Here is a 72089-nt window from a genome sequence, read left to right as displayed (position 1 = left end):
TCATTGATTTGTTTCGGTTAGAGAACATGTGTTTCTGGTATCTGGCTGGAATCAGAAGTCAAAAGAATACGCTTTTGTTTCTGGATACAGGGATTTTCAGATTTGGACAAAAAGTAACATGTAACCTCATAACTATTCATAGCCAGAAATCATGTTTCTGGATCCAGATGCCACAGACCTACTTGTATTATTCCAGCAACCTTGGTTTGGGTACTCCTAAATTGTTGGCGACTATTTTCCATGGTGTTTATTATGTGATACTCTTCAAATTCTACAGTTATTGTTATAAATGGTATCATAGAATAACCCACTTGGGTTGGCCTGGTGGTATTGGCTTGGGACTTGGGAGTGTGCTCCTCCTCAAGGTCTCAGGTTCGAGTCTCCCCGGTGCCAATTTAGGTGGGCTAATTTAGCTTCTTAAAAAAAAAATGGTATCATAGAATTAAGGTGGCTGTTGATATCATTATTATTTGCTTTTTATCCTACTATGTTAACAGGAGATAGAGTCCTTCAGTAATTAGAAATAGAATCCTACTATAATGGTTGTCGACTAATCACTGTGTATATACCATTTAACTGGTTTCATGTTCTAGACCACCTTCGACAATGTTTAAAATTACGTCTGATCAACTCCAAAATCATCTTACTTGTCCCAATTATAGTCTGCCATCTATCTTTTTTCCTCATTCCTTAACCCTAAAATCTACAAATGTAACTGGTACTGCTCACCGAATATAAATGAGTCGTATCTTATCTAACAATAATAAATTTGTGCATACAACCCCATTAGTCAGGTGAGAATTGGTTGAGAGATGGACAATGCTGAATATAAATAACAAGGAGGTTTGAGAGGTGAGAGAACTAGTCATTTGAGAAAGATTTGGGTCTTTAGGCATATGGAGGTTGGTGACAGGACAAGGCTCAAGAACATTCTTTGATGCAAGAAAAGCTTGACTAAATGGATCTGTGGCACTGGGGAGGCCATGGACAGAAAAAGACAACAACTTAAGCGTCTGAATATCGAGTACCAAATAAAAGGGGAGAACGAATAGTAGGGTTAACACTTAACAACACATGCAAGCAAGAAACAAGAAATTCAAGACGATCCATATCATAGAAAAATTAAAATCTTTTATTACTTACTTTGATGCTAGGCCCAGATCATAATCACCAGATTGGAAAACACGCTTAAGTGAATCCTTGAACACTGGATGGCCAAAACTTTCAGTAAGTACAACAAGGCCCCCAGTCCTTTCAACAGCAGTTTTAAGCTCAGCAATGCCAACCTGAAAGATAAAGAGTAGACCAAAAAAATTATATTTTCAAATATAAGAACACTAGACAAAGCAAAAACAACCACCAGAATATGATTACAAACATTTGAAGCAATTAAACAATAACACATATTTCAATAGAAAGAAAATCAAGTAGGCCATTTAACAAAATGTTCAACATTTTTCTATTCTAATCTCCTTGAAATTAGCCAAGGATTTTAGACAACAGGAATTATAAAGTTGGATAATCAAGTTATTAATAGTAGGACTGTAGGAGGCATCATTTCAAAATTACCTCGACATATAAAACAACACTTAACTTTGTAAAAAAAAAAAATGAAACAATTTTTCCCATGAAACTACAATCTTAGTTGACAAGGTTACAAGCAAGGAACATCAAGAATGCCTTTAGAACAAAGAAAACAGGTGAAAAAAACAACTTGGTCAAATATAAAAATATTCATGGAAAAGAAATTGTAAACATTGTTTGGTAACTACTTCCGATTATAAAATGAGTGAACTGGTTTAAAGGATTTCTTTGCCAGCTTACAAACAAGCATAATGATGTACGCAAACCAGAAAAGATCAGTTGAAAAAAGAGAAAATTTTACCTGATCAAGAGCGCAAGCAAAGAGATCTAGAACATGACCCTGATGCACTAGCTGCTTTGAAAGCCCATCATAGAATTTCACACATTTATGGTAATGTGGCACAGAATCTTTATCCAGATCTTTGTGGGAGCGAATTGGTTCAGAAAGTTGTTTGGATACAATCTACAACAATATACAATAGTTCGTAAGGACGGAAACAGTCGAGTGTCAACCAATGAAATGAGATGGAAATCATTTCTATCCATAGCATCAGTAGAAGTAAATGAAATACCTAACAGTATGATCATAAACAGTCAAATACATTCCCTTGGTACAGGCACTCATAAAATAGAGGTCAATCATTATCATACACACTAATGTCAAAATGACAACAGAACAATTGCCTCCACGACATATATTTTTATTTAGATAAAAATGAATTTCTATAGACAGAGAAAAAGTACAAGAGAGGGCCCAAAAGCAACGACAAAAGGACAAAGCTGAGGAAGAAAAAAAAACCACAAAAGAAACCACAAAACTCTCCAGAATCATAAGACGAAATGTAAATGGAGATACAACAGCTGCTATCCACTGAAACTGGATAACTTTGTCAGAAAGAAACTTACAAATGATAAGGTAGATTCTATTATGTAAAAAAAGCCTAAGGGTATGTTTGGGAGATTGGAGGGGAGGGCTTTAGGGGGAGAGGATTAGAGGGAAAGAGAGAGAAATTTTTCATCTTTTTTAAGAGAGAGAGAGCTTGTAGAAAATGATAAAGGACTAACACCATAAATGATGCTGTCTAAATCTTTCACAATTAATTTGACTATATAGTATGTGTTTGGATTTCAATCCACACGTTTTCCAATGCATTTGAGAAAAAGCTACTATCTAGTCTCTACTTTGCTGGCTAGACACAAGTAAAGCTACTCTATACTTCCAACTATATTGTCTGTTTCAAAAAAAAAAAAAAAAAAAAAAACCAACTATATTGTCACTCTGTAAGTAAGAAGAGAAACGCTTACAGGAGCAGGTCCTTCTGTTGCTGGTCCACCAATAAACGCCATTATTCTTGCGGCAGAACCAGGAACACAAGCACCCAACAAACTAGCCGCAATGCTCAGCGCCGTGCTGGTGCACCTCGCCTCCCGTTGATCACCTGGCACCGGCCAGGGATCCCTCTGCAGCTCATCTAAAACCTGCAAAAACAATCCAAACCAAAAATCACACACAATTCAATTCATCAATACCAGTGTCGTCAAATTGCAGCTATAATATAACAAAATCTAAACAAATCACTATTGTTCCATGGGTGTAATGTTATCAATCACAGAAACTAGTAGATTGTTCAAATTCTGCTAGAGAACAATGTCATAGCGTCACTATAGCCGCTACTCCGCAACATTTTATACTAAATAATAAATAGGGTATCATGAAACAATTGCGATTTGTTCAAATTATAGCATGATACCACCGCTATAGTTGCTATTTAACAACACTACATGAGTGTTGTTAAATAGTGTATCATCGAACAATAGCAATTTGTTCAAATTCTACTACACTATAGCATGATACCACCACAACACCGCGAGAGTTGTTAAATAGCAGCTATAGCAGCGGAATTTGAACAAAACACACTGCTATTTTCCGCAATCTGCCACTATCAACCCTGATCAACACAAAACCAAACAATCCAACAGGCACATTACCGAATTAAGGGCGAATTCACATTCAGAAGCTGCAAGCAAAAACCTCGAAATACTCTCAGACGAAAGTCCATCCCTTGCACCGGCAACAACACCAACCGCCGGCTTCGGTTTCTTAGCGAAAAAACTCATCTGCTCCAACAACTGCTCCTTAGACAAATCCTTATTACCTCTAAACACATAAGTTTTGGGAACAATACCAAACCCTAACTCATGAACATGAACAAAACTCCCAAATGTAATTAATCCAACAAGCGAATTATCCGGCAAAAGCTCAACAGCTTGAGAAATCGCAGATCGAAGAAAACCAATTTCCTCTTCAATCACACACGTGTCAACAACAAACAAAAACACCGGCGGCACGTGAGGTCCAGAATCGTTAACGGAATCATATTCAACGGTAGTGTATTGAGGAAAAAGCTCAGCAGGCATATTATCTTCAGAGATTGAAGCGTAATGATTAGGAAAGTGATTGCGTTGGAAGCAAAACGGACAGATCCAGATCTTGGCGGCGAAATCGACGATGCAGAAAGGATTGAGAATTGAGCGACAAGTGCGGCATCGGAGAGGGGAGTATGGGAGGAGTGGCATGGTAGGGAAGTGTTTGATCGGAGTGTAGATGGCGGCGACGGGAACGACAACGTTTGTGGATTCTTGTTTTGTGCCGGGGATTACGTTCCATGGCATTCGAACGCCGTCTTGGGTTTCGAGATCGATGAATTCCGTCGTCATTTTGATGAAAGGAGGAGGAGGAGGATGGATGGGTGGTGTGATGTGGGGATGTTTTTTTTATGGTATGCGTAGTTAAATTAAGTTAGGCTAATCTTTAACACGCGCTCAAGCGCGTATTAGAATTTAAATAGAAATAATGGGTGTTAAAAGTTGTGCGTTTAGTCAATTTTTTAAAGTCAAAATTTTGATGTTTTACATGAAAAACTTAAAATTTTGGATTCCTTAACTTGACTCAATATTTAAGGACTAAGGTATGTTTGGCAATAATTCAGTTATAATTATAACTTATAGTTTATGCTTATAAGATCGTTTGATTTGCTAAATGTTACTATTAAGAAATGGAGTACTATTAAGAAATGGAATTTTTTTCTTGACCAACAAAAAAGTTATAAAACTTTCTAAATGAACATATTCCGTAGAGATAAGGGGTGGCAAAAATACTCATGTATACGGATATTCGTGGGTAAAATTCATCATGGATATGGGGCGGGTAGTTAAATGAGTATCCACGGGTATAATTTGACTACCCATTATTATATGGATACGGACACGTATTTGACCGTATTCATACTCACGGTACCCATACTTGATGATAAATTAAGTAAATTACTAAAATATTCTTATATATCTTATTACTTAAAGTTGTTACCTTCTTGAAGGAAATTTTACCGGCCACCTAAAATTCCTCATTAATAATAACCTATTTTTATTTTTATTTTTTTTAATTCATCTTATTAAGTTCACCGTTTCCACTTCATTCACATCATAAAACATATCTTGAATTATGTAAAAATCATGAATTTTCTATAGATTATGTATGATTTATGAAATTTGAAATGGATTAAGTATGGATGTTTAAAAGTTGAAGATTTTTGGTAATTAAAAAAAGTTATTATTTGTACAAAAAAATAAATTCAAAAATCCATGTGCACGCATGAATACCCATGGATACCTCAATACCCGCGGCTACCCGCATAATGGGTACCCAAGAGGTACGGGCGGGCATGGGTATCATATTTATCCAACGGGACGGTAACGAGTATCATATTATCCATACCCATGGGTACCCATTAACATTCATAGTAGACTACTACGACTACAAAATACTCCCTCGGGTCCTATTTATAAGAGAAATTTAGGTCAACAAAGTTAATGTATTTGGTCTAAATTCTTAACCAAATACATCATATTTTGTTGACCTAAAAGTTTCTTATAAATATGAGGGAGTAGTAAAGACTACTATCAACACTATTTGAGGGACGCTAACTAAACCATTCTACGCAATGAAGTCATCTTAATATACATGTGTCTTCAATCCTCATTGGTAAACTTCTCCAATGCATTAAGATAGATTACATCCGAAACACCTTACCATTCCGATTTAAATTTTGCTCTACACCCAACACTTTTCACTCGCGCCTGCAGCCATTCCGAAAATACCCCTGCGTGACTTAAGTCACGCAAAGCATGAGTTAACTCACGCATGTGTTACTACCCGCGTGAGTTAACTCACGCCAGTTTAAAACAATCAAGTTGGAATTGTTGTTGTCATCTTAGGCACATGTTTCTTGCATTCATGGCTTTGTAGTGGATAAACCATTTAATGAATATTAAATACCATGCCAGTGAATATTAAATGCATGAATCAAAAGAGCTGGCATGCAAATCTATAATTGAAAGCCACATGTATGGGAGAATCGATTTTCTTGCATAGAAAATGTGACAGCAAGACTTGTAAAAGTTGAAACTTAATCATAACATAGCACCACAACATTATAGTATGAAAGGGATAGCATATTATAATATAAAAGGCTAGTTTGTTCTTTTGTTTTATGCACCTATGATGACAACAACAATCCCAGCGTGATTGTTTAAAACTTGCGTGAGTTAACTCACGCCGCGTGACTTAACTCACGCAAGTGTTTTACACTTGCGCATCTTAAGTGACGCAACGTTAGTTAACTAACGCATAGTTTTACACTTGCGCTAGTTAACTTGCGCAAGGGTATTTTTGGCATGGCTGCAGGCGCGAGCGAAAAGTGCCGGGTGTAGAGCAAAATTCTTCCGATTTCGTCATTCTTCCCAAAAGTCCTCTGTTGATGAATCAAAGAAAGCAAAAATGGATTTATCAAAGTCTCAAATTCCATTTCATACATCCAATTTACTAGTTCTCAAATTCCATTTCATACATCCGATTTACTAGTTGTTATATTCGACCAAAGTTGTTGCATTATTCGACCAAAGTTTAGTAGTATTTGTTTTTCTTTTTATTAGTGATTATGTTGTCGCATTTAATTTCATGGATGAGAGAGTGATATTTGCTTGGAATAACAACTAAGTTTTATCGGTCGACTACATAAATCAAATGAAATCATAATGTTCTATCAAAAATCATGTTTTATCTAACTCGTTTATCTTTAAATTCTTCTAATAGTTTCTCTTAAGGTTTTTTATGTCTACCCCTCACTCTAGGGATCCGGCTCCCCTCTATCTCGCCCTACTATCTCTGCTACCAAATCTACATGTTTTATCTCAACATGCTCAAACTACGAGTCTATTTTCTCGCTATTTTTTCTACTATAGGTGTTACCCCAACTTTTTCTATAATAATGTTATCATTTCTAATTCTCACATTTAATCTTATCACACATCTCATATAAATACACTTACTTTAGGGTTAAATATATTTTTGGTCCCTATAAATATACCAACTTTTCATTTTAGTCGCTCTAAAATTTTCCTTCAACTTTTGGTCCTTTAAAAAATTTCCTTTTTTACTTTTGGTCCCTCTTTTAAAGTAAAATCATATGTAGAATTCATATTTTTAAATAAAAATTTGCATAAAAATTCATAATATTATAAGAATATCTCCCAAAAAAAATTAGAATTTTTTAACATAACATGAATTTAATATGAATTTTTACATTTTTTACGGTTAAAAATTCATATTTAATTCATGTTTTGTTAAAAAATTCTAATTTTTTATGGGAATTTTTTTTACAATATTCTACACATTTCTGCATAATTTCATTAAAAAATACAAAAATTAATTCAAAAATAGGGACCAAAAGTAGTGATTGAAAATTTTATAGGGACTAAAAGTTGAAGGAAAATTTTAGAGGGACCAAAACAAAAAGTTGGTATATTTATAGGGAACAAAAACATATTTAACCCCTTACTTTATATATGTGTTTGTTCTTTATCATACAACACTCTATTATGTACAACATCGTCTCACACGAGTGAGAGAACGTGAACGGAGAAATGCGTGAACACATGAAATGTGTAAAGCCAATTTTATTGACTTTTGTCCGGTGGGAGACCTTGATAGGTCTCCTACCGGTGAGAGACCTCCTTTTTTTTTTCTTGCAAAATATGAAAAAAAATGGAAAATTATATAATTTTTTGAAAAATGAAAAAAAATGGAATATATAATTTTGAAAATCATTAAAAAATCTGATTTTTTTTGAAAATATATTATTTCATTTTTTTTGAAAAATTTGGATATATTATTTCATTTTTTAACGAAAATTTCAATTTTAAAAAATGATTTCATTTTTTTTAGAAAAATCTGGATATATTATTTCATTTTTTTACAAAAATTTCAATTTTAAAAAATTATTTCATTTTTTTTTGAAAAATCTGGATATATTATTTCATTTTTTTACGAAAATTTCAATTTTAAAAAATTATTTCATTTTTTTCGAAAAATCTGGATATATTATTTCATTTTTTTACGAAAATTTCAATTTAAAAAAATTATTTCATTTTTTTCGAAAAATCTGGATATATTATTTCATTTTTTTACGAAAATTTCGGTAAATTATTTTAATATTTTAAATTTATTATCGCTTTTACCAAAATACCCCTAATTTAAGAATGAAATAACAAAAACATCATTTTTGTCCTTTTTTACTCAACCATTGGATTTAATCCAACGGCTCCATTCATTTTGCAAAAAAAAAAACAAAAAAAATGAGGTCTCTCACCGGTAGGAGACCTATCAAGGTCTCCCACCGTAGACGGCGCCCAACCGTGCAAGTAAAACATGTTTGGCTTGAAGTTCACTTATTCACTTTGAGGAATATACTACAACTTAACCAAATTCGGGTAGATTTTTATAACCTTTAACCTACGGAAATATTTGTCACCTCTTTTAATTTAATCGTTGTATTCTCAATATTCTCACTATAAACAACACAATTAGTTAAGATTTTTCACCTTTTGCAGAGCTTTGATCTTCTATATAGAATTCCATTATCTTGGCCTTCGCAAGTGAGTTGTATCTCTAATGGTCTCGGTACAAATCCGATACGAAATTTTGTATATAAAAAATATTTAATAAAAACATTACAATAATGTTGATAATTTTTAATTTTTAAATAAAGATAATTTCCATGTAATATCTTTAAATATTTCATAATACTCCCTCCGTCCCAAATTATAAACAAAAAAACTCATTTTCCTTGTCCCATATTATAAGCAAAAAAGTTTAACTTTTATCATATTTAATTATGTTTTTTCAAAAAGTAATCTTTTCCAAGGAGAAATTAAATGCAATTTTCATTCATTATGCTATCTCTTTCATTTTCTCTATAATTAATAACCAATACAAATTGTTTTTACATCTTTCTATGAAACTTATTCCAAGATAATACAAAAACTATACTACAAACTACAATATTTTAGTTTTCCTAATAAATGTGATTTTTTTTTTTGCTTATAATTTGGGACGGAGGGAGTATTACAAATCCGATTTTTTTTTATATATAATTAATGCAATGTTATGCAAATATCCAATTAAGGAGAAAACAATAACTTCCTTCTTCAGTGCCAAAAAAACTTCCTCACAGCCTGATTTACGTGATCAATTGTTGTGAGAAATGATATTTTCTTCATTTTCTTGTCATTTTGATTGTAAGAAATAAAATCTGATGAAAACAATATTAGAGAGAAGACGATCAAAAGGGTTAGTAATTTTTCTGAGCATATTATTATGTTTTCATAATTCATATACTATCCATATACTCTAACTATGTTAATGTATGTCCTTAGTGAAACATGATGCATGAAAGGGACTAATTTGCTTTGCTTTAATCATAATTTGTACTTAATATCACTTTGTTTGAGCGTTAATTGTTTTTGTTTTAGGTTTGATAAAGCCAAATATTTTTGATACCTTGTTTACGGTGAACACATTTTTTGTTTGAGTAGTTTTTTGTGTGTAAACATTTTACAGTAAAGATGTTAGCAAGTTGTGTGTGTTCCTTGATTATAGGGAAGTGACAATGTTTTGTGCTCTTGATTTTTGGATCTGAAGTAATCAATTGATTTTAGAGGGTGAATTAAGCATCCTCAATTGATTAACAAATCAAATAAAGATATTACATCGTTAATTTAAGTTTTGTGCTCTTGATTTTTGGCTGATATTTTTTATTTAAAAATAAGTCAAAGTTACATATAAGTGCTCAATGTGTGAATTAGTCAAATTATTTTTTTGTTTTGTTTTGAAGAAGCTGAATTAGTCAAATTATTAATTTTGGTTACACATCAGAGAAGAATTGAAAAGTTAACATATGAAAACGTCATAACTGTTTTATGGTACGGTGACTGACCCACTTGTAAGTTGTACATGTTTGCCTTAAAATAAATAGAATACTTTTCATGACATTAAGCTCTAGCTTTTCAAAGTGACAATAATTAATGGAGGTTTATCGCAGGTTACGTATAATGGCTTGAATGTTGCTCTTGGATTACTGCAACTACCAAATTTGGTGAATTGACTTTTGCTAAGGTTGATCCAATACGTTGTCGCATTTTTCACAACATGCAATACTCCATTATGGTTATAACTCTATTGACATCTTGTTTATGTTCTTCGTTTTGTAGATAAAACAATTCTCTAATTTGTTCGATTCACGGCACCACAGTCCGGACGAACACGTGGTACACCTAGATACCGTCCTCGACTACCACCAGGCGCGAGGTGCGGTGGTTCAGTTTTCCTCAAAGAAGATTCTATATTTGCTAAGGTAAGATTGTACTATCATGCAAGACTGATTAATGTTATTTACTATATCATCAATTTTATTCAACCGTGAAACCCTTAACTCCTCAGGCCACCATCTTTCTATTTTGTTCATTAATTTTATAAGTATATATGCAAACTATGTGAAACTATGATTATGTCAAATAAATTATATTAATGGTATTCTCTTATATATGTCACAGAGTGTTTGCTATACTACTTTGTCACCCTTGATATTGAGAAGTGAGATATGGAAAAAATGACTACAGAAGAGGAAAAACACATTGAAGAGATACGAAGGGAAAAGTTCTCTATTGGTGAGAAACGAGCAAATCCTTTGACTGAGGATCTTCATCAAGCTGTCAAGAATCTCTCAGCTGAACTTTATACTTCAGATGTTCATTTTCTTATGGAACTCATTCAGGTACCTTATATTAGCTAGTCATGTTTTTGTCTTTGTTATATTTTTGAAATGTAGCTCAAAAACCATTTGCTCTAACTTCATTCACTCATCTCCCTCAGCACTCCACTTCAAAAACTTGTACAACATTCAAAGTACAAACCATTTCATTTTGATCCATGGATTTCAACGTTCAAATAAATCCTTTTTCCATTTCTCTGACTAACTATAATAATGAAATCATAGTGTCAAATCATAGAACTAGTGATTGATATTCATCACCATAAATTTTTCTTAACTTCTGCAGAATGCCGAAGATAACCACTATAATGAAGAAGTGAGTCCAACATTGGAGTTCTTCATAACTTCAAAGGACATAACAGCTACTGGTGCTCCAGCTACGTTACTTATTTTCAACAATGAAAAGGGTTTCTCTCGCGAAAACATTGAGTCTCTCTGCAGTGTTGGACGGTCAACAAAGAAAAGCAATAAGAGTAGCGGTTACATAGGAGAAAAAGGTATATTATCACATTTAAATGTCTGTTAGTAAATTCTGTACCTTTGCCTTGAGAAAAACCTGTCTTAATGTGGTTACTTTCATAGAATGATAGTTAAATGCTATTCAATGATATTTTAGTACCTAGATAGCTTGTAAGTATAAGCATGTAACTTTCTTGATTTAATTCTATGATAATGTCAATTAATTTGTTTGCATAACAAGGGTGATTTCAGCAATTATACAAAAGGAAAATTGAACATTGACTACTTTAACCGTGCTTCATCAATTAATTTGTCATATACAGTTTTGTATATTTTGAAAAGCCTTATTATTCAAGTATAATGATTAGTATCATTCAAAAAAATTCTGAATCAAGGGCTATAAGATTAATCTTGACTATGAATATCTATTAGAATGGCCAAATTGAAGAAAATAATGCTGATGTTTGACAGAATCTCTTATATGGTTGAATTTCAGGAATTGGTTTCAAGAGTGTGTTTCTGGTTACTGCTCAGCCTTATATTTTTAGCAATGGATATCAGATCAGGTTCAACGAGAGGCCTTGTCCACATTGCAGTCTTGGGTATATAGTTCCTGAATGGGTTGACGAGAAGCCAACCCTTCTTGACATAAAGCAGATATACGGGGCTGGTAAAGATTCCCTTCCAACTACAACAATTGTGTTGCCTCTGAAGCCGGACAAGGAAAATTCTGTGAAACAGCAGCTCTCAGGCATTCACCCAGAAGTTTTATTGTTCCTTTCGAAAATCAGACATCTTTCTGTCAGAGAAGATAATGAGAACCCCAAAATGAATTCTTTAACTACTGTGTCTATTTCAAGCGAGATTAACTTTGTGACGGTGAAACACGTGAACGCTGAGTCTTACACAATCCATCTATCTGCGGGGGAAAATAGTTATGACGAAAAGGTATGCAGCTACTACATGTGGAAGCAAAAGTTTCCTATAAAGTTGGAAAATGTGGTGGAAAGGAGAATGGGCGTGGAAGAGTTTGTTGTGACATTGGCCTTCCCACAACAGGAGAGGCTACACAAGGATAAGAGCTTACCAGGGGTTTATGCATTTCTTCCTACAGAGATGGTCACCAATTTTCCCTTCATAATTCAAGCAGATTTTGTCCTTGCCTCGTCAAGGGAGACAATTCTCTTGGATGATAAGTGGAATAAAGGGATACTTGAATATGTTCCATCTGCTTTTATGGATGCATTCAAAACACTTGTCACAGGATCATATGAAGCTCCAGTATGTAGCTTGCCATATTTGTTCAAGTTCATTCCAATCAATAGTTCTCCTGTTGAGACCTTCAATCAAGTGAGGGAGAAAATCAAAGCAAAACTAGCTGAAGAAAAAATTGTTCCTATTGAGACATTTTCGAACCAGAAGCACTTCTATAAGCCTCGTGAAGTTGGCAGGATACTACCTAAATTTCGGAATATTTTGACAAAGGCTCAGCAGGATGGAGTGTACTTGCTTGACCTATCTTCTCATGATGGGATGAAAATCTTGAGTTCTTCATTTGATAAAAGTGAGTATGATCCAGTACTCAAATATTTAGGGGTGATACAGGTGAACTTTGATTGGTATGCAAAGTGCATCCAGAGTTCTAATCTTGTGGATAGAGTATCAGAAGATATCTATCTTGAGCTTTTACTGTTTGTTGTTCAAAACTGGTCAAGGTTTGATGGCTCCAACATCATTAACATTCCGTTGATTAAATGTGTGGTTTCTGATGGGATTCCGTCTTTTTTCACTCTTCATGAATGCGGACATAAACGAGTTGTACTAGCACACTCAAGTCAGACATGTTCTTGGATGATAAATTGGAACAATGTATTTGCAACAAATCAGTGTTTCATGCCTGAAAGCACACAACGAGCTATTCCACAATTTCCCTATAAAAGTTTGTTGGGTTGGTTAGCAAAAGCTGTTAAAGTTCGTACTCTGAATATGTACGATTTTGCATTGGATGCGTGCAAATCTATTAGTGATGACTGCAAACTTGCCATTGCATTTGCTCATTTCTTATACCACTCTTTGTCAAAGGGTTATTTGTCACATCGCGAGGTTGATATTCTGTGTTGTTCTATGCCACTTGTGGACAACTATGGACGGACAATTAAAAGTAGAAATGGGGTTCTCCTGCCTGCAAGTGTGAGCAAATGGGCAAACTTAATGGTTTCTAATCCATGGAGAAATGAAAATTATGTTGAGCTAGGAAAGGTGTACCTAAATGCATCTTCTTATGCAGGACAATCTACAGATTCCGGGAAGCTTATTGAATTCCTCAAAACTCACGGTGAAGCTTCTGACATACCTTATCTATCACCTCCAAATGCTGGGTTTTCAGCTGCAGATACACCACTTAAGAAAGAAAATGCCTTTTTACTTTTGGAGTGGATTCGAAATCTGAAGAAAAGTGGGGTTGACCTACCAAAGAAGTTCTTGGAATGCATAAAAGAAGGCAGTTGGCTTAAAGTTACAGGTAAGGGGTACATGTCTCCTTCAAAGTCATTCTTGAATGGCTCATTGGGAAATATTTTGCAAAGTGGTTCAGTTCTTGTTGACATTCCTCTGATTGATGAGAGCTTCTATGGGGAGAAAATAAATGACTACAAGGAGGAGTTGAAAACAATTGGAGTGATGTTCAATTGTGAGGAAGCATGTGAATTCATTGGAAGAGAACTAATGTCTCGTGCTGCTTCTTTCTCTTTAAGCAGGAGTGATGTTCTTTTGATGCTTAACTTCATACAATATCTCAGGAAAAGTCATCTTCCTTTCGACAAATATGTTGATAGCATCAGAAAGGGAAGCTGGCTAAAGACATCTCGTGGTCTCAGGTCTCCTGTGGGATCTGTATTAAGTGATTCTGGATGGCAAGTTGCATCACAAATTAGTGATATACCATTTATTAATCATGCTTATTTTGGTGAGGAAATATATAACTACAAAGAGGAGCTCAAGTTGCTTGGAGTTATAGTTGATATAAGTATAAATCACCAAGTTGTCACACAACATTTAAAATCACCCTCATATTTGGCCTGTTTGACATCTGATGCTGTTTTTTTGATAATGGAATGCATCAAATACTCAAATGTTCATACTAAAGTATTAAATTCAATAAAGGGAACAAGATGTTTGAGGACAAATATGGGTTTCAAAGCACCAAGTGATTGTTTCTTGTATGATCCAGTGTGGGGCTGCATTTTAGAGGTATTTGATGGTCTTCCCGTTATTGATCATAAATTTTACGGGGAAAAGATTTTCAGTTTCAAAAATGAATTGAAGCAAACAGGGGTGGTGGTTGATTTTAAGGATTCTATAAAAAGATTTGCTAGTCTCTTCAAACAAAAGACATTGGAAACTTCAATTAAGCAAAACCATGTTATGTCATTACTTTCTTGTTACAGGCGCCTGAAGGGAACTGACTATAGTTTTCCTTCTGATTTGTTAACCGTCATACATGAAATGAAGTGGCTGCATACTTCTGTTGATGGTTTTAGGTGCCCAAGAAAATGCATTTTATATGGTCCAGAGTGGAAATCGATATCTTCTATAACTCGTCTCCCTTTCATTGATTACAGTGACAAATGTAACGAGTACAAGGCAGAGATGAAGAGCATTGGCGTTGTTACTGAATTGAAAGATGGAGTGAGCTTTGTACCAGAATGTCTGAATTTTCCTTCCAATCCATCCACTATTACTCCTAATAGTGTGTGTTCTTTGCTAGAATGCATCCGACTTCTAATGCAAGATCAGAAACTTGCAATGGAAGATGATTTCAGAAAAAGATTGTCCAAAAATTGGTTGAAGACACATGCTGGTTATAGGCCTCCAGAGAAGTGTCTGTTGTTTGATCCCAATTGTTCTTTCTTGAATCCAACTGATGGGCCTTTTATTGATGAAAATTTTTATGGACCTGAAATTACAGTTTATCAGAAAGAACTCAATGCGATAGGGGTCATTAGTGAAGTTGGGAAATGGTGCTCTTTGCTTGCCAGTCACCTTGAGTCTCTCTCTGATCATGATACCATTGTGAAAATATACAAGTACTTATGTGAACACAACTGGAAACCTAAGGAGAAAGCTGCAAAAAAGGTTTGGATTCTGGATGGAATTAAAAGTGGTAAGTGGGTTGATTCTGAAGAATGCATCATACATGACCCTTCTAAACTTTTTGGTTCAAAATTTTATGTTCTTGAAGATATCTACGATAGCGATATTCTTGTATTTTTCAATGCATTGGGAGTCAAGAAAAAGCCCTCACTAGATGATTATGTTGACCTTTGGAATCATTGGGGAGTTCCGTGAAGCAATTGTCATACGATGAGTGCTGTAAGTTCTGGTTGTCTATCTCGAAACTTTTGAGCACAAAAGAAGAGAAAAAACTTGCCGAGAGTTTGATGAAACTACCTGCAACATCAGGAAATAATCAAATATTTCTGGTAGATAAGGAGGATGTTTTTATTCCGGATAATCTACATTTGAACAAGCTTTTTGAGACGGAAAAAGTTTTTGTATGGTATCCTAAGCATAACATAACACCATTATTCAAGTGTGAACTATATGATATTTACAGAAAAATTGGTGCTAGAAATATCTCTGAATCACTATGCAAAGAAGAATCATCGTTGATGAATGATGGTGTTAAACTGGAGCATGTTGATCCGGATAATATTTTCAACTTAAAGGGGTTGGTTAAGCTTATTCTTGGTTTTCTTGCATGCTCTAGCCTAAAAATGGATCCAAAAAAGAGACACCAAGCTGTTCAAAGTCTTCTCAACTTGAGTTTCCATGAGACAACAGAGCCGATCAATGTAAGCTATAGTTTATCATTGTCATCAGGGGACGTCATTACCAAGAAAGCAAACAAAAGGGTACGTTGGGAAAGTCAAAGCTGCAAGTTTATCATCCAGAAGATGGACGGAGTTCCTGGTGATTCATTGAATTGTGCTACAAATTTCTCTCAAGCAATATCGGAGGGTGTTTTGCGCGAGAATCATGAACACGTTCCTGCACTGGCTGAATTAATCACTTTGGGTTTTGTGATGAAATTCAAGAATGAAGAAATTGATTTTCTAATGGAATCCAAGAATCTGAAGATTGAGCATGATGATGAGGAGTTCCTCAGTTCTTCCTTTCCTTCTGTCTAAGTCTATTGCCACTGCTTACTTGTGTTTTCTGTTTGAATATGTTTTTATGACTGGATTATCTTGTAACTGGTTTTTGTTTCTATTGCCATTACTATTTTGTTCTGTTGGATGCTCACCTGCATGTTCACTGTACCTAACATATCTACAATTTTTTTTTTGTGCATTGTTGTTATGCTTGTATTATCTAAGGGTGTTAATAGATCCTGCATTTTCTAGTTGAAATAAAACAAAATGCAATATTTTTTCAAAATAAAAAACTAAATGAAGTTAACACTTTAGGCACTCATGCACTCATTCATTTTATCAAATGAACTCTAAATATTGTCTTGATTACCGGCTGATAAGAAACTACTTCATTCTCAATTTCAAGCATCAGAGGAAAAAAAATATGAGAGGATGATTTTCCTCAATATATTGTCTAGCTAAGACACATTAAGGCACATGGTATCAAATGAACTCTGAATTTAGTTTATTTCTATCTTTTCCAAGAGCTGAAACAACGACTCCGGAAAAAAAATTGACCAACTCCAGTTGATGTTACCAACAAGAGTAGTACAAAGATTCCAATGCAGTCAACGCGTCGTGCCATGACTAAAGAAAATTTTCCATATATCTTTCTCAAAAATCTTTGACATGGTCACAGACTCACAGTCTCTTAATACGTCCAAGTCTTTCCAGCGCATGAACAAATAGTATCACCTTGTCTAAGCCTTTCATTGCAAAGAGCTATAGGTCTCAGTTGAGTAACAAGAAATGTCTCCTTATTTTCCTCCTCATAATTTGCTATATGGCCAAAACTAGATCAACTACTTTTAATGCCATGATTTGGAATAGTTCCTGGAATCTTGGAATTAAATGGAATAGGTGGCGTGTTGTTTTTTATTGGCCTATTTCTTCTCTCTCTCTTTTTTTTTCTTCCCTTTTTGACAACCATACAAGGGCCATAATCATTTCGTTGAGATATGGTGTAACGGTTCGGTTTAGATTGGTTTTCAAAAAAAATGTCCGCCCCAATGAAACCTTCATCGGTTTGGATTGGTTTGGTTTTCACCGTTTTTTAAAGAAACCAAACCAAACTAATCGGTTTGGTTCGGTTTGGATTGGTTCGGTTGATCGGTTTATTTAAAATACAATTAAAAAAAAAATCATATTCTCACAAAATATTTCATAGATCTTTGTATAATTGTATTTCATATTTTGTTTTTTCATGTTTTCTATTTTTCAAACAACTTTTTATAACTAACCTTACTCAATATTTCATACATATGATCAAAAATTCATTCATCCATCATTATTCAAAAACAACTTCATCAAACTCAAATATTTCAATCATTCATGATCCATACATGCATCATTCATCAACAAACACAAAAATTCCAAAAAGAACATCCTAAAATTAAAACATAGTCAAAATAACAAATCCATGCAAACCGAAATTAAAACATCATGAAATTTAATTTTGGGCTTAACCATAAGTTTGTGTGAGGTGGGATAATATTAGTAAAAAAAGGAGTGTTGTTATCATCGGATTGGTTCATCGGTTTCACGGATCTCGAAATGAAAAATCATGAACCAAACCAAACTAGATCGGTTTTGATTGGTTCGGATCGGTTTCAAACCGAACCTACCAAGGTCGGATATTTTTTCGGTTTAGTTCGGTTTGGACTTTCGGTTTCATTGATTTTGTCCGAACCACTTACACCCCTAGCCCTATTGACTAGGTGAACATCTTTTTCAACTTTGAATTTGATATTTGAAGTTATAAGAAAATGGCACGATTTATAGGCCGATTTAGACCATTTACAATGGTGTTGAATGATGCTATTAAAAGCATGATTCAACACTTGGTCAAGATGCAATGGAGTGTTGAAGTTTGGGGAAAAATGATGTGGAGGAAAGAGGAGTTGAATGAGTTCAACACTAGTTGAAGCCTGTACCGAGGACACGTGGCGCGCTATTGTTGGCCAAAACCGACGCATGGGGCACACGCGTCGACATGAGCATGTTTCGGACGCCGAGAGAGAAAATACTTTGTGGATAAGTGGGGGACACGTGGCTGATTCGATTGGCTGTACGAAGTTTTTTCATCTTAATAATTTAAACTCAATTATTTCATTGCAAATTAATTTTTTTTAATTTTTTTTACCAAAATTCATGATTTTTTTTTGTCTATAAATAGAGACTTGGTTCATTTGATTTGGAGATAGAAAAAAAAAACCAAGTTTTTCACTATCTTAATTTTATTATTATCTTTCTATTAGTTTTTTTTAAGTTTTAAATTTCTTTTTAGTGAAATGGATCCCACTAATAATCATTTCAACAACTAGAATTATTCTAATTACCCAATAATAATCATTTAAACCAACTTGTTCACTATCTTAATCTTAGTTTATTGTATTGCATTTTAAGTTTAGAAAATAAAAAATAAATTTTTAAATGTTTATTATTTTAATTTAATTATAATAGATAATTATAATTTTATGTAATAAAAAAACAAAAATATAAAATTAAATAAGAATATGAAATAAAAAGTGGTGGGGTAGAGTGTTGAATAGAAAACCATTGGAGATGGTAAAAGTTGAATGAGTGTTAAATAAGAGAGAGAAAATGATGTGGAGTAAGAGAAAATATGGCTGTTGAAAGTGTGAACCATTGTAAATGGTCTCTTAGGTGAATGGACAAATACAAATCAATTCAAACATTTCTTATTTTTTGAAGAGTATTATTTTTCCCACCCTATGTTTTTCATCGCGCGCTCTATTTTTTTTTTCAATTTTACCCCTGATCCGGATTATGTTTTCCGAAATGGATTGTTAGAATTTTGCGATTAATCCAGATAATAAAATCCGGAAATGTCTTTTACCGAAATTTTAAGCTTTGAAATTCGTAAAATAAATGCAAATAAACATATAAACTAGAAATAAAAAGACAAAAAGATAAAAACAACTCATTATATTAATATATGAACAATACATTACAATAATGTTGAATTTTTTTAAGCTTATTACAAAAGAACCTAAATCTATTTCTAATCTCCTAAGAGCAAAAAGAAAAGTAGGAAAGAAAAAAAACACCAAAAAACCGACCTCCACGGAGTAAAACTAAACCGCGGTAAGGTTTGTTTCCGGGGTGAAAGAGACCGTGATGGTCGGCATGACACCCGGACAAACCGTGCTTCGTTTCAAAGTGTGTTGCCTTCCCCGTTGACCGGTCCTATAACCCCCGAGTTTCCAAAGTAGCATCGTTTTATTGACGGTATTGTAGAACAAAAACTCAAGAATATTTACAAAACAAACATAAAAGTATTTCTTTGTTCCAACATCAGATGTTGTTTTTTCTTTTTCAAGTTGTCCTTAACCCCATTATAGATCAAAAGGATGGTGGCTATCATGTTTTTTTATTCTCTTAAAAAACATAATGAAATATACATAATATAATATTATTACCATTCCTTTGAATCCTAACGGGGGAAGAAGACCATGATTCCTTCAAGATCCTTTATAAAGTGAGAGAAGTAACAAGTTTATGTATTTTTTCTTGAAAGTGAGAGAAGTGTGTTGGTGGTGTGCACCGCTCACAATATAAAGGAAGTGGAAATTTTTGGTGTGGTTAAAATTAACAATAGCAAAGCCATATACTTTGACATCTTGGTAATTCTTGGTTATGCCAATCATGTATTATTTATGTGCTTCATTATGTATGACATGTATTAGTTTTCCATACGACAAGTGTGGTTGTACTTTACTATGCCGACTTTCATATCGTTAGACTCTAATACATGGTTAATACTTGATCGTGTTAATACTTGATCGTTTAAAGGAACATATATGGTTGTATACCGTCAAAACTTAGTTAATATGCTCCACAATTCGGTGATAATGCAATCACTTTTAAGGATAAGAAAAAAATATATAAATTTTCAAGTTCGGGGAGCATTTTGCACATAAGTGCAAAACTTCGTGGGGGTATTTGCAAAACGTCATGTTAACTAACGAGAAAAATTTGACGGAGGGGGTAAATTGATCAACGTTGTGCAATTTCGGGGGTAATTGAAGTTTTGTTAATTTCGCAGGGGTAATTGACCAAACTTACAATTTCGTGGGGATAATTGACTATTTACTCAATATGCGGTATATTTTTAGATCATTATTATTATGATTTTACAATGTAAAAGTTTGTTCTGTGAATTTATTTTTATTGTTTATTTTGATTTCGATCGAGTATATACTTTAATGTCAAATTTTTTTCTTTTCCTTTAGTATGATATCTTGTTTTCTGTAAATGTGTTCAATGTATGGTATGTCCTCAATGAATATGATGCATGAAAGAGACCAGTTTGTTTTGTTTGTACTTACGATCATAGTTTATTTTGGATCTGAAGCAATCAATTCATTTTATAGGGAGGAGAAAGTATTGCCAATCAATTGATTAACATATCAAATGATGGTATTACCTTGCAATCATATGCATACCAAATAATGAGTGTGTTCAACGTCAAAATTTGAATTTTATACTAGGTAACAAGATTAAAAAGTTTTTCTTTCATGTTGATTCAAATTCAAATATAATATTTTCAGAATTTGATAACTTAAGATTTTAAAAATTAAAACTTGTTACCTTATCAAATAACTAAAATTGTGGTGGAACACAGTTTTGGTACAAATGTACTTGTTTGTACTTCTCAAATTACAAAATAGTTGGCATCCATGCGGTCAATAATTTAACATATTCACTCAAACACTACTACATAAGTGGTCGTTTGGATCGAGATCGAACAATTTAAAACTTGTATTTTTTATTAAAAAGAATCAAAATTATAATATGAATAATTTAATCTTGATTCAATGACCACAATTATGCCAAATACATGAATGCGGCAAATTGTTCTCTATGGGCGATCCGGTTTCACAACCCTTCATAACCCTTTGGAGATAACGTGGACGGGAGAGATAAAGTCAAGGCGCATTGGACTTCGTGTGCTTCTCTACAGTTCCTGGCCTTGCTTGTCTTGAGATTTAGCTTATTGGACCTCATGTTATTGGACTTCTAGCCTGTCCGAAACAATTTTGAATTTCATTTTAGTTAGGAACTTTAAACAAGTAACCATTAAAAAAAAATTAATTTCCTAAAAAAAATGAAATTCAAAATTAAAGTGCATCCCTCTTAAATTCAAATAAGGATAAAACAATAACTTCCTCGTTTAGTGCCTAAAATAACTTCCTCACATAGCCTGATTTACGTGATCAATTGTTAGGTCATTTTCTTATCATTTTGATTGAAAGAAATAACATCATCTTGTGAACAATATTAGAGAGAGGACGATCAAGAAAGAAGGGTACGACTCACTAAAGGCTTTGCATTCTCTTCACTATTGATCAGGAATAAAAGGGTTAGTATTTTTTCAGAATTTCTTTTTTTATCGTATTATTTAGTTGTTTTATTTTTGAAAACTCGATATCACGACTAATCCGAATGGTTCAATTTCATCGGTCATGGATTCTGAATATAAACTTTAAAATGAATGATTATCTCATCGAAAAATATCATAGAAAGGAATCAAGGATCATAATTTGCTTTGCTTTAATTTGTTCTGCTTAAAACGAATTTGTTTGAGCGTTGGTTCTTTTTTGTTTTGTTTATTTAAGTTGATAAAGCCAAATATTTTGATACATTGTTTACGGTGAATATTTGTTTGAGTAGAATTTTTTAATTTTTTTAAACAATCTAGAGTAAAATGTCAACGATTGCCAAAAATAAGGGTCATTCACTCGTGATTTCGACAAATTGTTATACTAAGAAACATTCATGATTCCTCGATTATAGGGAAGTGACAATGTTGTGTGCTCTTGGCAAAGTGTCACACTAAACTAAACTATGAAGATTATTTTAGTAAGCAATTTATTTTGGAGGGTGAAGTAAGTATTGTCATCTGATTAACAAATCAAATAAATAGTATATCATTACATTCAACGCATACCAAATTATGAAGGAGTTGAGATCCTTTCTATTTTTCCATGTGAAATCTTCACCAGGACACCGATTAAAAAAACAAATATAGTAATTATCATATTGGAAATTGTTTAGTCAATTTAAAAGTAAAAAAAAATATCATTTTCAATTTAATTTAATTTTTTTTGTATTTCTTTAACCCGTGCCCCTGGGGCTGGGGCATCGGTTAGCATGACACAAATACGTATAATATTATAAACAAATACAAATACTTTTATTTTGTTACCGATTCAAATTTAAATTTGTTGGCACCAAAAGAAAAGAATTGGTTTAATGGTGAGGAGTTTGAGTATTATGCATTAAATTTTGAGATTGTTTAATATGAACCCAGTCAAACAGCAGACCCTCCTATTTTTAGGAAGTTTTAAAAAAATATATATTTTTTCAATTACATATTATTATTAAAAAATATTTTTACTAAAAAATAGTAATAGTCAACCTTTAGACAATTTTTTTAGAGGTTCATATTAGACATGCCCTTAGATTGTAGGTTTAAATTGCATTGTAAAAAAAAGTTTGGGCTTAAGATTTTAAATTTGTGAAAATCAAGTCATAATTGAGAATCAAATTTGACTTATTTTGGATTTAATTTCCACAATAAATTAAAATTAAAAGATTGAAACTTGATTTACTTTAGAATTACAAGACAATATCATACACTTACTATAAAAAAAATACTATCAAACATCACCTTACGAATATGTAGTTGGTCCTAGTTCTAATTAACGGAGATTTATTGCAGGCTACATATAATGGCTGAGTTTGGTGTATCTCTTGGATTGTTGCAGCTACTGAATCTGGTGTATTAACTTTTTTTCTGAGGTTGATCCAATGAGTATTTTCCTTTTATTTCCAATAAGCAATAATCCATTTTTATTTAACTCAACTGACATCTTGTTTATTGATGTTCCTCATTTTGTAGATAGAAAGAATTCTCAAACTTGTTCCAATTAATCAGCCACACTTGTTGAATTTTCTACCAATAGGCTTCTATATTTGCTAAGGTAAGGATGTAGTATCATGCAAGATTGATTAATGTTATTTACACTATCATCAATTTTATTCAACAATGAACCCTTAACTCTTTAGGCCACCATTTTCTATTTTGTGCATTAATTTTATAATATATCTAAACTTTGTGAAACTATGATTATATCAAACAATTATTATAAGTGATTCACTTAGTTACATAAATACAAAGTTATAGTCAAAAGTATTTTCAGATAAGATATAAGATTTCAAGAAATAATGAAGAATAGCTTATGTAATTTTTTTTAAATGAATAGTATAAAGCTTAGGAAATAAAGTTTCATAATTGTTGTCACTTCTAAATTTCAAGGTTAATTTTTTTTTTCTGAAGGGTAATTTCAAGGCTAAATTAACTATTGTATTTTTTCAAATATACATCCTTATATTATATTATTAATCAAAGCTGTCTTTTATTTTTAATTTGTATAAAATAAACTTCAAAAGAGATGCATATTACTAATGGGAGGGACGTAACACTTGATATTATTTTTTCTCTGCTTAATGATCTTCTTGTATTCTCTTATACATTTCAGAGTGTACTTCACTATACTAGCTACTTTGGGACCTTTTATTTTGAGAAGTGAAATATGGAAAAAATGACTACAAAGAAAAAACACATTGAAGAGATAAGAAGGAAAAAGTTCTCCATTGGTGGGAGACGAGCAAATCCTTTGACTGAGGATCTTCATCAAGCTGTTAAGAATCTCTCAGCTGAACTCTATACTTCAGATGTTCATTTTCTCATGGAGCTCATTCAGGTACTTATTTAGCTAGTCATGTTTAAAATTTAATATTATTGGAGTTTAAAATACAACTTTATTCCTTAACCTTTGCTGCTTTACTACTTTTATACCTCACTCAAATTGTATCTTACTATCTAGATATTCCCACATATATTTTTATGAAATAATATTATGGCATAACATTATAGTGTGAAGTATAATTGGAGACATGTAACACACTTTCGAACACATTCTTATTTTCGACATATACTTTTCGATTGGCTGAAATTCTTGTGAATCATATTAAATTTATATGGGATACACATAGTTTAGTATGATCTATTTTTTTATAAGATTCTTTGAATTTTAACGAATGAAAGAGTATTTTAGGAAGAAAAAGTTATAGAGTCCTTAGGACTTATTGTCTGTTTGCTTATTTAATTTTTTGGTATAATTGAGTTAAATGTGTTAAGTCACCTATCTAATTTTTGCTGGACAAACTTATTTCATGTCACTTGCAATACCATCAACAAGAGAAAACATAACTCAAAAGCTAACATGACCCACTAACTAACATTGGTCGTCTTAGAAAATTAATAAAACCTAGACCGGTTGGTTGAACCTTTGGTACAAAAATCGACTAAAACTAGCGAACCCTAAAAAATTGGCAAAGTCGGTCGAAATCAACGGATCTTGTCAAAACCGACCGACCAATTCACGCACTTTTGATGGTTGAACTGTGTTTTCACTTTTGTACCTACCCAAAGTAAAATTTTGTCATTTTGGAATGAAGAGCAAAATAGCCGTTTAATGTGTCATTTACGAGTAAAACATATGCTTAATGTGACCATATTTTGAAGAATCAATTTTTGAATTACAACACTTAAACAACTTACATTAATGGTGTAAAACGCTTTAACACGTGCATCCAATCATATCACATTATTATGTTGTGTTTTTATACCAAGAGTAAATATGTATTTGTTATGTTTAATCTTGATTGGGTGGCTATCGATGACCATAAACACATGTACTTTCAATTTCACAAAGATATGCTTCGTTCCATTTGCGCGTGTGTAACTTGTATACATTGTAATTGTTTTTCTTTTTAAGATTTCGCATTTGAACTTTTAATATTAACTAGTTACAAACCCGTGCTTCGCACGGGTTGAATAACGTATCTTGTAAAAAAAAATTCAAAGGAAAAATGAGCAAATTAATAAATATTGCACAAACTCGGATATTCTAAATAAATCACTTTTACTATATTTTTAAAAAACTTTGTTATAAAGGAGAAATGAGAAAATTAAGGGAAATAGCCGCATCTTTCTAAGAAATTGTTGTCGTTCATAAATGTGAAAATCAAGCAAGCATATTGCACAAATCTCATTTTGTTCAAGAGATTAGGAAAACAACATTATAATTAACATGATACTAATTGGAACCAATGAAGAAACCAACAATGTTACATAATAGTTAGGTTTATAAAAGAGACAAAGTGTCATAGACTAACCAAAAAGGGATTTTTGCCAATATTTACATCGACAAAATGAAAAGAACAAATGGCATCTCAAAGTCAAGATAGTTTCCGATTACGGTCCAAAGCGATACGCCAAAATAGTAGAAGTTCAAATAGTTAAGCGGACAAAGATCTACTTTGGAACAACTCGAACATGCAAGTTCTTCGGTGACTTTTCGAGATCAAAGATGAGCTTACCACCTTCTTCCATCACATGTTCTCTCGCGAAATTGAACCACTCGTCCACCCAAGTATTTTTCATAGCTTGCTCTTTCGACGGTAATGAGGCGACACTTATACTTTCTCTCGTGTCCGGTCATCATTGAAAGTGATTGTTTTGCGCTTTTCTTTCGAGTTGTTCTTGACACCTCGTTTGGGAAATGCTAAACGGGGAAATAACCGCAATATTAGTCTAATGCATATTAACATGGATAAAATGTATGCGAATATAGTTACATATAATTTATAAAATGAAGGTAGCATAACTGATTTTTAAGCTAAAGAATATGTACCATGGCTTCTAATTTATCTTCCTATTATCTTCCTATAAAGTCTAGATAAATGCATGCATGTGGTATATGCGTACCCCGTTGGCCAATTAACATATTGTTGAAACAAACGGAAATTAAGCATCACTCCCGCATGTACATTTATAGCTAGCACCATTTAACATTGATCTCTTCGAACATTTGGTGCAACTCTCATAATACCATCCAACCGGTTAGGATTGAATTTAGTTGTTTTACAAATAGTGATGCAATATGTTTCCTAACACAAATTATGCACATGAAATAAAGAATAATGCAATATGTATTTTTAATTTGTGCGTAAAAAAATTCAAAGCATGTTTGTGCATAAAAAAAGCAGACCTTGACCTGAGTTTATAAATTCAACAATTGGCCTAACTTGAGACAGATTGAAAAAATCGTTGTACGAAGTACGTTGAGAAGAAACCGAACTCGACTTAAGTTCGATCGAAGAGCTTGAGAAGTGTTAAGGTCACGACAACAATTCAAGAAACATGGTCAAAAAACAATCAAATCGCATTGTGAAATAATAAGTTACTTTAACACCGTATTGTGAAATCATAATGCAAACTTACTAAGTCTTAAACTTCTCAACAACCGGGTGATGTAGGTTGATGAGCGGCATCGAACGACCAATTGTTACATATATTTGGGTTGCCATTGACTACAAAATGGAAGCAAAGAACTCAAGGTAAGTAGATGGTAAATGTTAAAGCTACGAAGTATTTTTCCCATAGTGTTACATCAACCATATTCCCACTTTGCATAAGGAAATACATCTTTCGGGTCATTATCAAACTTATACAAAATCCTTTTTTTTTTTTGAAGAAGCTAAACTAACTCACCTAAATTGACATTAGAGAGAATCGAACTCGAGACCTCAATGAGGAGCACACTCTTAGATCCCAAGTCAATACCACTAGGTCAACCCAAGTGGGTTACTTATACAAAATCCTATCATCTGATTCGACAAATTAGAAAATAATACTTTTTATCTTTCAACACAATGTTCGTACACGGTTTCTTTCCAGTCTCAATTCGTGTTGTCTTAACAATCTCATGAAGTAGCCCGATGATTTCTTAAAAAAAAAATTATATCTATAAGAACATTATAATCGAAAAAAACACGAAATAAATTAAAGCACATAACTATACCATATAAAGCGTCAGTTTTGAATTTTCCATCTTGAATTTCCTTAAATGACTTAAAGCGAAATTCACGAGTAAGAACGATAGTTAACTTGTCATACTTCGCACCTTTGTACCGTAACCAAAAACAACCTTAAAGGGATTAAATGCAATGTCATTATCAAACACATGACAATTATAGAAAGTATAAGTCTTGTTTTCCTCGGTCAAAGCCTTCCAATGCTCCAATTCTCTATATCGAGTTATTACATGATCTCGATCACCCTAAATCCGAGAAAGAAACCAAAAAATATAAAAAAATCAAAATGTACACTAATAAGTAACATTGATAATTCATAAAGAAAATTACAACAAATCTTAACTAACTCATCTATCATTTGCATCATAAATAATGAGCTTCATATGTTCCATGAATCCGGCACTCCAAATCCTATTTTCCAAATGTCCAAATCATTTTTGAGATCCTTAATGTAGTCATAATTCCTTGATATTGAAAGTCCTATATAGAAATACAATAATACATCATTTAATTTTATTCTCTTTGTTCATTCTGATATCGAAAGGAGCTAACATATTTCTATGTGATCAATTTTTGTATCATCAAATCAACTTCGATCTTAAATGCACAAATTTCGTATCATCAACTTTCCGGACCTCAATGATATGACCAAAACAAATTTACACCAAGCAACTTTCGAACGGCTCAATGATATAGGAAAGAATAAACCAAATATGAAAACGACTTTAGGATTACTCGCAAAAATTAAAATAACCCGCATGCATCAATTTTTTTCAACTACAATACCGAAGCTAAAATAACAATTGTGTCAAAATCTTACCATGAGCTAAAATTCAATCATCATGACCTCTACTATACTCCACATAACAAAGGAAGATTTTTCTACAGCCAAGCAACATAACAATTTCGGTACATAATCCACTAACAATTGAAAAAAAAAACAAAAAAACAAAACCCTTAAAATGCAAAATCGTGAAAAAATGAAGAAAACCACCTATGATGAAGCAAAAACTAAACCAAAGGTCGAAAAATGAACACCCCAAGCCATAAAAATCAATCAACTCAAGTCATGCATGGTCTCGAACTATGAAAAAAGAAAGAAAATGACCTCTTATGAAGAAGAAAGTGAAAGAGTGTTCCCAATTGAACTTAGATACCGTTTAGCGAAAGTTTTTTACGGTCTAAAAGTTACTTCAAAATAAATTTAAAATAAAGGCCTTTGAGAAAGAAGGTAAAATTGTTTGGTTTCTTTAGTTTTAAAGCTATTTTTAAGTTAAATGTTGTTTGGCAAAATATTCTACAAACTTTGAATATTTTTTATGGTGTCGGGGTTCGAATTCCGGACTTGGCATATATTTATGCATTGTTCCTATCAACCGAGCTAAGCTCACGATGACAAAACTTTGAATTTATTATGAACTAACATAATAAATATAAAAAATGTTTAAAATATTTTCTGAAGGCTAAAAATGTTAAAAAATAAAAGATATTTTTTTTTACAAATACTATATTTACTCAATAACGTTTATTTTGTGTAACATGAATACAAATTTGTATCATCATATAAATGACTTGTTAAATATTTGAATAGGAGAAACAATTTAAGGAGCCTGAAATAATAACATAAATAATATCAAAATAGTCGATTTTTTATTTCAATTATACTCAATAACAAATTTCGTTATAAGAATACCATAATTTTGGTGTCTTTCAAAAATATAAGAATTTATATTATATGATATTATATTTGTTACATTGTTGGTGTCATGGAAACAAATATGTTTAATTTTTTTAAATAAGAAAAAGATATGCATACTTTACTTTTAATTAAAATCAAAATTTTGTAAAAATAATCATACGCATTATTTAACGCCAAAAAAAATTATACGCGTTAGCGTAACAAAAAAACAGACACACATAAAGCATTGCTCTAAACGCTAAGGTGTGTGTGTATATATTAGCGAGGTTGAAAAAAGAAAATAAAAATATTTGGTATCATTAAATGACAGCGTGAATAAAAATATTTGTGAGGTTGTGATGATTAAACGATATTGAAATAAAATATATAAGTGATAAAAAGATAATAAAATTCCTTTGAAAAAAAGGTAATAAAATTAAATGGAACATCCTTAAAAAAAATTAAATGGAACGGTTCAAAAAAAATTAAAAGGAAGAAAAAAATATATTGAAATATAATATTAAAAAATAAAAGAAAAGGCTCCCAACGTGAATTGAAGAGAGATGCTTGTGAAATAAATTGTCGAGAAATAGTTTTTTGAAGTAGCATTCAACAACTTTTGGCCAAAGCTCATTCCATTCAATTTTATGCATTAAAAAACGTGTCTTCTTTAGTAAGTACTTAATTGACGTTGTATTTGACCTAACTTCTCCTTAAACAAGTAGAGAAGTTGAAAAAAACATGGGTCAATCGATATCTTAATCTCCCACAACGGCGGTGTAGAAGCAACTAAATTTGGGAGAAAAAATTGGTAAATAGTTAAAAATAAAAAATTATATGCATTAGCGTAACAAAAAAAAAACAGACAGACGGACATAAAATATTACTCTAAACGTTAATGTATGTGTGTATATATTCGTGAGGTTGAAGAAATAAAATAAAAATATTTGGTATCATTAAATGACAGCGTGAATAAAAATATTTGTGAGGTTGTGATGATTAAACGATATTGAAATTAAATATATAAGTGATAAAAAGATAATAAAATTCCTTTGAAAAAAAGATAATAGAATTAAATGGAACCTCTTTGAAAAATTAAATGGAACGGTTCAAAAAATAAAATAAAAAAAGTTAAATGGAAGAAAAAAACATATTGAAATATAATATTAAAAAATAAAAGAAAAGGTTCCTAGTGTGAGTTGAAAAGAGGTGCTTGTGAAATAAATTGTCGAGAAGTAGTTTTATAAAGTATCATTCAACAACTTTTGGCTAAAGCTCATTCCATTCAATTTTATGCATTCAAAAAAAGTATTTTTTTCAGTAAGTACATAATTGATATTGTGTTTGACCTAACTTCTCCTTAAAAATATAGAGAAGTTGAAAAAAAGCCGGTCAAACGATACCTTAATCTCCCACAACGGCAATGTAGAAGCAACTGAATTTAGGATTATTTTTATAAATATAAAATAAATAATAAAATAATATAAAATAAAATATAATATTTGGATAATTAGGTGGCACTCTCCAAGGATATAGAATTATGGAATTACCAAATTGCCCCTCATAGGGGCAAAATTGGAATTTCACATGGCATCAATTTTAATAAATAGTATAGTAGATAAAGGCCAAATATCATTTTTGGTCCTTTAGTTTGACATAATTTCTAAGTCGATCCTTTAAGTTTCGAAAGTTTCGATTTGGTCCTTTTAGTTTGACGAATTCTCAAGTTAGTCCTTTAAGTTTCAAAAGTTTCAAATAGGTCATTTTAGTTTGAGAGAATTCCCAAGTTAGTCCTTTAAGTTTCAAACTAAAAGGACCTATTTGAAACTTTTGAAACGGTGACGGTGAAATAGTTTATCAACTAAAAGACCTATTTGAAACTTTTGAAACTTAAAGGACTAACTTGAGAATTTTGTCAAACTAAAAGGACCAAACGTGGTATTTGACCTATTAATAAAACATAAAACACGTGTAACCTTGTACTTAGGACTAATATGACTATGTTTGGTGAAAATATCGGATAGCCGATAAGCTAGCTTATAGCTTATAGTGATGACCGATAGCTTTTACCCGATAGCTTATAGCCGATGACCGGTGACTAGTAGCTTATAAGCTAATTGAAGTGTTTGGTAAAATTAGCGGTTCAACTAGTGATAAATGTAAAATGACATAAAAGGGTATTATTAATTCATAATAAAGTTTATATAAATTGATATGTTACTCCAAAATAAAAATTGATGTTAAAGTATTCAAGAATTTTTAATTTATTTATTTTTTAAAAGCAATTTAAATTTATAAATTTAATATATCTTTAAAATTATAAATGAAATTTTATTCACTAAAATTTTATTTGATATTTATTTTTATTTTAGTGTTTATACTTTACACAACAATTAAATATAACAATTGATAGTTATCATAATTCTTTCAATTGGCATTATCATAATGTATTATTATTATATGTATTTTTTTGAAGGAATTATTATATGTATTATTAATAACACCAGAAAAATATGTATTGTTAACAACAATTGATAGTTACAATGAATAATGTCTTTTTTTTTGAGGGGACCTTCTTGAAATTTATTTTACTGAATTATTAAATACATTATCAATCAAGAAGGGATAAATAGACATAAAATCATTTTTGTTTTTTACAAAAGACTTAAAACAATTTTATACGATTTAGAACAAGGGAAAAAAACAAGTGAGGTATATTATCATTTTAAAAAAATAATAACACAGGGGAGGTATATATGTCATTAGAGCTGCAATGTGCTAAACAAAAGCATTGTACGCCGTCCAGTAGCATTTTTTTAAAGTATAATATATTATAAAGGGTAAACATGAGTTTTAATTGAAATAATAAGGGTAAAAATGGAACAAAAGATAATAAGTTATAAGCTCAAACGCTACTTTGAATAGCGTCTAAAAAATAGCTTATAAGCTCCTAAAATAAACTATAAGCTCATGGTAAAAAACTATTATCAAAGAGAGATTTTTGGTCAAACGAGCTTATAAACTATTCATTATTTGTTATAAGCTCTTTTTTTTTTCCTTACCAAACAGACCTTAAATTACTTTAAAGAGCTTCTAAAAATATATATATAAACCAATCCAGCATGATTTAGGAATGCTAAGTTGGAAGCTTCTACGACATTCAAAAAGTAGACTCCACAAAATCAATTTTTCCCATTCATGATGACGATGATTTGTGCGTTTGATTCAAAGCTTATCATTGTTCCGTTCCATCCAACTTCAAACAAACCCTTTCTCCATACATAACCTCCGGTAAGCACCCAAATTACTTTCTCATCTTCAGCTTAATGAATCAATAATTCGTGTATTGTCTGGATATATAAACACTTACCATATAAGCTATTTCTTCTATAACACAAGATAAAATAAAAGTTAATTATTTCATTCATGTTTAATCTATAAGCTGTTCTCGTAAACTATCCTTTTGAGCTTATGGAAAACAGTGTCACGACTTACAGGTGCTTGTGTCAGTAGCTAACCTCAAATAAGCCAATCTAAATAGGCCTTAGCTCCTGTTTGAATTAACAACTTATTTGATCTGCAGCTTATAGCACAATCACTGATCAAAGTAAGTGAAAGATTTAGTAAATCAGTGAAAGCTATATACTGTTTTCATAAGATATCTTGGAGAACTTATGAAAATAAGCTGAAAAAAACATATGAACTATCTAACACAACTTATGCTAGTAGATAAGCTCAAATAAGTCCTTAGTGTATTTAGAAGCGTCCTCCTGTTGATTAACAATTTGTGAAATTAGAACTTGAAATCAGACAAATAGCTTTTCCTTTGCTTCCACACCACAAGAAAGAATTTGACATTCTTTCTAACTCCCCAGTCAACTACAATGCATAGGTGCGGGCATGTTAATAAAAAAGTTGAGTTTATTAAAAGATCAAAAAGTGTGTTTCGTTACAACAACAAAGATACACAAATAATACTCTTATTATATTAATATATAAGAAAGCCACAAATTTCACTCGTAAATGTAATAAGGAAAAAATTGGAGTACCGGACAAGCATCGTAAGCATACCATATTGGTATACTTCACATTTTTACAAGTACACATGCTTCATAGCTCACTAGGGAACACATCAAACTTGCCTTTTCCTTCAATGTCTGTTCTTGTTCCAAGGTTCTCCAAATTAGATGTTATCTTTGAAGCATGGGTGGTACTCATCGGCACTTTTTCAATTATATTGTAATAATTGTATTTTCTTTTCCTATTTTTTGCTATATAAACAACATTTATCAAACTACTGTTATGCATGTGTATATCTTTCGATTTTCATGTAGTAAATTGTGAACGATGATTTATTGTATTTTTTTTTTTTTTTGTTAAGGCCTAGCTTCTTTTCCTTTTACTTTTGAATTATTTCATCCATTTATAATTGTTCATTATAATATTTTTTCTGCAGTCACATATGTGTTTAGAAGACCATATTCTAAAACCAAAATGAAATTTTTTAATAACCAAGGTTTCTAAACAAGTTTTCAAATATTTACATTTGTAAAATAATCTATTTCTGGACATCTACTAAACCACATTATGGTTAGGAATGTTTTTTGAACCATTCCTAATAATAAGCTGAGTGTGTTAGTCATGTGTGATTTTGGTTAAAAGTTGAGCATGTGTTTCGATTCAGTTGCCAACAGTCCCTGGTTAGTGATAGTTAACTGTGTAAAGGAGTAGTTTCTCTGTTTTTATGTTCATCTCTGTCTCTATCTAGAATGATGCAATCATAGTGTCAAATTGATATTAATCACAATGAATTTTTCTTAACATCTACAGAATGCTGAAGATAACCAATATATTAAGGGAGTGAGGCCAACATTGGAGTTCATCATAACTTCAAAAGACATAACAGCTACTGGCGCTCCAGCAACGTTACTTATTTTTAACAATGAAAAGGGTTTCTCGCGCGAAAACATTGAGTCTCTCTGCAGTGTTGGACGGTCAACAAAGAAAGCCAATAGGAGTAGCGGTTACATAGGCGAAAAAGGTATATCATCACATTTCAATGTCTGTTAGTAAATTTTGTACCTTTGCCTTGAGAAAGACATATGTTAACGTGGACCACGTGGTTCCTTTCATTGAATGTTAGTTAAATGATATTCAATGATATTTTAGTACCTGGATAATTTATAAGCAAGTAATTTGCTTGAATCAATTCAATGTTAATTCAATTAATTTTTTTTGCATAAAGAGAGTATTTTCAGTCATTATACAAAAAGAAATGAACATAGACCAATTTAACCGCGCTTCATCAATTGTATTTCTTGTGCAAAATATATTTCTAAAATTTAAACAATGCTATTTTTTATACAGTTTTTTATATTTTGAAAAGCCTAATTATTCAAGTATAATGATTAATATCATTCAAAAAGCTTCTGAATCAAGGGATATAAGATTGTTCTTCACTATGAACATCATTTAGAGTGTCCAAATTGAAAAAAATAATGCTAATGTTTGACAGAATCTCTCATATGGTTGAATTTCAGGAATTGGTTTCAAGAGTGTGTTTCTGGTTACTGCTCAGCCTTATATTTTTAGCAACGGATATCAGATCAAGTTCAATGAGAAGCCCTGTCCACATTGCAGTCTTGGTTATGTAGTTCCTGAATGGGTTGACGAGAAGCCAACCCTTCTTGACATAAAGCAGATATACGGTGCTAGTAATTATTCTCTTCCAACTACAACAATCGTGTTGCCTCTGAAGCCAGACAAGGTAAATTCTGTGAAACAGCAGCTCTCAAGCATCCACCCAGAAGTTTTACTGTTCCTTTCAAAAATCAGACACATTTCTGTCACAGAAGATAATGAGGACTCTAACATAAAGTCTGAAACTACTGTATCTATTTCAAGTGAGATTAACTTTGTGACTGCGAAAAGTGAGAATGCTGAGGCTTACACAATCCGTCTATCTGCGGGGGGTAATAGTAATGTTGGAAAGGTATGCAGCTACTACATGTGGAAGCAAAAGTTTCCTGTCAAGTTGGAAAATGTGGTGGAAAGGAGAATGGGCATGGAAGATTGTCTCGTGACATTGGCCTTCCCACATCAGGAGAGGCTTCACAAGGATAAAAGCTTACCAGGGGTTTATGCATTTCTTCCTACAGAGATGGTCACTAATTTTCCATTCATAATTCAAGCAGATTTTGTCCTTGCCTCATCAAGGGAGACAATTCTCTTGGATGATAAGTGGAATCAAGGGATACTTGAATATGTTCCGTCAGCTTTTATGGATGCATTCAAAACACTTGTCACAGGATCAGATGAATCTCCGGTATCCAGCTTGCCTCATATGTTCAAGTTCCTTCCAATTCACAGTTCTCCTTTTGAGAACTTCAATCACGTGAGGGAGAAAATCAAAGAAAAACTGGCTGAAGAAAAATTGTTCCTGTTGAGACATTCACAGAACAGAAGCACTTCCAAAAGCCTCGTGAAGTTAGCAGGTTACTGCCTAAATTTCGTAAAATTTTGACAAAGGCCCAGCATGAAGGAGTGTACTTGCTTGACCTATCTTCTCATGATGGGATGAAATTCTTGAGTTCTTCAGTTGATAAGAAAGAGTATGATGATGTACTCAAATTTTTAGGGGTGAAACCGGTGAATATTGATTGGTATGTGAAGTGCATCCAGAGTTCTAATCTTGTGTATGGAGTATCAGAAAACGTCTATCTTGAGATTTTACATTTTGTTGCTCAAAACTGGCCCAAGTTTAAGGAATCCAACATCAGTAACATTCCATTGATTAAATATGTGGTTTCTGGTGGGATTCCGTCTTTTTTCACTCTTCATGAATGCAGAGTCAAGGGAGTTGTACTAGCAGACTCAAGTAAGACTTGTCCTTGTTCGTGGCTGATCAAGTGGAACAATGTTTTTTCATTTGCAACAAACCAGTGTTTTATGCCAGAAAGCACACAACAAGTGATCCCTCAACTTTCATATAAGCAAAGTTTGTTGGATTGGTTAGCAGAAGATGCTAATGTTCATACTCTGGAAGTCTACAGTTTTGCACAGATCGTCCGCAAATCTATTAGATATGACTGCAAGCTTGTCATTGCATTTGCTCATTTCTTATACCACTCTTTGTCAAAGGGTTATTTGTCAAATCGCGAGGTTGATGATCTATGTAAGTCTATGCCAGTTGTGGACAACTATGGGCAAACAAATACTCTCAGACAAGGGGTTCTCCTGCCTGCAAATGTGAGTAGATGGGCGAACTTACTTGTGTCTAATCCATGGAGAAATGAAAATTTTGTTGAGCTAGGAACAGCGTACCTAGATGCATCTTCTTATGCAGGCCAATGTACAGATTCTGGGAAGCTTATTGATTTCCTCAAAACCCATGTTAAAGCTTTTGACGTACCATATATATTTCCTCCAAATGCTGGGTTTTCAGCTGCAGATACACCACTTACCAAAGACAATGCCTTTCTGCTTTTGGATTGGATTCGGTATTTGAAGCATAGGGGAGTGAACCTACCAGAGAGGTTCTTGAAATGCATAAAAGAAGGAAGCTGGCTCAAAGTTACATGTAATGGATACAGGCCTCCTTCAAAGTCATTCTGTATTGGCTCATCACTGGGAAAACTCTTGCAAAGTGGTTCAGTTCTTGTTGACATTCCCCTGATTGATGAGAGCTTCTATGGGGATAGAATAAATCAGTACAAAGATGAGTTGAAAACAGTTGGAGTGATGTTCGATTATGGGGAAGCATGTGAATTCATTGGAAGAGAATTAATGTCTCGTGCTGCTTCTTTCTCTTTAAGTAATAATCATGTTCTTTTGATGCTTAAATTCATGCAATATCTAAGGTCAGCTCTTCTTCCTTTGAACAAATTTGTCGACAGGATCAAAGAGGGAAGTTGGCTAAAGACATCACATGGTTTTAGGTCTCCTGTGGGATCTGTATTGAGTGATTCTGAATGGCAAGTTGCATCACAAATTAGTGATATACCATTCATTGATCATTCTTATTTTGGTAAGGAATTATATAACTACAAAGAGGAGCTCAAGTTGTTGGGAGTGGTAGTTTGTTTAAGTGGAAATTACCAAGTTGTTACACAGCATTTAAAATCACCCTTAAATTCGGCCTCTTTGACAGCTGAGGCTGTTATTTTGATAATGAAATGCATCAAATACTCAGATGTCCCTATTGATAATTTGATAAAGGGAGCGAGCTGCTTGAAGACAAACATGGGCTTCAAAGCACCAAGTGAATGTTTCTTGTATGACCCAGTGTGGGGCTGCATTTTGGAGGTATTCAATGATCTTCCTGTTATTGATCATAAATATCATGGGGAGGAGATTTTCATTTTCAAAGATGAATTGAAGAAAACTGGGGTGGTGGTTGATTTTAAGGATGCTATTAAAAGATTTGCTAGTCTCTTTGAACAAAAGGCATTGTTAACTTCAATTAACCAAAACCATGTTATATCATTACTTTCTTGTTACAGACTGCTGAAGGGAACTGAATATAGTTTTCCTTCTTATTTCTCAACCATCATAAGTGAAATGCAGTGGCTGCATACTACTACTGATGATTTTAGGTGCCCAGAGAAATGCATTTTATTTAGTCCAGAGTGGAAATCGATATCTTCTATAACTTCTCTCCCTTTCATTGATTACAGTGAGAAATGTAATGAGTACAAGGCAGAGCTGAAGAGCATTGGCGTTGTTACGGAATTGAAAGATGGAGTGAGGTTTGTCCCTGAATGTCTGAATTTTCCTTCAAATCCATCCACTATTGCTCCTAAAAGTGTGTTTTCTTTGCTGGAATGCGTCCGACTTCTAATACAAGATCAGAAACTTGCAATGGAAGATGATTTCAGAAAAAGATTGTCCAAAAATTGGTTGAAGACACATGCTGGTTATAGGCCTCCAGAGAAGTCTCTGTTGTTTAATTCCAAGTGGAGTTCTTTCTTGAATCCAACTGATGGGCCTTTTGTTGATGAGAGTTTTTATGGACCTGAAATTTTCCTTTACCAAAAAGAACTCAATGCCATAGGGGTCATTAGTGAAGTTGAGAAAGGGTGCTCTTTGCTTGCCAATCACCTTGAGTCCCTCTCTGATCATGACACCATTGTGAAAATATACAAGTACTTGCGTGGACACAAATGGAAACCTGAGGAGAAAGCTGCAAAAAAGTTTGGATTCTCGATGGAATTAAAGGTGGTAAGTGGGTTGATTTTGAAGAATGCATCATACTTCTGGATGGATTTAAAGGTGGTAAGTGGGTTGATTCTCAAGAATGCATCATACATGACCCTGCTAAACTTTTTGGTTCAAAATTTTATGTTCTTGAAGATATCTATGATAGCGATATTCTTGATGTTTTCAATGCTGTTAATTATTGCTTTTGGACTGCATTACGTGGCTGATTTATCTTTATTCTCTATTGTTTCAGTTTTTTTATTTTAGTCAATAAGTGGTACCTACACTTTAGGAGAAAGCAGTTGTTGTTATCCCACGTTCCTAGTTTAGTGGTGATGTAGTTGTGTTCTGTTTTGTTTTTTGAAACACTATTAAGTGTATTGTTTTTGTGAAATTAATGAAATCAATCTCCCATTCCATTTCAACGTACTCTTCCCCGTCTATCATATTATTTTTCATTTATACCAAATAACCAACAAATTGGCACCGTAGCTATCATCTTACGGGACTGTGAAAATGGAAACCGAAACAAGTTTCTCACAAGTTGCTCCTCCCGTCTTTGATGGGGAGAACTATGACCTTTGGGCAGTAAGAATGGAGTCTTACCTGGAGGCTTTGGATGTTTGGGAGGCCGTTGAAGAGGATTATGAAGTTCCTCCGTCGGAGAATAATCCTACCATGGCTCGGTTAAAATATCACAAGGAGAGAAAAACTCGGAAAGCAAAGGCAAAATCGGTTCTTTTCTCCCGTGTTTCACAAAATGTTTTCACCGTAATTATGACCCTCAAAACAAGAAAAGAAATATGGGACTATTTGAAGGAAGAATACGCAGGGGATGAGAGGATTCGAGGCATGCAAGTACCGAACTTGATGAGGGAATTTGAGATGCGAGAAAATGAAAGAGTCCGAGACAATCAAAGATTACTCGACAGATTGCTTTCTATTGCAAACAAGGTTAGGTTACTCGGCACTCAATTCGCCGATTCTAGAATTGTTGAAAAAATTACGGTTACGGTGCTCGAGAGATATGAAGCATCAATAACCACCTTGGAGAACACAAAAGACTTGTCTAAGATCACCTTAGCGAGCGAGTGTTGCATGCGATGCGAGCTCAAGAGCAACGAAGGCTTATGAGGCAAGATCATGTGGTTGAAGGTGCTTTACCGGCCAAGCATCATGTAGTTGGAAGTACCGCAGCAACCAAAGCAAAGATAGAGGTAAAAAGAAGAATTACCCACCTTGCGAGCACCGTGGTAAAATGGGTCATCCACCGTTCGGATGTTGGAGAAGACCGGACGCAAAGTGCAAAGCAAGTGCAATCGGCTTGGACATGAAGGCCGTGATTTGCAAAGGAAAATTTCAACAACTTGAAGTCAAAGCCCGGAGTTGTAGAGCAAGATGAAGAAGATCAAATGTTTGTGGCAACATGTTTTTCATCTAAGAGTAGTTCGAATGCCGGCTGATTGACGGTGGTTGTACAAACCACATGACATATGATAAAACCATCTTCAAAGATTTAAAGCCAACTCATATCTCAAAAGTCGAATTGGCAACGGTGTCTATATTCCCGCAAAAGGAAAAGGAACCATCGTAATTTCAACGAGTTCAGGTATAAAAACAATCTCGGATGTTCTTTATGTACACGATATTGATCAAAATCTGCTAAGTGTTGGTCAATTATTAGAAAAAGGGTTTAAAGTATCTTTCGAAAATCAACTTTGTCTCATCTTTGACATCACTTGGTCGGGAGATTCTTAGGGTCAAAATGAGAGGTAAAAGCTTCTCATTTGATCCAATTGAGGAGGAGCAGACCGCTTATTTCACTCAAGTCGGTCCCATCGAACTTTGGCACAAGCGACTCGGTCATTGTCATATTCAAAGAATGTTGAACTTGAAGAAGAAAGACATGTCAAGAGGTCTACCGGTACTTTCGATCATTTGCCAAACCGCAATGCTTGCCGGTTTGGTAAACAAAACAGAATTCCATTTCCCAAAACTGTTTGGAGAGCCACTAAAAAGCTTCAACTCATTCACACAGATGTTGCGGGACCTCAAAGAACTCCATCAATACAAGGTAGCCTATACTTTATTCTTTTCATAGACGACTTTACAAGAATGTGTTGGATTTATTTCTTGAAATTCAAGCATGAAGTGGCCGGAGTATTTTTAAAGTTTAAGAAGATGGTGGAAACTCAAAGTGGCTCCAAGATTCAATTTCTAAGGTCCGATAATGGCAAGGAGTATACATCGGCACAATTTAATTTATTTTGCGAAGAAGCTGGAATTGAACATCAATCGACGGCTCCTTACACTCCCGAACAAAATGGAGTTAGTGAAAGGAGAAATAGATCAGTAATGGAGATGGCTAGATGTATGTTGCATGAGAAGGAATTGCCTAAACAATTTTGGGCAGAAGCGGCAAACACGGCGGTCTTTCTTCAAAATCGACTTCCAACCAAGGCTTTACAAGATAAAACTCCTTTTGAAGCATGGTATGAGTATAAGCCTTCACTAACCTTTCTTAAAGTGTTTGGTTGTGTTTGTTTTGCACATGTTCCAAAGGTTAAGCGTGACAAACTTGACAAAAAAGCACTTCCGGCATTTTTGTGGGATACGAGTTCACTTTCAAAGGCTTACAAAGTGTATCATCCTCAAACCGAAACACCGACTATAACTAGAGATGTACATTTCAACGAAGACCAGCAATGGGACCGGAAGAATCTACCGAAAACATCCGGATCTCTAAGCATTATTGAAGATACTCATCCCGAAAAGCAAACAACCGAGTTGTGTCTGAATGAATTAGAAGATGATCCCTCCATTAGAGGCACAAGGCTGCCGTCGGACATATTTCAAAGATGTAATGTAGCAATATGTGAGCCTTCTTGCTGCGAGGAAGCACGAAAAGATCCAAAATGGAAAAATGCAATGGAGGAGGAGATGTCAATGATACAAAAAAACAAAACATGGGAGCCGGTTGAAAAGCCTCAAGATAGAAAAGTCATTGGAGTTAAATGGGTTTTCGTAACAAAGCTCAATGTTGATGGCTCAATCAATAAATATAAGGCCGGACTCGTAGTTAAAGGGTATGCACAAATTTTTGGTGTTGATTATTCCGACACTTTTGCACCCGTATCCAGATTAGACACAATTAGATTGGTGTTAGCGATTGCTGCTCAAAGGGGCTGGAAAGTATTCCGGTTAGATGTCAAATCGGCTTTTGAATGGAGTTTTACAAGAAGAGATATATGTGGAGCAGCCCGAGGGATTTGTGATGCAAGGTGAAGAAGATAAAGTCTATCTATTGAAAAAAGCCCTTTATGGGTTAAAACAAGCACCAAGGGCTTGGTACGTGAGATAAATGATCACTTAATGAGTATAGGCTTTGTAAAAAGTTTATCCGAGTCCACTCTTTACGTGAAACATGCGGGAAATAATATTCTCATAGTTTCTCTCTATGTTGATGATCTTTTAGTGATTTGGAGATGATACAAGGTTGGTTGAGCAATTCAAACAAGAAATGATGCAAGCATTTGAAATGACGGATCTTGGTCTTATGACATATTTTCTTGGAATTGAGATCAAACAAAGTGACAATGAAGTGTTCATACGCCAAAAAATATGCAAAGGAAATATTGAGAAAATTCCGGATGGAGGAGTGTAAGGCGAGTTAGCACACCAATGAACCAAAAGGAGAAGTTGAGCAAGGAAGATGGTGCCGATAAAGTTGACGAAGGATACTACGGAAGTACGATCGGATGTTTAATGTATCTCACCGCAACAAGACCGGACATTTTATTTGCCGTAAGTCTCCTCTCTCGCTTTATGCATTGTGCTAGTGAAATACATTTAGTAGCGGCAAGAAGAATATTGAGATATGTTAAAGGCACGGTTGATTATGGTGTCAAATATGAGAGTTGTCAAAATTTCAAGCCGTGTGGATTCTCTGATAGTGACTGGCCGGATCTATTGATGACATGAAGAGCACTTCGGGATATTGTTTCGATATAGGCTCTGGAGTTTTTTCATGGTGCACAAAGAAGCGGGAAACGGTAGCACGGTCCATTGCAGAAGCCGAGTTCATAGCGACAACGACGTAGTAAATCAAGTTTTGTGGTTAAAGAAGATTTTATGTGATTTGCATCTTCAACGAATCATAAAATAGAAGTTTTTATTGACAACTGTGCAGCAATTGCAATTTCAAAGGATCCAAGTGTGTCATGGGAAGACTAAACATTTTAACATCAAGCTCTACTTCTTAAGAGAGATGCGGCAAAATGGAGAAGTGACTTTGGTTTATTGCAAGTCGGAGGATCAATTAGCGTATATGTTTACAAAGCCACTTCTGTCGGCATGTTCGAGTTTTTAAGGCAAAAAGTTGGAGTTTGCAGATCCTAAAGCAAGGAGGAGTGTTAATTATTGCTTTTGGACTGCATTACGTGGCTGATTTATCTTTATTCTCTATTGTTTCAGTTTTTTTATTTTAGTCAATAAGTGGTACCTACACTTTAGGAGAAAGCGAGTTGTTGTTATCCCACGTTCCTAGTTTAGTGGTGATGTAGTTGTGTTCTGTTTTGTTTTTTGAAACACTATTAAGTGTATTGTTTTTGTGAAATTAATGAAATCAATCTCCCATTCCATTTCAACGTACTCTTCCCTGTCTATCATATTATTTTTCATTTATACCAAATAACCAACAAATGCATTGGAAGTCAAGAAGAAGCCCTCACTAGATGATTATGTTGACCTTTGGAATGCTTGGGGAAGTTCAATGAAGCAATTGTCATATGATGAGTGCTGCAAGTTCTGGATGTCTATCTCCAATCATTTGAGCCCAAACGAAGAGAAAAAACTTGCGGAGAGTTTGATGAAACTACCTGCAACATCAGGAAATAATAAAATATATCTGGTAGATAAGAAAGATGTTTTTATTCCTGATAATCTACATATGAAGAAGCTCTTTGAGAGGGAAAAGGTTTTTGTATGGTATCCCAAGCATAACATAACACCATTATTCAAGTGTGAACTAAATGATATTTACAGAAAAATTGGTGCAAGAAATATCTCTGAATCACTATGCAAAGAAGATTCATCCTTGGTGAATGATGTTAAACTGAAGCATGTTGATCCAAATGAACTTTTCAACTTAAAGGGGTTGGTTAAGCTTATTCTTGGTTTTCTTGCTTGTTCTAGCTTGAAAATGGTACCAAAAATGAGACACGAAGCTGTTCAAAGTCTTCTCAACTTGAGTTTCCATGAGACAAAGGAGCCAATCAATGTAAGCTATAGTTTATCATTATCATCAGGGGAAATAATTACAAAGAAAGCAAACAAAAGGGTACGTTGGGAAAGTCAAAGTTCTATGTTTATAATCCAGAAGATGGATAGAGTTCGCAATGATGCAATGAAACATGCTAAAAATTTCTCTGAAGCAATATCTGAGGGTGTTTTGCGTGAGAATCATGATCATGTTCCTGCACTCGCTGAACTGATCACAATGGGTTTTTTTCTGAAATTTAAAAATGAAGAAATTGATTTTCTAATGGAATCCAAGAATCTGCAGATTGAGCATGACGATGAGAAGTTCCTCCGTTCTGCCTTCTCTTCTGGCTAAGTTTATTGCCACTCCTTTTGCTTGTATTTTCTGTTTGAATGTTTTAGAATTTGCTTTGTTATTTATTTCTGTTTTCCACTCAGTGGATGTTATCATTTTCTAGACTCCTTGGTTATTTGTATGACTGATTTATCCAATTATGTGATACAATAACTTGCTTGTTTTACTTTTATTATCTCATGAGCACCCTGTTGGAGTTTATTATACAATAGTTGTAGAATTTCAGTGTTGAAGTTAATTTCCATTATTCTGTATGAAGAAAATTATTGTTTCATATTTTCTAAAATACTTTCTTTAAAAACTTTTTACTGGAACCGTCTATAGTAGATATAGAATCAAAATTTTAGAATTTGGATAAAACCCAACTATATGCTTAATTGATAGCTAAAGTCTACTATTTTGAATTATTATTTTATTTTTAATAAACAATTTGGAATGTTATGAAGCATGGTTTTCCTAAATATATATTTTCTACGATAAACTCTAATATCCTGATAACAATTGCTACTATCATAGTTGGAAGTTGGAACCATTACAAAACTTCAATTGATCAATACCTCAACCATTTCTTTATTTTGAGTTTCATATAACCAACCATATGATAAAACTGCCCTGCCTAAGTTCCAGAAATGGTGCTGTACACTTGAGAAATAATAATTTTAGGCATAAATTTGAGGGTTGTTCGAAAGCATGAAATTGCTACCAAAGTCTGTTTAAATAAAGAAAACATCTGAAAACCCTTTAAAAGAATTTGGTATTTGAAACCAAATTTTAGATTCGGTAGTCGATTATGTGTAGGAAATGTATTCAACCCTACGACATCTGTTCGAAAATTATTACCATTAATTAGTTGTGCAAGATTTTGTTAACTTTTAAAATATCTATTTGTCTCTCATTAATTACAAATTAAAATTCATTTTTTTAAAAAATAATATATTTTGTTTAAGATTATTTGTTTGGATTTGGATTTATTTTAGAGGGGAAAATAGACAAGTTTTAATATTGTGCTTGACAAGATAGTACATTGCTCCTACGTATGTCTGAGTGCAACAAGAATTTAAAGCTACGTAGATCTTTAATAGAAAATGTTTGCATGTAGCTTGATTTTAAAATATTCAATATTGATTGAGGAACAATATATTGAGTGCAAAATGTTGACTGTGATGAATTTGTATGAATGTTTGTTGGTTTGCTTTAAAAGTGATTTTTAAAACTACCAAGTTGTAAACTTAAGAATTAAAACAATGTTTACAGCAAACATTATTTGAAGTCTACACAAATTTAATAAATTTGTTTGAAACTCTTTTTTTAGTCAAATAGTCTAGTGGCTAGAGCTTACACAATTTAATTTAATTGTGGAGAAGTGGGGTGTCCGGGGTTCGAACCTTGGTCCCCGCATATAATATGCAATATTCCTACCAACTGAGCTAAGTTCACGGGGATTGTTTGAAACTCTTAATAAAGTCACAATCTAACATAAACTATTTAGTTATATCTAGTTAAACCGTTTAATGTGATTTTATTTTGATTACCTTATTTTAAAGGAGGCCTTAGAATGACCAAATTGCCATAATTTGTATCCTAAAAACTCAAATATTTAAAATATGTTACAAGCTTTCTGTCGAAAATAAAATAAAATATGATACAAGCTTTAAAGATAGGGTTTGGAGCAGATCATTGCAAAGGCTTGGGGACGTATGTTGTACCGACAGAGAAGGAGAGGGGTGTTACCCAATATGGTTTATGACTATATATTTATGACTATTTTTTATGATTTGGGTATCCATTTATGCATGTATAATATTATGATTATGATGTGTTATGTTTTGATTATATTTTAAGTATGAGTCAGATATTTTATACATTTTTTTGACAAAAGATATTTTATACATTTTGTTTATATAATCAAAATCTGTTAAAATATTGACCGCCAATATTGAATTATATAATTCAAATTAGGGGTGTTCAAAACCGAACCAATCCAATAGAAAAACCGCAAATCAAACCAATCCAAACCAAAATTGCAAAAAACCGCACTTGGTTCGGATAATTTTGCATGACTTTTGCACCGAACCGCGCAGTTTGGTTTGGTTTGCGGTTTACATCTCAAGAACCGAACCAAACCAAACCGCAAGAATAATGAATATCACTTAAACATGTACTAGCCCAATGACATAGCTCAAAAATAATCTCTTTTGATTCTACTTTTCCATTGTTGCACCATCGGGTTCGATTCTAATTCCTTTCCATCTCTTTCAATTCGTTTCTAGTGATGAATTTATTTCCTTTACTTCCCAATAATTTGTTTCATGCTCATGTTTATTCTTAATTTTACATATTTTGATATAAGTTTTACCTAATGTTTTATCATATAAACAACAAAATAAAATGTCCTATGTTTATTTTGTAACAAGTTGACAATATTAGAGTTAATGTAATATTTTTTATCTCGCGATAAACCACACAAACCGAACCAATCCAAACCGCATTGGTTTGGTTTGGATGACTTTTAAAAATCAACCGAACCAAACCAAACCGCATGCTTTTATCTCGCGGTTTGGATGACTTTTATACTCAAAACCGAACCAAACCGCACCGCAAACACCCCTAATTCAAACATGGATAAAATGAGGAACTCTGAGGAGGCGCGAGAAGCTTGAAGGGTCGAAAAGAAATCCTCTTTATTTCATGGCTCAATCCACGCTAAAATTCAGGTCCAGTGGTGAGAATAATGACTTAAAGAAAAATATAGTACTAAAAACTTCTTGGCTTGGTTATAATTCTTTTCATTTCATTGTTAAAAAATCTAAGGGATGAAATAGTAGTGTAACAAAGATAGATGATAGGATGTCGGAAGTGTCATATGGGATCCTACAACAATTTATTTTTCATGATTGGTTCAAAATGATTGTCACATACGGTCACATGGATCACCAAGATATTCATTTTGGGGAAAAAAATGTGGGTAAAATTAGAAAAATATCCCTTTTTATAATGACTTAAATGTAGTCGATTCACTTTCTTAATATGTGTGCATTTTTTTCAGAATTTTTTGGTTAGATTTTCGTAATTAAAACTTACAGGAACCTTTTTCTTATTTAGGCTTTTAACATATCTTATTTACTAGAGCTTGTTGTAACGCCCTCCTTTTATTTAATTATTTTTATTAAGTTAGAATCTATTTATGTGATTTATTTTAAATATGTGAGGTGCTAGTATTTTATTAAGTGACATTATTCTATTATTTATTAGAATATGAGAATTATTAGTGTAAGTAGAATTGGGGGTTAGAATAGAAAGAAGAATAAGTTATTGGGTCTAAATAGATTTAGGAAGAGTGAGTAGTATTATAAATAAGGAAGCTTAGGTTAGAAAGAGTTTTTACGTTAAACCGCTTGCTTTTTGGAAAAAGAGGAGAAAGAGGAGAACTCGAGAGAGAGAGAACCATAGGAACGAAGAATGCCGCTTTTGATTTCGGAAAAACAATCTAAGGTAAGGGTGAGACTATCTTTCACTAATATTAAGTTTGTAAATCATTAGATTGCATACGACATGTTTAGGGATTAGTTTGTGAGATTTCGAGAATTAGGGTTTGAGTGAGAATTGATGATTAGGTGGTAAATAAATAAAAAAAACGTTGAATTGATGTATGGGGGGAAGTCTCTATTTACCATAAGGGTTGTATGAACATATGGGTAATGAAGAGTTTTGTTTTTTTTTATTGTTTTTATGATCTTTGAAATAATTTATATTAAATTTATGCTTTAAATTGCTGTCGTGAGTTTTGGTATAGTATTGTCTCTGAAATCATTATATTTATGTTCTAATTCCATAGTTGATTTAAGGTTATGTTCTGTTTGATTTTCCATCCTTTAAATTGAATAAAAAACCATATAGAACTAAAGGTATAGATGTGTTTAAGGTGTTAGTGTATACCCGTCGATATTGTACTTGCGTTTACCACAAACTTTCCAAATTATATTGTGATGGCAGGCTGTGAAACCACATAGCATCACCGACAATTTTAAACTAGTTGAATTTGTCAAGTATAGACCACACCGTGGTGGTTGACCTGTAGAGGAAATTTTTGTAACAATTGAACTTCTTAAAGAAACCTATCACCATCCACGGTTTCAATGTATATCACAAACATTGATTGATATTGGCAATTATCACCCTTGACTATTCTAACAATGATAGAATCAGTTTAGAAATATACATAGAATTAAGAAAATAGCTAGGTCAATTATGTAGGGATACCTGACACCAATTGGGGACTAAAGCTTTGAAGCAAAATCAAATGCTAATTTGGGGTTCTTTTAATATAGTATTCTGTTTGGACTAGTCCGTTCAACTTTTCATTGATCATTTTTAAAATACAGTGGTAGTATTTCACTTTCTAAGCTATGTACCCTTTTGCTTGCGTGACTTTGACAAGAGTACGAACTCTAGGTGTTTTGTGTTCTAGCCGTAGTGTAATTGAGGGATTTAATAATAAGGTAATTTTAAGGATGTATGTGTTGTGCATAAAGTTTTAGATAAATTATCTGATTATGTGTAAATGAATTATTTGATTGAGTGCAATTTATGAATTATGCAATGATTGTAAAAATGATGTGATAATTGAAGATGATTATATAGTGAAGTTATTAAATGATGATGTGTTATATAAGAGTTGTTATATGTTGCACTTGTTGCATGTTGCCGTTGTTGACCATTAATGTCATAAAGTTGTAAGCGTCGGTCTAAGTTGTGAAGTCGTAAGAAGTCGTCCAAATTATTGGAGTCATATAAGTTGTTTAAGAAGTTCAAGTTGTAAGATGTTGAGTCCATTGCATACTCATTCAAGTTGAGGGCTTGATGCCCTGGAGCTTTGCTCAATTACGTTGGGGGCTTGATGCCCTGGAGCTTTTGCTCAACAGAGATGAGGGCTCATGCCCACGGAGCTTTTGCTCAACCACGACGATGGAGCTTTTGCTCAACCACGACGATGATGGCTTATGCCCTAGGAGTATATTTATGCTCAACCACGATGATGAGGGCTTATGCCCTAAAATGGTACCACATGCATTTGCATTTTCATGATGATCAAAGATGGTTTAAGACGTTAAGAGTTGCATAGTCGAGTCTAGATGCATTATCAAGTCAAGTTGTTAAGATGTCAAGTTGTCGAGATGTTAAGATGTCAAGTTGATGAGCTATTAATGAAGTGCTTTATGAATGATTATGATGCTTAAGATGATGAATGATTATGATGTGTGTGATGATTGATTATGAAGTTGCTTATGATGATTGATTATGAAAGTTGTTTATGATAAGATGCTATGTGATTTATGATATGATGCTATGTGATTTATGATAAGATGCTACATGTTTACTAATGATGATATGTGATGATGTATGTGATATTATTGATAATATAAGATGAAGTTTATGACTAACGTAGGAAGATTAATGATACCGGTTAATGAAGTTTATGATGTTAAATGTAATTAATGAGTTACCTACTTAATATTATTGTTTGAGAAATCTCACCCCTTTGCTTGAAAATGTTGTTCTTCGTATGGGTAACTTGCGGGTAACCAAGATTAGTTGCGGTCGTGAGTGAACTCTCTCACAAGTGCGTGTCTTAGGTGCTCTCGATACGTAACGGGATGGGAATTTTGTCATTGTTTTCTATTCCTTACGTATTGTTTAATGAGATTTATAATGAAGTTGTTGAATTGAACTAGTCATTATGTTTTAGACTATTTATGAGACTTTTATGATGAGACCACAGTGCCAAAGACTATTTTTAGAAGTTGAACTAAATCCGCCGCAAGTTTGAATATTTATGTTGAATATTTTTGAAGGATAAATTATTATTTATTCCATTTATGATTTTAAGAAAAGAATGTGACATTTCGTTTTATGTTGAAAAACTCGATTTATTTATGAAATTTTTACGTTGGGAAAACGGGGTGTTACACTTGTCGAGTCAAGCTAACCCTAACCCTAAAATTAACCTAGCATTTTCCCTCCCATTTCTAACGCATTAATTCCAGGTTTGACCTCCTCACCCTTAATACACGCCATAAATACATTTAAATTCGAGTTGTTTGGCAATTCATTTCATTTAAACCCTTAATGCACGCCATAAATTCATTTAAATTCGGTGTTGTTTGGCAATTCATTTCATTTAAGGACACGAGTTGTTTGGAAAATAAAATAATATGGTTGCAACATTTCAATAATAGAACACGGTTGGAACATAAGATAATATGGTTGCGAATTTTCAATAATATAGTTTCAAAAAAATAAACACGGTTCAAATAAAAGAAATGCATTAAATAATTTTTTTAAAAAAATCTAAACGATATTGCAAATTAAAATAATGTGGTTCAAGTCAAATTATCTTTGTTTCTAAAGCTTGTCCGGTCAAGCAATCCCTAACTCTAATTTTTACCTACCTTTTTCCCTCTCATTTCAACGCAATAAATTCGTAGATTTGACCTTCTCACCCCATTGTCATGCAATAAACGAATTCATTTCAAATTCAATTGTTTGAATTTCTCATTTAAATGTCCTTAAAGCATTTCGAATTCTCACATTTGACCTTCTCACTCCTTTGCCATTCATTAAATGCACTTTTACCATTCATATCAAATCTGAAAATTCTCTACTCATTTAAGTGTAATTGTTTGACATTCTTCTTTAAGATCAATCTTTTAAATACTCTTTTACCACACAATAAATTCTAACATTTGACCTTCTAACCCTTTGTCATGCAATGAATGTCATTCATATGCTCACGTTTATCTCTTATTATTAAAGCTTAACCCCCTCGAAGAAATCATCTTCACCCCTCACGGGCCAGCATAGTCAAGGAAATGTGTTTTTTTTTTTGAGGTATTTTAGATACACCATATTTTCTTTGAGTCAATCCATGTTTTAGAAATTTCTAATTGGGGTTTTTCAAGTTGTAGATAAAATCAAATTTTAATTGTATTACACGAGATTCGGATGTGCTTAGTTCTATGTATTTTTCTTATATGTTTTTAAGTTGTTTCGTTTTTAATCTCATACTTACCAATGATGTATTTTTTTTATGTTTTCGGTAACGTGTAAGATGTTTCCTTATTGTAACGTCCTGGATTTTTAATCCAAAACATTACTTATATTTCTTTCTTTTACAAAAATAGTTAAACTAATTTAAATTACAATTCATAAAAACCCAAATTTGTTTCCCCGCGTACACGCCTCAAGCAAAACATCATGCACACATCATATCTCCTTTGGTACCTAAAATGTTGGTTGTAAGGGTTAGTCTTCAACACCCATGAAATAAAATCAACAATAAATTATAACATCAAATAAGAATATACAACCATCATCAAGGAATTGTGCTAAAATCATTTCTTTTTAGTTTAAAATATTCATCATTCAAAAATATAACAAGAACAAACACAAGACTCAAGACTCAATGTTGATGCAGATGCATGAAATGCAAATAGACAATGATCCGGATATCGCCCCAATTGGCATAACGAGTTTTAATCGCCCCATTTGAAATATAATAAAGAATCGCCCCATTTGGCATATAATAATAATCGCCCCATTTGGCACTTAAAATCCATTGAAATAATAATAATCGCCCCATTTGGCACTTAAAAATCCATTGAATCGCCCTATTTGGCACTTGATAAAATAATATAATAATCGCCCTTCTTGGCACTTAATATTCCATTGAATCGCCCCATTTGACACTTGATAATCACCCTTTTTGGCACTTAATATTCCATTGAATCGCCCCATTTGGCGCTTAAGAATCCATCAAATGCAATGATATGCATGCTATGCACTCTTTCTTTATTTTTATTTTTTTGACACTTAAACCACATAAAATAATAAACTTGCACACAGCCTCTAACTCACATACACCACAGAGAATCATTTTAACTCAACAACATTTTTCATTTCACAAATAAGCAATCATCAATATTTACACATTCATCAAAACACATACTTTAACAAAATTGCAACTCATCAATTCTTATAATTATCAACTACAAGAAAATTAATAAAAACATAATAAATCTTTTCACTCAACCATCGAATCAAGAAGCATATCAAATTCAACATCATAACCTATCATTTTCATTTAGATCATGGTCAAGACTAGAGCCCTTACCTTAGACTTTTTGTGGACAACTCTACAGCCTCACGAAGTACTTGCTGGTGAAAGAGTTCAAAGCTTGACGTCACACAAAAAGAAATAGAAGAAGGCGAATGGACTTCAAAAATATTTTATGAATGATAGTAATAGGATAGGCATGAGTGTAACTAATGGCTAGAGGTTGTATGTTCATAGATGTAAGAAAATTGAGAGAGTGGTGCGTGACATGTTTTCCGTTCAATTATCTATCAAGAGGGTTGGGGTTAGTTTCTAATTGCTTGTATAATTAAGGAGAAAAGTGAGAGGGTTTGGGTTAGATAATAGAACCATAAGAACCAAAAGGAGAAAAACGTGAGGTAAACCATGTATCAACATAATTAGGAAGAAGAGGCATTAGGCATGCACTTAATATGAGAGCAACAACAACTTGGCCATACAGTGCATATCATGGAGAATGCGTGAGACTGACAGAGAACACGGTTATGAGAGGTAGACAGGAAACTAAGATGATTTGCAATATGAATTACAATAGACTAAAATATCTAATTAAGAGAATAATACTCCACTCAATCAACACAAAACGTGGGTTATAGAGAAAACTGTAAATCCCACTAACCATTCCTAAATATTAGGAGTTATGTATTGGATTAGGATTCTATGGGATTTTAAAAGACTTCTTAATTATGAAAAAATCTTGTGTATCCAATCAAGACTTTTTGCAACTTAAAAAAAGTCTTGTGGTATTCAATCAAGACTCTTTGTCATTTTAAAAAAGTCTTGAGGTATTCAATCAAGACTTTTCATCACTTAAAAAAAGTCTCATGGTATTCAAAATCATTCAAATTTCGAAGGATTGTTTAATAAATTGGATTTTGATGGATTTTGTGGGATTTTGTAGTGTAATTTTAACAAGAAAAAGTCTTTCATAAAAAGATGAGATTTCTTGGGATTGTTTTTCATTTAAAAGTTACTATCTCTTTCTTCTCCCTTCTCTCGTCTCTCCCCTCCCCCTCTCTCCTTTCTCTCTTCGTCTCTCTATCTCTCCATTCTCTCTCTCTCTCTCCTCTCTTCTCTCTCTCTCTCTCTCTCTCTCTCTCTCTCTCTCTCACCTCTCTTAGAAAAACTCAAACGACTTCTCTAATTTCAAACACAAAATGAGGGCCGACACAATATTTTTTTTGAAAGATTTGTAAAGGCTGTCATAATTTTAAATATGTACAATTGAATTTTGTGGGAATAACATTTTTAACAAATAAAAAATGTGTATGGAGAATAATGTGTTAAGAGTGTTTTTTAGTCCCTTAAAATCTTATAAAATCCATAAAATCCTTAAAATTTTAAAATCAATAGTAAAAGAATTTTTTATTGGTTTTATTTTTCTTTATTCAAACGCTAGAATTTATTTGTTCATTATTTTTATCATTCACACTTGTAAGTTTGTTCTTTTTTCCCCTAAAATTCATTGAATCCTTTAAAATTTTAAAATCCCATAAAATCCTTTGAAATCCTTAAAAGTCGGTGTGATAAATCCATTAAAATCTTGAGTGTATAAAGTCTTTTACATAAAAAGTCTTTTAAAATCTCACAGTAATCAATACAATCTCACACGGTCTTTTAAAATCTTAAGACTTTTTTTTATTAAAATAGTCTTTTAAAATCCTAATCCAATACACCCCCCTAAAACATAAGAAATTATACCATCATGCACGTTTCTACTTTTCCTAAGCTACAATTATATTATATTTAATTATCATTAAAGAAATAATTTATATTTCTTACTATAAACAATTTCCTTAATTAATATTAAAATAATTTACCAAGTCGAAGACATTTCTAGTTTATCAAATTGATCAAAGTAAACTACACACATAGTTAAAATAAACAGCCAAAGGTTCTAATTAGTCAATTAAGAAAATATAGTGTTACTTAAATTCTTTACATATAATATAAGTCGTCGAATAATTCATAACTCAAGAAAATTGCCACAAATGACCTATATAATTTTTATAAACCATCGGGATGTTACACTTATCCTCGGAAAATCTAATGAATATGTCTTTTTTGCGTTAAGTTACATGTCCACCTTTATTTTGATTCGGTATAATATAGTGTATTTGCAAATTATTCCATACGATATAGTGTTAGAAGAAAATATAAAAGACAAAAAAATTTATGCGGCGACATAGCGTAAACAAAATTTAAATAAGTTAAACAAAGTTTGGATACATCATTAATACTCAAATTTAAATAAGTTCAACTTATTTTATGATTTTAAGAGATAGAAGCAAAGTTATAAGACATCAAACGGCCGAGATAGAAGCAAAGCTACAAGTTAACAATTATTGGATATCACATAATATATAGTTTAAGCGAGTCACCACATATAAATTTAGAGGATCTAAAATACTCAAATTTGAACAAGTTCAACTCAGTTTGGATACATTAATAGTACGATCAAGTTTTAAAAAGTTCAACTTATTTTATGATTTTAACATGCATCCATATGGAATTTCAATCCGAAAATGGCCAAGATACTTTTCTATCATTAGTTATCCTTTTTTAATGTAAGTTAGTTGGTCATATGGTAAAGCACACCTGACTATGATTGAATGTATATGTTTGAAACCATTTATTTTAAGTAACATAATGTTGAATGAACGTGTAACCTCTCTTAAGCATTAGAGGTTAGCATGTCTCAAACATCTGACCTCCATTATCTTCATTCTCATTTAGAGTTTATAAAAATCAAAGATAGTTATATATTCTAATGTAGTAAAAATTTGCTTTGTAAATTGTCCATGTAAATCCAAGAACGTGTTTGCATAAATTGTTCATATCTCTTATTTGTACTTTAACGATGTCATACTCTAACGATGTCAACTTAATACTAATTATGTAATTTATGGAACTATTAATTTACAACCCAATTAGATGATATAACTTATTCGTCGCTTTTCTTCGTTGGTTGGACCCGTGCGTCGCACGGGTCGATGTTCTAGTTCACTCAAAACACTACATAAATGTCTTTTGGATCGAGATCAAACCATTTAAAACTCAAATTTTTTCTTTAAAAAAAAAACTCAAATTTTTTTATTAAAAAGAATCAAAATTAAAATATGAATAATTTAATCTCGATTCAATGATCACAAATATGTCGAATGCATGAATGCAACAAATTGTTCACTATGGACGATCCGATTTCACAACCCTTCATAACCCGTTGGAGATGACGTGGACGGGAGAGATAAAGCCAAGGCGCATAGCACTTCACGTGCTTCTCTACCGTTCCCAGCCTTGCATGTCTTGGGATTTGGCTTATTGGACCTCATGTTATTGGGCTTCTAACTAGTTCGAAACAATTTTGAATTTCATATTAGGGTTAATACCCCTTTTAGTCCCCGCAATATGAGTGAAATCCGGTTTTAGTCCCCGTAAAAAAAAGTTTAGATTCTGTCCCCATCATTTGAGATTCTTCCACTTTTGGTCCCTCCTTTAACCCCGTCGCTGCACCGCACATGTGGCACGCCGATCGTGTATTTATTTATATTTTTTAATTTTTTTATTGTGCCACGTGGCATTTGTGATTTTTTTAATAAAAAATTCTTAAAAAAATTAAAAAACGAAAAAAAATCTGAAAAAATAAAAAAAATCTAGAAAAATTTATAAAAATTAAAAATAATGATAAAAATCTGAACAAATATTAAAAAATTATGAAAAAAATGTTAAAAAATAATGAAAAAATTAAAAAAATCTAGAAAATTTTATAAAAATTTTAAAAAAAAAGGAAAAATCTTAAAAAATAATGAAAAAATTTAAAACGAAAAAAAATCATAAAAAATAAAAAAAATCAAGAAAATATTATAAAAATTTATAAAAAAATCTTAAAAATTTATAAAAAATTTAAAACGAAAAAAAAATCTAAAAAAATAAAAACAATCTTAAAAATTTGTAAAAATCTGAAAAAATAATGGAAAATTTTTAAAAATCTCGCAAAATGAAAAAATAAAAAAAATCTGGAAAAATTAATACGTATCGAAATTTTCAAAAAAATTATAAAAAAAATCTTAATTAAGTTCCTGAAAATTTTTTAAAATAAAATTCAAAATTTTTTAAATTTGCAAAATAGTCACGTTTTTTTTCAAAAACAAATAATCAGAAATTTTTTTTAGATTTTTTAAATTTTTTAAGATTTTTTTTCGTTTTAAATTTTTTAAGATTTTTCAAAAAAAATTCAGATTTTTTTTTCGTTTTAAATTTTTTAAGATTTTTCAGATTTTTTTCGTTTTAAATTTTTTTAGATTTTTTGTTTTTTTTTTCAGAATTTTTTAAGATTTTTATAAATCTTTCTATATTTTTTTTAGATTTTTTATATTTTTTAATTTTTTTCGTTTTAAATTTTTTAAGATTTTTTAAATTTTTTTCATTATTTTTTAAGATTTTTCCAGATTTTTATAAATTTTTAAGATTTTTTTATAAATTTTTATAAAATTTTCTAGATTTTTTTAATTTTTTAAATTTTTTAAGAATTTTTTATTAAAAAAATCACAAATTCCACTTGGCACAATAAAAAAAATACAAAATAAAAATAAATACACAGTCGGCGTGCCACATGTGCGGATTCTGGCGACGGGGTTAGAGGAGGGACCAAAAGTGGAAGAATCTCAAATGATAGGGACGAGAATCTAAACTTTTTTTTTTACAGGGGATCGAAACCGGAATTTGCTCAATATTGCGAGGGACCAAAAGGGGTCTTTACCCTTTCATATTATTTAGGAACTATACACAAAACCATAATTTTTTTTTTATTTTCTTAAAAAAATGAAATTCAAAATTAATTTGGATCCCTCTTAAATTCAAATAAATAACTTCAAATAAGGATAAACCGATAACTTCCTCGTTTAGTGCCTAAAATAACTTCCTCACATAGCCTGATTTACGTGATCAATTGTTAGGTCATTTTCTTATCATTTTGATTGAAAGAAATAACATCATCTTGTGAACAATATTAGAGAGAGGACGATCAAGAAAGAAGGGTACGACTCACTAAAGACCTTTGCATTCACTTCACTATTGATCAGGAACAAAAGTGTTAGTGATTTTTCTGAATTTCTTTTTTATCGTATTATTTAGTTGTTTTATTTTTGAATACTCATCACCGACTAATTCGAATAGTTCAATCTCATCGGTCATAGATTCGAATATAAACGTTAAAATGCGTTAATAATCATAAACGTTAAAATGCGTTAATAATCATAAAAATGATTATCGCATCAAAAAATATCATTGGGTTAGTGATTTTTCTGAATTTCTTTTTTATCGTATTATTTAGTTGTTTTATTTTTGAATACTCATCACCGACTAATTCGAATAGTTCAATCTCATCGGTCATGGATTCTGAATATAAACTTTAAAATGCGTTAATAATCAATATAAACGTTAAAATGCGTTAATAATCATAAAAATGATTATCGCATCAAAAAATATCATCGAAAGGATTACAATTTGCTTTGCTTTGATCATAATTTGTACTGCTTAGTACGAATTTGTTTGAGTGTTTTTCTTTTTTAATTTGATAAAGCCAAATATTTTGATGCATTGTTTAAAGTGAATATTTGTTTGAGTAGATTTTTTTTTAAAAAATAATTTAGAGTAAAGAAAGATGTCAACGATTGACAAAATAATGGTCATTCACTGTGATTTCGACAAATTGTTATACTATGAAACATCATGCTTCCTTGATTATAGGGAAGTGACAGTGTTTTTGTGCTCATGGCAAAGTGTCACACTAAAGGATCACGCTAACAAGTATCCTAAAGACATTCTTTAAGAATTTTTAATTAAGAAAATATTCATAAAAAAAGTTAAAATGTTCAATTTCCAATGCATTGAATGTATCATTTTCTATAAAATATCTTAATCTTAATATATATAAATGTTAGACGGTCGACTTAACCCTAATCCCGCCCTTTTTCCAAGGATTCGAACCGGGCACCATTTTTCCAAGGATTCGAACCGGGCACCATATGGCTGCACTATACAAGTTTCACCACTAAGCCACCTCCATTTTGATTGAAATATTATTGCTCCTAAAATTGATATACCGTACTAAAGCATTTTTTTTTAAAGCCACAAATACCCTAGAAGTTCCTTTTCGATAGCAATTTCATTTCATTATTAACGGTTCTTTTATTGATGATCGTTCTTTATTATTATTATTATTATTATTATTATTATTATTATTATTATTATCCTTTTTCTTCTCATTTTTATAGATTTAACAGTCATTGCGGTTAGGATCCGTTTCTTGGTGTATGCTTACTACGTGTAATGATATTAAAGTTGCATTTTTAAATTGTTGATAATTTGACTGATTCATATGATAATTTTATCACTAGAAACTTCACTTTTTAGTGTAATTTCGTTGGCCTCTTTGTTTCTCATATATTATATTACTTGCGGTTATTTATTCGACTTTTTATTTGCAAAAATCACTACACTTGATTATAACATTACTTTGTTTTCTCCCTTTGACTTTTCAAACATGTTTACTATTTTTAATTTGCTTATTTTAGTTGTTCTTTTAACATGAATGTAATTGAATATAAAGGTTGAGAAAGAACAAATTCGGGAACACAGCCTCGGTAATATTATTTGATAATAAAATAAAGTTAATATAGCTTAAATTGGTATAATTTTTGCATTTTTTTGTTGCTTTTTGCAGTTATTTTATAGCATATTATTAAATGTATAATCGGTATGATATTTATATACGAAATTCTACAAAACCCGTGCATCGCACGGGTTAGAGTCTAGTTACTATTTAAAGGTTGTTAAAGAGTGCCTTAAAACATTCGTTAGCATTTCTTAAAATAGTACTAGCATTTTTTCACGACCATATGTTTTAGGCTTTTAGCTTTTCTGAGTGTATCTAATTAACGGAGATTTATTGCAGGCTACATATAATGGCTGAGTTTGGTGTATCTCTTGGATTGTTGCAGCTACTGTACTGAATCTGGTGTATTAACTTTTTTTCTGAGGTTGATCCAATGAGTATTTTCCTTTTATTTCCAATAAGCAATAATCCATTTTGATTTAACTCAACTGACATCTTGTTTATTGATGTTCCTCATTTTGTAGATAGAAACAATTCTCAAACTTGTTGGAATCAGTCACACTTGTTGAATTTTCTACCAATAGGCTTAGTATCATGCAAGATTGATTAATGTATCATCAATTTTATTCAACAATGAACCCTTAACCCTTATTCAACAATGAACTCTTAACCCTTAACATCATAAGAACCTTCGCCATGAAATTTTGGTGTTTTTAGTGGTGGTGGGGTTCGAACCCCGAACCTTTGCATATTTTATTCATTGTCCATACCAACTGAGCTAAGCTCACGAGGACATTTTGGAGTTTTTCAACAAAAGATGAATTAAATATAAATTTTTTAAGAAATTGATAATTATGAGGGATAAAAAATCATAATTAATCCGTCTATAGTCGAAAAAATCTATTTTTTGCGTGCCATATTTTATTGTCCTAAACATGCCTAATAAAAATCATGAAAAAATTCAACTTTTAAATCACATTGTTGAACTACGCATATATTATAATTTATAGGGTTAAAAATAAGAAGAATGTTAAATTGCAAGATCAAAATATATATTTTTTATTTTACAAGATCATTTTTCTGACATCGCATATATTACATGATCAATTTGTACGATTAACCTAGAAATTATATATATTCCACTTTAAGAAAATCATTCACACGATTTTGTGCAATATACGCATAATGGATACTTGCAGTTCTACTCCATGATCGTGGGATATTGGCATCAGAGTGTCAGGCCATCTAATATCTCTCTATTCATATATAAAAATCTTTTCTTTAAGTAATCTTTTTTAAGTGGAGAATATAAATTTCAAACCTCATCTCATGTATATTGCTATGTTTCTAACAACTAAGTTAAAAATTATTTACTAATTCACATTTTAAAATAAATTTATTATTTTTCACATATATTTAATTGTTGTAAAAATTATTTCCAGAATATAGAGGTTACAAAGATGGATTTCTTTCTTTGTTTTTTTTTTTTTTTGAGAGAACAAAGATGGATTTCTATTCTCAAAGAAAAAAGATTCCTATGTTTGTCACAAAGTTAAAAAATTAATTCACATATATAAAGCATTCAAGGAATAAACTACCTTCCCATTTCCCTTACGAGGTGTTTGTTTGAAGGTTGGAAAAATTACTCTCAGGAATATAAATGTCATATGTGCGGTTCAAAGTTAAAAAATCAACTTCAGGAATAAAATGTTTGTAGGTAAAATATAACTACCATTTATCCATGGTTTTTTCTCTCAAGAATGGGGTATAAAAGGTTCCCATGTAGATAGAAATGAAATTGAAATAACTAGCCATAATACCTACCCTTATAAATAATTGGAGGAATGTGACAATTGTTAACCAAACATATATTTTTAAAAGAAAGTAAATTAAATGAATAATGTTGATTTATGAAATTAATTAAATAAAAAAGTATTTAGATTAAGATTATAGTTTAATAACATTAAACTAATACCTAACTTAATTCAAATAATTTATTTCTCTTGAGTTTTGACTAAAAATATATTTTTTATTTGAGGTCAATCTCACCGTCCACTTGCGAAGACTACATTTAAAGGCTATAAATTGTCACCAAAATTATTTGAACGTGAAAATTTGAAAGTAACACACTCTAAAGTCTCAAGCCTACATAAGAAGGATTGGAACTTGAAAACCTTAAAGTAAAAAAATTAAATTAACAAAAAACTCAATTGCATTTGATTTAAATATGAAATCCAAATGTACCAAATATAATATGAAATTCTATGTACCAAAACTGACCCAAAATAATGAAATCCAGAATTCCTCAAAAAATGAAAATTAAGCGGTAATTAAAAAGAATATGAAATTCAAAATTAATATTCACCGCTTCAATTCAACCAAGGAAAAAATGACAGTACTGTAGTAACTTCCTTATATTGTGCCTCAAATTAAAACTAACTTCCATACATAACTCATTTTTGAGATATCAATTATTAAATGGCAACAGATCACAAAAAACAGTGACTGAATTTCAGAATCGCCGAGATTGGATCCATTTCATCGATCAACACTCAAGGTTTTGTCAGAATCATTAGGGTTAGTACCATTTCTTAGACTATTTTATTTATCAGTATGTCAATGTTTCTTCTTTTGTGAATTTCTTTCTCAATCGTATATATATGTAACATTATAGAATAGTATACTCAAATTTGTCTAGGTTTTGTTGATTTATATTCAAACGTTGCATGCAATTATACGTAGGCTATAGCCATAGAATGAATTCTATTTCGATCTTTGACGTATGTCCTTTAATGAACAAGATGCATGAAAAGGTAGATCTAGGTCTACCTCAAATCATTTTGATGTCTTATTTATGGGAACGTTATTTTTAATTTTAGGGTTAAGATTTAAGGGTTTGTTTGGGTAAAGCACACCTCTATCCTATGGCAAGTGATGTCGTCTTTGATTTTAGGGTTTGTTTGCGGTAGAGAAAATTGAAGGGGAGAATATAAATTTCTGTTTATTTAATGCTATAAGGGTACAAAATTACCTGAGATTTGTCGTAAAAATTTTATCCTCCAAAAGGGCAAAGGTGCAGCCTCGAAAATGACCGTAATCACGTAAATTAATTTTTTTTTATTTCGTACAAGGTCGCTTTGGTCATCACTCTTGGTCCACCTCACCTCTTTTGATACCTTATTTATGAGAATATAACAATTTTTTTGATGATGTAAACAAAGTTTTCTATACCACTTATATTTCTTGTAACATTGGTAACAATACTATTTTTCATGTTCTTTTTAGCATTATTAGAAGAAATTCATACCAATTCCATCATTTTATATGAGATCGAATATATTTCATTCAATAAAAACTTGATTGTTAAATAAAATGTTCCTAGCCTTTTTAATCTCGTAATACACAACTCTACCTTATGGGCACTGGCAATTATTAGTGCTCTATGGTTTGTTTGGTTAAAGAGGAATAAGGAGAAGAAAATGAGAGGGGGAGTAAAGTTTCTTTGAAATAATTGTTTAAAGTTTTGATTTAGATGGCAATCATTTTATTTAATGCGATCTTAAATATATTAAGGTAAAAAATTGAAACTTTAAATAACTTACCTTAATACCTTTCGAACAATAAATAACTTACCTCAATTAGCTTGTTCAATAACACAAGTTTTTAATATTTCTTTCCTCTTCTACCCTTTCCTTTTTCTCCTTAAAAATATACTCCCTCCGGTCACTATTATAAGCAAAATTTCACTTTTTAAATACATTGAATAATCAATGTATCAAGTCTATAATAAAGACTAGATACATTAATTATTCAATGCATCTAAAAAATTAAATTTTGCTTATAATAGTGACCGGAGTGAAATATCTCCTTTCATTTGGTTTTATGAGTGGCACAAATATTACAGGATTATGAATTTTACTTGAGTGTTATTGGTCTTTGGTGTCTTTAATGTATTTAAATGAGAGAAAAGTCTGAATGAATGAAGACACCCAAAACCAATAATACTCAAATGAAATCCATAATTATGAAGTTTTTTTTTTTTTTTTTACAACCAACCAAAATTACAAAGGTTATTTTGGATATAATTGTCTTCTAATTAGAGTGATAAACTATCAATTATCAATTAATGAATTAAGGATAAATATTGAGCATTCAAATGTATAACAAATTATGAGTGTTCGATTTTGATTTTATATTAGGTGACAGAATAAAAATATTTTTTATTTTTTAGATCCCATTTATAAAAAAGTTGAAGTTTCACCTACGCCTATAAAATCAAACTTTAGTTCCCACACTCTGTATTCTGCTCGGTCTTCACTGATGACTCAAATCCTCATCTCTCTTTCTCCCTCCGTCGTCGTCGTCGCTGCCGTCACCGAACTTCTAATTAAAACAACACAACACTTTTTCTCTTTTTATGTTTCATATTTATCATAATACTTACTAAATTTTCTCTGCTCATTGATTCACTGACATTTCAATTGATTTTCTTCTGCAGAATACTGATCTTCCTCTTTGGATACAACCAAATCACAATTATTTATTATTGCTACCACTAGTGCAATTAGGGTATGTACTATTTGTGATTTATGTATGTAACTCAAATTGTATATATTCAATCTTGATGTGCATCAAAAATACTACTATTACTTTTCAAATTACATCAATTATCTTGTTTGCTTTGATTTATGAGCTATCCATATGCTAGCTTATGAAAACAGTTTATAGCTCATACGAATATAGCTGACTTTATTTTATCATTTTTTTTTTTTATGGAAATAGCTTATAATAAGCGCTTATATATGATAATCGCTTATGATATAACCTGCACTATGTTTTGAGAGAAATGAAATATTAGCTTTCTCAAATTGAGGACCTTTGCAAGCAATCAAGGGATAAGAGCAGAATTGAAAACTACTTACTCATTAGGAGTTAAGGACAGTTAAATATGAAAGTGTGATAATTTTATAGGATATGGTGATAGACCCACTTGTCACGTTTGCTTGCCGTAAAATAAATAGATTTTTTTTCATGACATTAAGTTTTAGCTTTTCTGCACTATGTTTATTGCAGGATACCTATAATGGCTTGAATGTTGCTCTTGGATTACTGCAGCCACTGAATTTATCTGTATTAACTTTATCTGAGGTTGATTGAATGTGTTGTTGCCTTTTTTCCAATAAGCAATAATCCATTTTGGTTTGACTGAACTGACTTCTTGTTTATTGATGTTCCTCAATTTGTAGATAGAAACAATTCTCGAACTTGTAGAATCAGCTGCACTTGTTCAGTTTGCTAGTAAGAAGCTTCTATATAGGTAAGACTGTTTCTCCATGCAAGATTGATTGATTAGTGTTATTTACTATATCATCAGTTTTCATGCATTAATTTAATTAAAGAATCAAGATTTTTTTGTTATTATAATTTCTCAACCATCGATAGTTTTTGAGATTCTGATCCCATCCCAACTAATCTAAGTCCTAAACATCAATAAACTTTTACAATTCTTTCTTTTCACGTTTTAAGGCTGTTGTACTGAAATTTGAGAGGACCAAACTCCTATAATTCAAATGATAAGCAATCTGAGTCCTTTAAGTATGCGGACTATGAATTGAATTTCTGACTTAGACGTACAAAAGAGACAACCTTTAAACATACTCTAAATCCTCGAATGGATTAGTCTCGGCAGTTACTCATGGAAAATATCGACAAAAAAATTGGGAGGACACTACTCTCTTTACAATTACTTGTCAGATCCTATATACTTGTTTTTAAGGTTATTTTGAACTTTGATTAATAAGTAAACTTCAAAAATACTCTTACATTTAATGTAAGTGTAAAATAAGGGTGTAATTGACAGAAAAGTAGTTAATATAACATTAAAATTTAAAAATAACAAATAAATATAAAAATTGTTCATTCCTTCCTTTTTGTAAAAACTATTTGAATGGTAATCAGATATATAAAATTTCATTAAAATCAAAACTATTTATTGATTGTATATATAAAAATTGCAAAGTTGAGAAAGTAATCAATAGTTTTGAAGTGTTTTATACCTTACTTGTCCAACAAGGAGCCTTGTATATGACCTTTCAAGTAAACTTAACACTTGATTTTAATTTTCTTCTCCTGCTTAATGATCTTCTTGTATTCTCTTACACATTTCAAACAGTGTACTTCACTACCAGTCACTTTGTAGCACTTGATTTTGAGGATTGAGATATGAGCAAAATGGCTACACAGAAAAAACACATTGAAGAGATACGAAGGAAAAAGTTCTCCATTGGTGGCAAACCAAACCCTTTGACTGAGGACCTTCACCAAGCTGTCAAGAATCTCTCAGATGAACTATATACCAGAGATGTTCATTTCCTCATGGAGCTCATTCAGGTACCTTACCTAGTCACCTTTTCATCATTTTTCTTTTACCCTGAATTTCTTACATACAGACTCTATGCTAGCTTTTTAATAATGCATATATTTTTTAGTTATGAAGTTGTAATATTGAATATGCATTATAGTATTATTATTGGAGGTTAAACTGTAGCTTTATTCCTTAACATTTTCACTGATAGATTGTATAAAATTTATGACCATGTAAAATTATATCTTCCTATATAGATATTTGTGCGTATAGGAAATAATGTATGACATGATACTACAGTGAAATATAGTTAGACACATGAAAAACTTTTTTACACTGTGTGGTGATTAAATTCTTTTTGTTATATTATTGTTTAGAAAAATATTAGCAACCCATTTTGTAACACTATTTCGAGCAGAGACTTTTCTTGTGGTTAAAAAATCATATGGATCCCAACAAATTTATGTAGGACACACAATTTAGTAGGATCCATTTTTAAAAGAGGAGTGCTAGCAACACACACTCTATTTGTGAGACAATAATGACAGTATTTTTGGGTATAATGTGTTGGAGATAGTGTTGTTAGAACTTCTGGTGTGATTGGTTAACTATGCTTTTCCCCCTTAATTAAGTTTGAGGTTTTGTATGTTAAGTCACTCATTTTATATCCATTTTTTTCTCATCATTCATTTGTAATTATTCATTAAATTAATCTTTTTGCTGTCACATGTGTGTTTATAAGAACTTATTCTTCTAAAGCCAAAAAAGAAAAGTTTTAACAACCAAGGTTTCTTGCCTCAAGAAAATAACCAATGTTTCTAAACAAGTTTTCAAATATTTATATTTGGAAAATAATCTATTTCTAGACATCGTCTAAGCTACATTATAGTTGGATCAAATGTGGGATATTTGTTTAACTTTCAATACAAAGTAGAAAAGAATTAGAAATTCTTTTGAACCATTTCTAATAAGAAGCTGAGTTTTTGATCATGTGATCATGCTTAACAGTTGAGTATGTATGTTGTTTCAGCTGCCAACGGTAACTGGTTAGTGCTAGATAGCAGTGTAAAAGAATGGTTTCTCTAGTTCTATGTCCATCTCTATCTCTAATAGAATGATGCAATTTTATTTCCAAATTATACTGGTTGATACTCATCACCCTAAAATTTTGCTTCCTTATACAGAATGCTGAAGATAACCACTATATTGAAGGAGTGAGTCCAACATTGGAGTTCATCTTAACTTCAAAGGACATAACAGCTACTGGTGCTCCAGCCACGTTACTAATTTTCAACAATGAAAAGGGTTTCTCTCGCCAAAACATTGAATCTATCTGCAGTGTTGGACGGTCAACAAAGAAAGGCAATAGGAGCAGCGGTTACATAGGCGAAAAAGGTATATTGTCACCTTTAAATGTCTCTTAATTTATTTTGTACTTCTTCCTTGAGAAGAACTAGCGTTTATGTGGTTCTTTCATTGAATGATAGTTAAATGATATTTTAGTACCTGGTTGAATTGTATGTATAGGCATTTAACTTTCTTGAATCAATTTAATCTCAATTAATTTGTTCATATACAGAGGATATTTTCAGCCATTATACCATAGGAAAGAAACATTGGCTAATTTAACAGTGTTTCCACAATAGTATTTCTTGTGAAAAATATATTTCTGAAATTTAAACATGCTATTTTTTCGTAGACAGTTTTGTATCTTTTGAAAAGCCTTTTTAATCAATTTAATGATTAGTATTATTCAAAAAGCATCTGAATCAAGGGCTGTAAGATTATTCTTGACAATGGATATCTACAAGAGTAGCCAAATTGTAGATGATACAAATCTTTGACATAATCTTTCCTATGGTTGAATTTCAGGCATTGGTTTCAAGAGTGTGTTTCTTGTTACTGCTCAGCCTTATATATTTAGCAACGGATATCAGATAAGGTTCAATGAGAGGCCCTGTCCACATTGCAGTCTTGGGTATATAGTTCCTGAATGGGTTGAGGAGAAGCCAAGCCTTCTTGACATAAAGCAGATATACGGTGCTGGTAAAGATTCCCTTCCAACTACAATAATTGTCTTGCCTCTGAAGCCAGACAAGGTCGAACCTGTGAAACAGCAGCTCTCAAGCGTTAACCCGGAAGTTTTACTGTTCCTTTTAAAAATCAGACATCTTTCTGTCAGAGAAGACAACGAGGATCCCAAAAAGAACACTGTAACTTCTGTATCTATTTCAAGTGAGATCGACTTTGTGACAAGGAAAAACATGGATGCTGAATCTTACACAATCAATCTATCTGCAGGGGAAAAGAGTAGTGACGAAAAGAAATGCTGCTATTACATGTGGAAACAAAAGTTTCCTGTCAAGTTGCAAAATGTGGTTGAAAGGAGAAAGGATGTGGAAGAGTGTGTTGTGACATTGGCCTTCCCGCGTCAGGAGAGGCTTCAGAAGATTAAGAAGCTTCGCAAGCATCAGAGCTCTCCAGGGGTTTATGCATTTCTTCCAACAGAGATGGTTACTAACTTTCCCTTCATAATTCAAGCAGATTTTGTTCTTGCCTCGTCAAGGGAAACAATTCTCTTGAATGATAAGTGGAATCAAGGGATACTTGAATATGTTCCATCAGCCTTTGTAGATGCATTGAAAACACTTGTGACAGGATCAAATGAATTTACAGTATCCAGTTTGCCTGATTGGTTCAAGTTCCTTCCAATTGATAGTTCTCCGATTGAGAATTTCAATTATGCGAGGGAGAAAATCAAAGAAAAACTTGCTGAAGAAAAAATTGTTCCTATTGAGACATTCACAGAGCAGAAGCAGTTCTATAAGCCTAGTGAAGTTAGCAGGCTACTACCTAAATTTTGGAATATTTTGACAATGGCCCGGGTGGAAGGAGTGCACTTGCTTCACCTATCTTCTCATGATGGGATGAAAATCTTAAGTTCTTCGTTTGATAAAAGCAAGTATGAGGCAATACTAAAATTTTTAGGGGTGCAACATGTGAAGTTTGAGTGGTATGCAAAGTGTATCCAGAGTACTAATCTTGTGGATGGAGTATCAGAAAATCTCTATCTTGAGCTTTTACTGTTTTTGGCTAAAAACTGGAAAAAGTTTAAGAACTCCAACATCATTAATAATATTCCATTGATTAAATATGTGGCTTTTGATGAGATTCCGTCATTTTTCACTATTAAAGAATGCAAACAGAACGAAGCAGGTGCCAAGCGAGTAATGCTGGCGGACCTAAGTCGGACTTCTTGGTTGATCAATTGGAACAAAACATTTGGATGTGCAGCAAACCAGTTTTTTATGCCAGAAAGCACACAACAAGCTATCTCGCAATTGAACTTTAAGAAGGCTTTGGTTGATTGGCTTGTAAATGATGTTAATGTTCACACTCTGAATGGGTACATTTTTGCAAAGGACCTCTCCAGTTCTATTAAAAATAACCGCAAGCTTGCCGTTGCATATGCTCATTTCCTATACCATTCTTTGTCAGAAGGTTATTTGTCATGTCAGGAGGTTGACGATTTATGCAGTTCTATGCCACTTGTCGACAAGAATGGACGTATAACTAAAAACAGAAACGGGGTTCTTCTGCCAGAAAATGTTAGCAAATGGCCAGACTTAATGGTTTCTAATCCATGGAGAAAAGAAAATTATGTTGAGCTAGGAAATGTGTACCTAAATGCATCTTATGCAGACCAATCTACAGATTCTGGGAAGCTTATTGAATTCCTCAAAAATCATGTTGGAGCTTCTGACATACCTTATCTATCTCCTCCAAATGCTGGGTTTTCAGCTGCGGATACTCAACTCACCAAAGAAAATGCCTTTTTACTTTTGGATTGGATTCGGGAACTGAAGCATAAGGGAGGGCACCTACCGGAGAGGTTCTTGGCATGCATAAAAGAAGGCAGCTGGCTTAAAGTTACAGGTAATGGATACATGTCTCCTTCAAAGTCATTCTTAATTGGTTCATTGGGAAATATTTTGCAAAGTGGTTCAGTTCTTGTGGACATTCCCCTAATAGATGAAAGCTTCTATGGAGATAGAATAAATGAGTACAAAGAGGAGTTGAAAACAATTGGAGTTATGTTCAATTGTGAGGAAGCATGTGAATTCATTGGAAAAGAACTAATGTCTCGTGCTACTTCTTTCTCTTTAAGTAGGAGTCATGTTCTTTTGATGCTTAACTTCATCCAATATCTGCGGAAAAATCTTCTTCCTTTGTACAATTTTGTTGACAGCATCAAAGAGGGAAGTTGGCTAAAGACATCTTGTGGTCTTAGGCCTCCTGTGGGATCGGTATTGAATGATTCAGGATGGCAAGTTGCATTGCAAATTAGTGATATCCCTTTCATTGATCGTGCTTATTTTGGTGAAGAAATATATAATTACAAAGAGGAGCTCAAGTTGCTGGGAGTGATAGTTGACTTAAGTGGAAATTACCAAGTTGTCATTGAGCATTTGAAGTCACCTTCAAATTTGGCCTCATTGACCGCTGAGGCTGTTCTTTTGATAATGGAATGCATCAGACACTTGAATGGCCCTGATAAACTCTTGAATTCGTTAAGTGGAACAGGCTGCTTGAAGACCAGCACGGGTTTCAAAACACCAGCTGAATGTTTCTTGTATGATCCAGTGTGGGGCTGCATTCTGGAGGTATTCAATGATCTTCCTGTTATTGATCATAACTTTTATGGGGCGAAGATTTTCTCTTACAAAGATGAACTGAGGCAAATTGGAGTGGTGGTTGATTATGGAAATGCTATAAAAAAGTTTTCAAGTCTCTTTGAACGAAAGGCATTGGAAACTTCAATTAACCAAAAACATGTTATCTCATTTCTAAAATGTTGCAGGCAGCTGGAGGGATCTTTTCCTTCTGACTTCTCAGCCCTCATGCGTAAAATGAAGTGGTTGCATACTAGTGTTGGTGGATTTAGATGCCCAAAAAATTGCATTTTATACAGTCCGGAGTGGAAATCAATATCTTCTATAACTCGTCTCCCTTTCATTGATTATAGTGACAAATGTTGTGGTTACAAGGCAGAGCTGAAGAGCATTGGTGTTGTTACCGAATTGAAAGACGGGTTGGGGTTCGTGGCTGAATGTCTGAATTTTCCTTCAAATCCCTCCACCATTACTCCTGAAAGTGTGTTTTCTTTATTGGAATGCATCCAACTTCTAATGCACGATAACAACCATGCATTTGAAGATGATTTCAGAGGAAGATTGTCCAAAAATTGGTTGAAGACACATGCTGGTTATAGGTCTCCAGAGAAGTGTTTGTTGTTTGGTTCCAAGTGGAGTTCTTTATTGAATCCAACTGATGGACCTTTTATAGATGAGAAATTTTATGGACCGCAAATTGCATTTTTCCAGAAAGAACTCGATGCAATAGGGGTCATTTGTGAAGTTGAGAAGGGGTGCTCCTTGCTTGCCAGTCACCTCGAGACTCTCTCTGATCATGATACCATTGTGAAAATATACAAGTACTTATATCAATACAACTGGAAAGCTGAGGAGAATGCTGCAAAGAAGGTTTGGATTCTTGATGGAATTAAAGGTGGTAAGTTCGTTGATTCTAAAGAATGCGTCTTACATGACCCTGCCAAACTTTTTGGTTCAAAGTTTTATGTTCTAGAAGATATCTATGACGAAGATATTCTTCTTTTTTCTTATACGCAATGGATATAAAAAGTAAGCCCTATGTAGAAGATTATGTTGACCTCTGGAATGATTGGGGGAGTTCAATGGAGCAATTGTCATATGATGAGTGCTGCAAGTTCTGGATGTCTATATCAAAACATTTGAGCACAAATCAAGAGAAAAAACTTGCAGAGAGTTTGATGAAACTACCTACATCATCAGGAAATAATGAAATATTTCTGGTAGATAAAAAAGATGCTTTTATTCCCGATAACCTTCATATGAAGAAGCTTTTTGAGAGGGAGAAAGTTTTTGTGTGGTATCCCCAGCATAGCATGAAAACATTTTCCAAGTCTGAGCTGTCTGACATTTACAGAAAAATTGGTGTTAAAAATATCTCTGAATCACTATGCAAAGAAGAATCATCCTCCGTGAATGACGGTGGTAAACTGAACTATGTTGATCCAAATAACATTTTCAACTTAAAGGGGTTGGTTAAGCTTATTCTTGGTTTTCTTGCTTGTGCTTTCCCGAAAATGGAACCAAAGAAGAGACATGAAGCTGTTCAAAGTCTTATCAACTCGAGTTTTCAAGAGACAACAGAGCCGATGAATGTAAGCTATAGTTTGTCATTGTCATCAGGGGAAATCATTACAAAGAAAGCAAACAAAAGGGTACGTTGGGAAAGTCAAAGCTGCAAGTTTATCATCCAGAAGATGGAGGAAGTTCCTGGTGATGCATTGAGATGTGCTACAAGTTTCTCTGAAGCAATATCTGAGGGCATTTTACGTGAGAATCATGATCATGTTGCTGCACTCTCGGAACTAATCACATTAGGCTTTGTTCTGAAATTTAAGAATGAAGAAATCGATTTTCTAATGGAATCGAAGAATCTTCAGATTGACCTTGAGGATGAGGAGTTCCTCAGTTCTGCCTTCCCTTTTGACTAAGTCTGTATTTTCACTGCTTACTTGTGTTTTTGAATTTGTTTATTTCAATTTGTTTTCCTTTCAGTGGATATGTCATTATCTTAATGACTGAATTATCTAATTATGTTGTCTAGAATATTGGCTTTCTTTACTTTTATCTGATGAACATTTGGTCTTTATAATACAGCACTTTTGGTTTGTGGAATTTCACTGTGTTGATACAATTGCTACTGTCATGGTTTCATAAAACATAACTGCTAAGTGCTAACAAACCATCACTGTAACATGACAGATTTTTTTCTTCCACCCAGCACAGTAGCAGTTATTGTAAATCTCTTTACCTTTAGGTGTATAAGAAAGTTTTCTAGACATAAACACTGAGTAATGACAATTAATTTTGTCCATGAGTAGTTAGTAAATGTTAGAGACCATCATCTTTTTGTCAAAGTTTCATTTTCTTTACTAACATACTTCCAATTTTGTTACATTCTTTCTTCAACCTGTAATATTTCTA

General features: G+C 32.5%; 2 protein-coding genes and 3 pseudogenes across 4 annotated transcripts in view; 4 read left to right on the top strand and 1 right to left on the bottom strand.

Annotated features, from left to right (window-relative positions):
* LOC146896590 (Sec23/Sec24 protein transport family protein) overlaps nt 1-4346 on the bottom strand; it is a 7947-nt gene extending 3601 nt beyond the window's left edge. Inside the window, exons 1-4 of the mRNA XM_085737626.1 lie at nt 3574-4346; nt 2890-3063; nt 1886-2047; nt 1144-1286 (exon numbers count right to left, since the gene is read on the bottom strand). Of these exons, the coding sequence (XP_085593752.1) occupies nt 1144-1286; nt 1886-2047; nt 2890-3063; nt 3574-4302 (1208 nt within the window). The 5' untranslated portion in view covers nt 4303-4346. The remainder of the gene's footprint in view (nt 1-1143; nt 1287-1885; nt 2048-2889; nt 3064-3573) is intronic.
* A 6234-nt stretch (nt 4347-10580) lies between these two features.
* Nucleotides 10581-16514, top strand: LOC146896589 (uncharacterized; annotated as a pseudogene).
* Nucleotides 16515-24033: 7519 nt separating this feature from the next.
* LOC146896588 (uncharacterized) lies at nt 24034-38674 on the top strand (annotated as a pseudogene). The gene is made up of 3 exons (XR_015021800.1): nt 24034-24195; nt 33882-34092; nt 34592-38674. The product of XR_015021800.1 is annotated as an uncharacterized LOC146896588 (transcript).
* On the top strand, nt 38306-44035 carry LOC146896587 (uncharacterized). Its single transcript, XM_085737617.1, has 2 exons — nt 38306-38439; nt 42954-44035. The coding sequence occupies exon 2, from the start codon at nt 43021-43023 to the stop codon at nt 43861-43863; it is 843 nt and encodes a 280-aa protein (XP_085593743.1). The 5' UTR covers nt 38306-38439; nt 42954-43020; the 3' UTR covers nt 43864-44035.
* An 18896-nt stretch (nt 44036-62931) lies between these two features.
* LOC146896586 (uncharacterized) lies at nt 62932-71780 on the top strand (annotated as a pseudogene). Its single transcript, XR_015023446.1, has 6 exons — nt 62932-63200; nt 63705-63779; nt 63878-63948; nt 64804-65021; nt 66180-66390; nt 66868-71780. The product of XR_015023446.1 is annotated as an uncharacterized LOC146896586 (transcript).
* Nucleotides 71781-72089: the final 309 nt, after the last annotated feature.

Source organism: Medicago sativa, chromosome 8, assembly GCF_051527215.1.
Source record: "Medicago sativa cultivar Bolivia chromosome 8, Bolivia_mono, whole genome shotgun sequence".
NCBI classification, from domain to species: domain Eukaryota; kingdom Viridiplantae; phylum Streptophyta; class Magnoliopsida; order Fabales; family Fabaceae; genus Medicago; species Medicago sativa.
This window is presented reverse-complemented; position numbering and strand designations above follow the sequence as displayed.

What these genes read in the sequence shown, in the direction of transcription:
- LOC146896587 (XM_085737617.1), top strand. Translation starts at nt 43,021, where the DNA reads ATGAAGCAATTGTCATATGATGAGTGCTGCAAGTTCTGGATGTCTATC.